At 47.7% G+C, this 72,089-nt stretch overlaps 1 protein-coding gene across 1 annotated transcript; it reads left to right on the top strand.

Annotated features, from left to right (window-relative positions):
• Positions 39,686–43,854, top strand: SIX2 (SIX homeobox 2). Its single transcript, XM_018055185.1, has 2 exons — positions 39,686–40,508; positions 42,595–43,854. The coding sequence occupies exons 1-2, from the start codon at positions 39,949–39,951 to the stop codon at positions 42,923–42,925; spliced, it is 891 nt and encodes a 296-aa protein (XP_017910674.1). The 5' UTR covers positions 39,686–39,948; the 3' UTR covers positions 42,926–43,854.

Raw genomic sequence — 72,089 nt, 5'->3', positions numbered from 1 at the left:
TCAAAAATGAGGAAACAGGGACTTCCCTGGCAGTCCAGGGGTTCAGAATTTGACTTGCAATGCAGGGAACATGGGTTTGATCCCTGGTCTGGGAGGATTTCACATGCAGTGGGCTACTGAGCCTGCATGTCACAACTGGAGTAAAGTCCTGAGTGCCACAATGAAGAGCCCATGCGCCATAACTAAGACCTGATGCAGCCAAACAAATACGAAAGCAAATACATAAGCAAAATGTTCAAAAAGAAAAACGAGGAAACGGTGGCCCAGAAGTGAAAAGTGGTTGCAGGCACACCCTGATGTGAGAGCTCTCACTCACTGAATGGATGTCCTCCGGTCTCTTACGCTCCTCCTCCCCAGAGGAGGGCACCAACCATCATGCTCAACAACCACTCTAAAACTGGTGCACCGTTCACCGGCCCTCCCCTCACTCTGTCCCCTCATCTGGAAGGCCCTGGAATTGTTACCATTGAGTTTGAAACTAGCCTTCAGTTTTTCCTCATGGTAACCCTACTCCCTGCTCAGACTGTTGGAAGAAGGCATCATGGAATTATCCTGTTTTCCTCTCAGAATCTCACACCACTGTACCCCAACCCCACCTGATGTTCAGTGCTGCCTCAGGAAATTATTTGGCAGAACACAACTCAAACCTCCCACTGACTTGGCTCAGTGTGGCCTCACCACACCAATGCATCCTGGCTCCTCTTGCTAGCCAGACTTTACAGGGACCATTGAGTGACACACCCTTCTCCCCCGGTCTGGAGAGATCAGAGAATGAGATGACTGAGCCTGGAGCACCGCCCACCCCTTTGTACTCTAGTCTCTACAATGAACCATGATGTGTAGGGACTCTTCTCCCCATCCTGGAACCTACCCCTCCACTCATGATCAGTCCTCCAGGCTCTTCAGAGAAGATGGTACAGGGGCCCAGCACTGAGGCCTGCCCTCTTCTGTAGCAAGTGTGCAGGAATTGAGGCACAGAACTCACCAGAAATTTTCTAGTGGATTCACAGCTCCTTCCTTTTGGCTGACAAGTAATCAATGCCCTTGGGTGGCTCTCTCTTCTCTGGAATGCAGGTCCTTCTTTCAAATGGGCCAGTTTTCCTTGTGTGTTCCTCTTACGCTGACCTTATTACGCATGAGCCACCTGCATATCAATTGCAAAATGTTTTCAATAGTTATCCAATTTTCTTTTCCTAGGGCCTTGTCCCCTTCCCTCTGTTTCTACCTATAAAGGGTATAAGCTCTATATCTAGATTCATCTCTTTTCTGTGCATGTCCAGTAGTCCCAGCACCATTTGTTTTTTTATCTTTGCTCCAGTGACTTGCCTTTGCTCCTTTGTCAGAGATCAGTTGACTGTTTTTATGTGGGTCTATTTCTGGGCCCTCCATTCTGTCCCACTGATCTATTTTTCTATTTCTGGGCTCTCCATTCTGTCCCACTGATCTATTTGTCTATTTGGCTCCAACATTGTTCTCTTTCAATTTCATGTTGGCTCTACTGGGCCATAAAAATATCTCTCCATATAAATTTAAGAATTGATTTGTTGATATACACAAAATAACTTGCTGGAATTTTTACTAGGATTGCCTTGAACCTATAGATAAAGTTGAAAAGAACTGACTTCTGACAGTATTGTGTCTTCCTTATCCATGAATATGGACTATCTCTCCATTTTTTTTTTTTTTGATGGAGACAGGTTTCATCATGGTTTGATATCTTTGATATCTTTCATCAGAGCTTCATAGTTTTCCTCATATAGATCTTGTACATATATACTTTGTTAGATTTATACCTAAATATTACTTTTTTTTTTTTATTGCGCTACTAGGGGCCTCCTCTGTCTCTTTCCTTTTATTTCAGTCTATGAAAATCCTACTCGACCATCAGCTACCAAGTTGAATCTCAGCTCTGCACCTGTATGCAGTGTGTTCCTGGGCAAGTGATTTAACACTTTTTGACCCTCAGTTTCCTCACCTGTAAGATGGCAGGAAATAATAAGTATCTTGAAGTATTGCTAGGATTAGTAAGATCAAGGGTAGGCTCAATGCCTGTCACTGAACAGGCCCTCTGCTAAATGGTAGTGGTTATTAGTGTCATTGTTCTAATATATTTCAAATGCCACCTCTTCCGTGATGCTGCTCCTCATTGCTTCATCCAAAACCCATACCCACTGCATCTTTCTCATAGAATTCCTGCATGGTAATAGACACTGAGGAAACTAAGGGACTAGGGAAGGTGGGAAGATAAAAAAAATCTTAAGTGAAAAAAGAAAATTGAAAGTTACTCAATAATAGACTAGTGATTTAATGAATAAACCCAGGAGGAAAATGGGTTTCATCTCTTGGTAACGTGAGTTGGGAAGGTATTGTTTGAAGCACAGAAGAACAGTACTGTAATTAATTAATGGTGTCTACTATGGGCAATGAACCCTATGTAATGTATTTGCCAGTGATGAAATAAACTATAGATCTATAGGATATTATTAGCTGGATGTGACTGCCAGAGAAATTTGATCAAAACTCTTCATTCCATAGGTGAAGAAATTACAGTGTATATTAAAATGTACAGTTGTATAAAATTTCTTCCCTCCTTCCTTCTTTTCTTTCTTTTTTCTGTCATTTGATTATTTTTTTAGATGCATACAGCTGTGTCCCAGAGGAAGTTATATAGTTCTCAACTACAATTCCAATCTGCATCTAGCTCTTTCTTCCTCAAGTGAAACCTCAGAATGTTCTAGAAGCTTGGAATCTAGAAAGAAGAAATATGTTGCTCCAGAACATAGTGAATGCTTACCAGGGTCTCAAGAAAAACAAATAATGTATAAAACCATCAAATGAACAGAGCATGTGAGTTGCTCCTGCAGAAGAAGGATGAGAGGAGAGGTTACAAGGGAGAAGGACCCCCTGGCTCATGAGAATCTAAAGCCTGTCATCAAAATCCAGTGTCTGGGTACTTCGACAAGAGAGGACTCAGGACCCATGAGGACTGTTGGTAAAAGTGTGGGAGATTCAAGATGCCAGCAGGTGACCTTATTGTCCTGAGACTTGGTTTCCTTGGGAGTTTAAGAGCTTATGGAGGAGAAACCGTGCTACAAGTGAGGTCATCCACACGTTGCCTCCCTGAGTTGAAGCCACCGTCTATGAAACAACTCAGATGATGTAGCATTTTACCTATGTCAGCATTTGGTTCTCTCAACAGCCTTCTGAGGTGCAAAACATTATTTCCATTTTCCCTATAAGAACTGAGGTTTAGGTAAGTGAGCTCCCAGGACAACACAAACAGTGGCAGAGCCAAGAAGTGCGTGCAGGGATTCTGACTCCAAATCCTTACACCACCCCACCTTGTTTGATAGGCCAGGCCCTCCATATGTGCTGTGGAGTGGTTTCAACAGAGTCTGGCTTCCACTCCAAGCATGAAGGAGCTGTCCTCTTGAACCCCGGTCCTCTCGGACCCTAGGGTTTTGTTTCCACCGTTGCCGAGGCCAGGTCTCTGAGAAGAATATCCCTACTCTAACTCCTCCTGATGATCCCACTGGAGAGTCCCTGCTTCCTGAAGGAGAGTTCCATGAGGAAGGTGAAAACCTGAAGCCCCATTTGCCATCAGGCCTCGCATGGCTGTGCGGCACTGGCGGTCCATGTGGAGCCAGTCAGCTCTCGCTTGCTGAGTTTTGTTGGTTATGCATCCTCTGCAGGGTCCAACCATATTAAATTGCTTCAAGCAGCCTATAAAATAAAGACAATTGCAATGCCATGAGGAATAGTGTATCCCCAACCATAAATAAATTAGGGCTCTAATTCCATCAAGGCATGTGGGTGACATCACACGCCGTGAGAGCGGAGCTTTCACGGACTGTTCACAGCACCACAAATCTAAGATGGAATTACCGTCTTCATTTATTTACATCTTCTGGTGGCTGGATTGCTGTGACAGATGATCTCTGGAAAGTCTGGTCCCTCCAGATTATGACCTCATGTCCTGCTCTTCTCCCCGCTGGCTTTTCCCTCCCCTACTCTCCCTCTCTCTCTCCCACCCACTTTCCTCTCTTGTTTCTCTCTCTCATATCCCTAAGCATTTCCCTCATTGTGTTTTATTTTCTCCTTGGTCTTGATAAAGAATGGAAGGAGCGAAGCACCCAGCACCAGGAAAAGATGGCAAATTCCAGACGTGGGGGAGGCTCAGGAGAAATGAACATTTCCTACAGCCGTGATTTGTGGCATTGCCCCAGGGCCATTTATCCATGACCTCTCTAGGGACATATAGCCTTTCCTTGCTTAAAATTTCAATTTAATTAAATCCACTAGGTGTGTTCTTGGATGTCAACCATGTCCTAGGCAATGTGGGGCAGTTAGAACCATATGGAACCAAGGAATTTCAGAAGTAGACAGGCTTTCAGCAGTCTCTGAGTGAGTTCGACTCCTCATTTTACAAATGAGTGACTCAAGGCCCAGAGAAGTAAGGCGGCTAATTAATGACAGAGCCGCGTCTAGACTGCAGAAAGAGTGAGAAACCTTAGCAATGTCCGCCTGGGCCTTACAGCCTAGTCAGACAAGAAAGGCATCTTCAAAAGAGTTAGCTAATAACATGACAGAGCACATAATCAGAGCCAAACCGAGGATTACAAAAACTGAATTTGACGGAGAAAGGAAGTGATATGGGTAGGCAAGTTTGGGACAAACTTCACAGAGAAAGCAGCAGTTGGGTTGGAGGCTGAAGGGTAGAAGGGGTCTTACTTGGCAGAGATCAGAAGGGAAAACATTATAGGCAGAGAGACAGCCTGTGCCATGGAATAAACCTGGGGGCTGGAGGAAGCATTGCCTGGACACAGAAGTTCATTGGAACCCCAGTGAGAAAGGTGGGTCAATATCCAAGTATCAAAACTTGATGGAGCCACTGGACCCTGGGACTTAACCCTGAAGTCAGCTGAGGGTACTGGAAGTTCTTGAATAAGAAATGATAAACAAAAAGCGTGTTTTAGAGCTTTGCTATGCAAAATGTGGTCTAGAGATAACTAGCATCAGCTTTACCCCACCTTGGAGCTTTTCTAGAAAAGCCCAATCTCAGTCCCATCCCAGGCCTACCAAATCAGAATTACAGCGTAACTAGATGCCCATGACTCATCAGGCACATCAACCTTTGTGAAGCTCTGCTTTAAGAAAACTGGCCTAGTGTGAAGGCCGCTTCTGGCTTGTTCTAGAGTTGTACTCTCATGTTGCCAGTTTTTTCCTTATCAAGGTTGACTTAGCAAATGTTACTACACTCAGAAATTCTTGTAAAATGAGAGAAACCAATTAACTTTTCACATCAAATGTGGTATTCATGAATATTAAGCTTAACAATTGATGAAGATGACAACATTAGATTTTTAAACACAAACATTTCTTTGTTTCCATTTTGCTGTTCTCTTTTTGGATTTTAGAGCCCATGGACTTTCCTCCAATCATCAGATATTCTCTGAGCCCTTGAAAAGCTCTTAGGCATTTGTATCTGATGGATAAAACAGACTATGATGGGTCCTACAGGAGTAGGGACCCCCATACAACTCCAGGCAGCTTCTGGGGGGGACATGGTAAGACCCTGCAGGAAAGATGAGAGTCCCTGCTGCATCTAAGACCCTCATTCCATGCTGCCATTCATTAACGGAGCACTCAGTCCTGGAGTTTGATTTACTAAGGCTTTAAGGCTCTTCCCCAGATCCTGGTCCTGCCTGGGCCCAGGTGGTAGATGGAGCCAGCGATGACCCCATGAGCCCACAGGATGGGAGCTTAGAACTGGAATTAAGCAGATTTAAAGAAAATACATAAAGTCATATGTGTGTGTACCTGCATTTATAGACCAAGATGAGTACTTGCTCTATTTTCTTTAAAAAGGAAAAAAGTACTCTCCTCCCAGGGCCTCCTCCAGCAGGGAGGAGAGAGTGCATTGCTTGAGGCAAGCCACAAGTGAAAGTGCAAAGAGTCAAAGGAGTCTTTCAACCCCTCAACTCTAGACTGACACTGACGTAGCCCAGTGCTCCCACCACCACCACCAAACCACAAAATATGTGCCGAGTCTGGGTCAGAGCTTCCTCTCCCAGGGACCATCACGAAGTGCTTGGGGTGTGCTGTCAAAAGCAGAAATTCCACCAGGGTGCCCTCTGCAGCGGCTGACTTGCTTTGGTCTTCTGGGCACGGGGTCGTCCAGTGATGAACAGGCCTGTGGGGCTAGAGGGGGTGTCTGTCTGCCTCTCTCTCCACAGGAGGTCTATACAGGGGTGGGTGGGGAATGCAAGGATCTGCTTAGAGTCTAGTCCTCAGTCAGCCCCCTCAGTAGGAGGCATTCTCTGAAGCTCTGGGTCCCTTGGCTTCACCTCCTGTCAGAGAGACGGCCACAATGAGGAATCTTCTGTGTCAATGGGAACCTTGCTGGGAGCCTCCTTTCTTAATTTCATCTTTTTAAACTGAGAGTTAACTCATGAAATCCACACTTTTAAACAATGTGCTGTTAGGGACTTCCCTGGTGGTCCAGTGGCTAAAACTCCAGGCTCCCGATGTAAGGGGCCCTGACCAGGTTTGATCCCTGGTCAGGGAACTAGATCTCACATGCTGCAACAAAAGATCCTGCATGCCACAACTATGATCTCCGGCACAGCAAATAAATAAAATAAATATTTTTTAAAAAACTAAACAAAGTGTACTAGTCAATGTTTAGTATATTCCCAAGATCATACCATCATCACCATCTAATTCCAGAATATTTTCATCGCCCTCAAAAAGAAACCCATGCCCCTCAGCAATCATTCCCCATTCCTCACTCCTCTCAGCCTCCGGCAACTGTTAATCTGATTTCTGTCTCTATGGATTTGCTTTTTCTGGGCATTTTGTGTCAATGGAATCACACACTATGTAGCCATTTGTGTGTGGCTTCTCTTCCCTTTTATTTTGCCACAAGCCAACTTGTCTCAGTAATTTCTTATGAAGGTCTGGAAGTTACTAGCCTGAGAAAGATGGTAATAGTCCTGGAGAAAGTTCTCCTAAGAAAAGCCATTGGCCTTTATCTTTTTTCAAGTGTTTCTCAGGGCAGTTCCTCCAGACCCCACATCCTTGTTGGTATTCACCTTTACTGAGGGACAGGTCAACGCAAGTGACTACATTTCAGTTGAGGGCTGAGGACCAAGTCCTGTGCTTACAATACAAAGCAAAGGTTGGCCTCTGGTACAGAAATTAGCTCTGCTCAAAAACATCCCACCTCACCGTAGACATTTCATAACATTTGAATGGCCCTTGAGTCTGAGTGAACTCTGGGAGTTGGTGATGGACAGGGAGGCCTGGCGTGCTGCAATTCATGCGGTCGCAAAGAGTCAGACACAACTGAGCGACTGAACTGAACTGAACTGAACTGACAGTATAAAGAAGGCATGCTCAGTTGCTCATAACTAAGGGGAAAGTGGGGTAGCAGACTAGTCCAAGGTCACACAGGTAAAAAGCAGGAAAGGGAGAGTTCAAATTCAGGACTCATGTTCCAGGGCTTTCCCCATCAGCTGCTTTCCAGTTTCTTAATGGTTCAGATGGCACCTGTGTAGACTAACCCACTAATACTGTGGTCCTTATCCCTCCACCCAGATTCACCCCCCACCACCAGAAAACCATCCTGGGGAAAAGGAAATGAGCTGACAAACAGACTCTTCCTTTTCTTTCTCCCCCCATCCTCCCTCACTGAGCTCCCCTCTTTCCACACCCTGCAATTGCATGAGAGGTCACCGACATTGCTCACAGTCCCATCAGCATTGAGGCCAAATGCTCAGTTTTCCAACTTTCTGACTGTGATCTTGAGAAAGTTATTGAACTTGTATCTCAGTTTCTTCCTTTTACAAGTGAGGATAATATTCATACCTACCTTCAAGGCTGACAGTTGACATGTATAAAGAGATTTGAACAATACCTGGTATGTGGTATGCATTCAATAAATGATAGATTTCATTTGGTACCATATGTATTTGTATTTCTCACGCTGCTGAGTAAAAAACTGTGCATAATAAGTCTTGAATGAAAGAGATGTTCATAAATATGAAAGGAAAGAGAAAGGAAGGAAGGAAAAGGAAGGCAAGGAAGGGGGGACAGAAAGGGATTTATAGTAGCCTCTAACTGCAGAACAGGGGCCTTCCGGGGTGGTCCAGTGGTTAAGACTCCGCACTTCACCCGCACAGCATCCAGTTCAATCCCTGTTTGGGGAACTAAGATCCCACATACCACACGATGAGACCACAAAAAAAAAAAAAAATCAAAATTAAACACAGAACAATCTGAAGCTAAGTTTTCTTTCATCTTTTAAAATAGCGTCATATTCATGCCAAGAGAAAATTCCTGCAGTGCAGAAAAGACAAATCCATTGGCAATTATGAAGTTCACTTGAAGTCGCAGACAGAAAGGCTAGGCTGTGTACTCTTTGTTGGTCAACTCTGTGACAGGGCTGGTGAATCAATACTCAGTCCTTTAAAGTGCACTCTCATAACTAAAGCTGCTTGATTACATCAGTTGCCATTTTATTAGATTCTCATTTCAGCATCCTAAGGGCTTGGCTTATTTCATCCTCTGCGTTGGCTGGCTATCAAGTTCTCTGTTGGCTTTATCTTACTTTTCTCTCTTTGTGATCTTCCTAGTGAAGTTTGATGTTCTCACTTCTAAACTGCACAGCATTTCCTCACGTCAGTATTAGGACTGCTTATTTGCTGACTTCCTTCTAGCTTACCCACCCTCATGTTGGGCAACGTTCTCAGCATCTGGTGAGAAGACGATAGGGGCAGGAGGAGGTGATGTTACGAGAGGACTGAGATTCAACCAACAAGGAGGTTCTTTCTTTTGACTTTTCCTCCATTTACTTGGTTTCCTGGTTCTCAATGCAGCAGCCAGAGACAGCACTGGATGACAAGCCTAAACTGGGCAAGACCAGCCACGGAAGCCTCCACACCCTCCATGCAACTCTCTCAGAAGACATCTGTGTTATGAGGAGCCTTTAAGTAGCCATATTTGGGCCTTAATGGCCCACTCTTCCCACTGTGCCAGAACTGTAAGAGCTGATTGGGCCAGGAGAAGACACCTAATCAACACCCAATCTAAAAAATAATCCGTACCCATCAGATTCTTTTCCTATGGCCTTCGAACCAGGAAATGACAAGGGCCGGATGTAGCCATAAGGCTACAACATAAAGTTTGTGATGTAAAAAGAAACCAGAGAAGCCATGATAACCTAGTATAAGCCAAAGTTACATGGAAGCAAAATTTATAAGTAACAGAAGCCAGACTCAAAGAGTTATCAGCAGGAGAATGGAGAAGATGTACCAAAAGATTCAGAAATACAGTGAGTTGGAGCAACCAGGCCATTAATGAAAGAGACAAGTTTATAGAACGTTAAATCTCAGGGTTGGGGTGGGGTTAGGGGTGGACTCCCTGGTGGCTCAGACAGTAAAGAATCTGCCTGCCATCCAGGAAACCTGAGTTCAATCCCTGGGTCAGAAAGATCTCCTGGAGAAGGGAACGGCAAACCACTCCAGTATTTTTGCCTGGAGAATTCCTTGGACAGAGGAGCCTGGCAGGTCAAAGTCCATGGGGTCAGACATGAAGAGCTGGACACAACTGAGTGACTAACACACACAAGCTCATCTCAGAGCAGCCCCCATAGACCTTTATTTTTAAAGTACTTATGTGTATTTTATCATTTTGTAACTAAAATTTCCTAGTTTTGTTTTTTTTTAATTTTTTAAATGAAGTATGGTTGAGTTACAATCTTATATTAGTTTCAGGTATATAACATAATGATTCAATATTTTTATAGATTATACTCCACTTAAAGTTATTATAAAAATATTGGCTATGTTCCCTGTGCTGTACATTACATCTTTGTATCTTATGTATTTTATCCCTAGTAGTATGTACCCCTTAATCCCCTTCCCCTATTTTGTCCCTCCCCCTACTCCTCTCCCCACTGGTGACCATTAGTTTGTTCTCTGTATCTATGAGTTCGTTTCTGTTTTGTTATACTCAGATACCTTGGTTTTTAAAAAGGATTCAAATAAGGCAAAAGCCCTTAAAGTAACAAGTGAAAGTATGCTACAAATCCTCTCTCCCTAAAGAAAAGCACCATTAATTTTTTCCAAAATAGTCTATGCACGTGAAAACACAATTCACGCTCTTTCAAGGGGGAAAAAAGAAGTACACACGCAAATGGGCAGCTTAGGGTGGTTTTTTTTTCTTTAATTTTTGAGCATGTTGTGAACCTTCTCCCAGATGGGTATAAACAGATTCACTTCAACTTTTTTCAATAACCACACAGGATCCCATTGTGTGGATTATGGAATTACAATTATTTATTTAACTAATTCCCTAATGATTCATCATTAGGGGGTTTCCAACTTTATGCTATTATAAATAATGTAATGAATGTATCTATTTCTTCCCCAATTGTATGAGTATCTCCAAAGGATAAATTCCTGTCTGTGGAACTTCTGGTTCAAAGGATATGTACATTCTTATTTTTATAAACAAGACCAAATTGCTTTCCAAAAACTGTGCCAATTTACTCTTCCATTCCAGCATAGAAGTGTCTATTTCCTGCACACATTTGCCAAATGGGTATTAGCAGTATCTGTCATATTTCCTACTCTGATAGAAAATTTTAAAAGTTGCTATTGTTTTACTTTGCCTTATATGTGATTGGGGAGACTGAGAATATTTTTTAAATTAATCTATAAGTAACAATTAATTATTGTTTGTATAATTAATATAATATATATCAATATATTGTTTTATATAATAATTAAAGTAACAATTATTTTAATTGGAGAATAATTACTCTACAATAGTATGGTGGTTTTTGCCAGACATCGACGTGAATCAACCACGGGTGCACGTGTGTCCCCTCCCCTCCCCCATCCTGAACCCCCCGCCTCCTCCCTCCCCATCCCATCCCTCTGGGCTGTCCCAGAGCGCTGGCTTTGTGTGCCCTGCCTCATGCATTGAACTTGCACTGGTCATCTATTTTACATATGGTAATATACATGTTTTAATGCTATCGTCTCAAATCATCCCACCCTCACCTTCTCCCACCTAGTCCAAAAGTCCGTTCTTTACATCTGTGTCTCTTTTGCTGCCTTGCATAAGACTTAAACACGTGTAACTTACCTTCTATTGAGTTCTTCTGCAAGATTCTGTAAATGTTCTTTTCCCATTTTCTAATGAGTTGATGGGTTTTCCCCTACTCAGAATATACATATTCAAAGAATTATACAGATATCTGTGCTAGGAAACATTTCTAAACTGTTTAGTATATCCAGAGAGCATACCATTTCCAACAAGTGCTTCATGGGTCTTCATGGTAACAAAGTGGATAGTTTATGCAGTAGAAGTACCATTAATATTGTCTATAAGACTGAACTTGGGGGATTGCCTGGTGATCCAGTGGTTAGAACTTCGTGCTTTCACTGCCCAGGACATGGGTTCAATTCCATGTCAGAGAACTCAGATCATGGAAGTTGCAGACCAACCAAAAGAACCACCAGAAGCAACAAAACCTGAACCTCAGCATGAGAGACATCAATAGATCAATAGGAAGAATGCTTTGCAATGATATACTACCTTGGATTCAAGGAAGGAGCACTTCAACACAGACACCACCTTGTGACACAGAAGCAGACTGGACAATGACACAAAACCAGGACGGAACACTGCCCTGGACACCTCTGCTTTACAAAGAGCATTAGGGAGCTTGGGCGAGGCGGCATTAACCACCGGAGCATGGCTGCTATCATCCACTTCTGTAATACCTAACTTACTGTTTCTACTGAAGTGCTCGGGTTAGCTATTTAATAAATTGTGTATTCTATTCCATCGTGTAAGTTTGGATCTGCTCCATTAATCTTTTGCTGTCCTTACAAAGACCCAAGAATCCTATTTTATTAAGGGATGATACCATGACCAGGGCAAAAATACGTGAATTAGGAGGCAGGGGTGAGGCAGAAACAGAGAAGACCAGCCAACACTTCCATTTACGCAAAAAGAAGAGGGGTCATATTCTAATCCCACAGTGCCCAAGACCAGATACTTGATAAATACTTGTTAGTTCAATGGAAATTTTGACGGTGAAAGTCCCCCATGAAAACAAGGGATTAAAATGTAAAGCTAAAACTTGAAGTGAAAACCAAGCATAAACAGGTTCATTCATATTTTATCCTTGGGCAACAGTTCTTCCCTAGGGGACACTGTTTTTTTTCCTTTTACTGGTTTTCAGTTTCTCCCTTCTGCAACGCACACTTGCTTCTCCTTCTATGGGTTGTGTGAGACCAAAGGTATTACCAACTACTGCTCAGTTTCACTGTGACCAATGATTGCACCCTTTCAAAGCACCAGCTGACTGGGGGCTTGTTCTGGCAGCCCCGTAGTCCAAAAGGCCTGCCTCGATGGCTCTGAAGCTTTCTCCAGGGCACATGACTGAAAACATGCCTTTCCCAAGGAGGAAAATATGTAAGCTTTAGTTCTCAAGTTATGTTTCATGTTTACAACGGTCTTCTCATCATCGTTAGTTGGATTAAATTTAGTGATTACAAAGATTTTTGTTTTTATCAATAATACCCTTGATCTTGAAAAACAAGGGCAATTTAAATAGACCCAGATGCTCTAAATTCCACCACATGTTTATTGCATGTTTTTAATTGCATTGTATTTGAGGCTGTCATTTAAATCAATTAAACATGAATGTTATTCCTATGGCCACGTTTCCTCGACTTCTCACACTAACCCTTTGCTGTTTCTAGTCATTTGGTTGTAAAATCCTCGAAGAGAAACGATTAATGGTAATTGTTATGTTCTCCCCCACACTTCTATGAAACGGGTATATCCTCCAACCAAAGCCCACATGGAGCTGAAACATAACCCCAGGGAAAATTCCCTTGGCCCTGCAAAGTCACTGGGTTTTAAGTCACTGCTCTCTTTTTATCCCCTTTCAATGAAAGATCTATCCCACTTGAAAATGCATCAGTTAGTTTCATTATTATCACTACGATTATCAAGGACTCTTTCTGTCAATGTAATTCAACCAGGACTTGCTGTGTGTCTGCTGAGCCTATAAACATGTCCTCCATCTGTAAATCAAATCAGCTTCAGTGATGTTGGTCACGCGATGGTGAATTTTGGTGGGAGAGCAAAGAGGAGTGGGAACAAAAGGCATGAAATAATAAAATAGCAGGCTATGTGGACAAAATAAAGAGAAGGCAGCTTGGCATGAGGGGACATGAATTGAATCCTGACCTTCACATCAATCAGGGACCCTGGGCATGTCATTTAACTCTGTTTGAATTTTATTAGTAGTTTTCTCACCTGTGAAATAAGTGAGTAGGTAAATCCTGTATGAGAAACCACCCCTCCTGACACGTTGTATGGATGTTTCTGCAATGGACCTGAACAGGGCCAGACTGCCTCCTGTTTGTGCAACGCACGGCCTTCTTTGAGAGCCGAGCTTCTTTCTGGGTCCCTCAAGTCTTGCAGATTAAGGGGGAGCCTGAGATGTTGGCCAGAACCAGGGGAGGGCTAGGATGTAGAGGGGGCCCACCTGGATGGTACTGGGGATCTGGTGCTAAGAAGGAAAGTCAACAAGGGGCCTGCCCAAACCTTGGGATGAGGATGAAGGAGTGAATCTCTCTGTGGGACCCTCCTGGGAATGCGACAGGGCTGAAGGGACCAGATTTCTTAAAGATTGACCAATTTTTACTCTTACACTCTTGCTTTCTGGTTTATCTCCCTTTTGCCCTCTTTTAAGAAGAGTTCTTAAAGAAATTCCAGTTGTCACAGCTGAGCTAAGGCAAGTTGAGAAGAGGATTTGTATCTAGTGGAGCTGGGCCATTAGAAGAGCAGCCCCCACCCTTGGGGTCAACCAGGCAGGAGCGGTGGGGATCAGGAAGAGAGAGCCCCAGGGACCACTCACACTGCAGACCAGGGCCTCTTGGTCCCAGCTGTTCCTTCCACCTGGAGAATCTCCTTCCACAGCTAAACCCTTTTGGAGTTTTATTTTACCACAAAAGGCAGAATTCTGTTGCATTCTTTCCAAGTCTCACACCCCAGATATCCCAGCCTTTGATACCCCAGTTGGCTAACAACCCCTGTCTCATGCTTAGCTGGATCAAACACTCTGAACTGTTTTCAGCAGTGGTGAAGGGTCCCATGAGCCATCCACACTCTCTCCCAGGTCCCCAGATGACCCATGAAGTGAAGTGAAGTAAAGTCGCTCAGTCGTGTCCGACTCTTTGCGACCCCATGGACTGCAGCCTGCCAGGCTCCTCTGTCCATGGGATCTTCCAGGCAACAATGCTGGAGTGGGCTGCCATTTCCATCTCCAGGGGATCATCCCAACCCAGGGATCAAACCCAGGTCTCCCGCATTGCAGGCAGATGCTTTTGCTGTCCGAGCCACCAGGGAAGCCCATAGCACATACTAACTAGCTAAGAAAGGTGCAGCCTGTGGTCTGAAAGAGCATTTCTCTGGTTTCTGTGTTCAAAGGTTGACTTCATCATCTCAGATTTAGCTCCAATCAATAGTGCAGAGCAGCCCACATGACTCTTCTTTTGTGATGTAAAGAGCTGGATAACCATGAATGGACACCAAGGCTGGGACCCTGTTCAAGAAGTTAATTTGCTGTCAGGGGTCAAGTGCCTTCCACTGGATGTCAAAAGGTCACTTAAAGATCAGTGTGAAACCCTTTGTCTTCTGTTTGTTGGCTAAGTGCTCCACCAAGCATGGTAAACAGGAACTCAGGGTTCCAGCAGCCTGCTTCCAACTCTTTAAGCTCAAATTGTAATAATAACAGCAGCTAACATGTTTGCTTGTTTATTTTTTCAGAACATAATGCATGCCAGACATAGATTATCTCATAAAATCCTCAGAATAAATGTATGCATTCGGTCTTATTTTCCTTATTTTGATAAGAAAACAGATTCAGAGAAAGTGATCCACCCAGAGTTACATAGCTGGTGAGCCGGGGAGGCCAGACACACACACAAGCTTGGCTGCCTCACCACGAAGCCACACTGTAACAGTGGCTGGTCCTCATTAAGTTTCTTGTGGTCTCTGGGACCAGACACCAACAGCGGCTGGCTAAATAAATAAATACAGAAATAAGGGGGTATGGAGAGGGCTTAGCATTTACTGGAAGATTTCTAGAAGAGCCCTCAGAATCCAGTGAAGAGCTCTGCCCCCAGGCCAGAAGGAAGCAGGGTGGCTGGGGGCCTTTCCCTTCAGGGCGCTTGGTGCCAGCTCTCATCTTCAGTGGCTCAAAGTGACACCCTAGGAAAAAGAAGTCAGGCTATCCCAGCATAGCCAGGTGTACATCTGGATCAATTAGCTTTGCCCACCAGGTCAGGGGCAAGAGGAGACACAAGGGTACCAGGAAGGGACAGGGGTACCCCCGGCTTCTCATGTAGGTGTCATTCTCCTCCCTGGCAACTGATGGGTGATAAATGAACGGATTATCTACAGAAAGGTGGGCACAGGGCCAAGAAGGAGCTGTTCCAGTGCCCTTCTCTGCTTCTGTGCGTTCCTCGGACCCCTCATATCATTTTGGACTGTAACAAAGTCCGAGAGGCCCATTTTCGAGGCACTGTAGAAATAATTCTCTTTGCTAGCTAAGGAAAAAAAATAAAATGAGGACATCAGTGCCAGATGTGTGCGTTGTGTATTGAGCATAATAGCAGCATAATAGATTTGTCTGCGGCCCGTTTCAGGGGCCAGCTCCACAATCGTGCAACAGCAGTTAGGGCTGAGGCTGGAGGCTGAGGCTGGGGCCCAGGAGTCAGAGGTCTTTGACTGCTCTGCTTTTCAACTCCATCTGACACCCAACTCAGAGCCTGCATGCCTATTCACACATCTGTTCAGCACTCGCCTGCAATCATTTAAGTTTTATTATTGGACTTGTCACCATATTAATGTAGCTGTACATTTAAATTGATTTTAATTGTAAGTTTCCTGAAAAACCTCGAGTTTTCTGCAAGCATTAATTAACCGATGCACTTACATTAAAAACAATTATGTAACCTTAGACCTGCCTTCCTTGCTCACCATGTCAAAAATGGGGGTTTCATATAATGCATAAAACATGTGGATTAATATTTTACAATTAAGGTCAATTTCCATTTAGAAAGGAAAGATAATTAACTGCCTCTCACCTGCATTCTCCTGACATGTTTTAATTAAGAAAACAATTCTTTATAAACTTTGTAATCTGGATACTCGGAGAACATGTTAATGAAGCTCCCAATAAATAGAATTATTCACAAAATAAATCAGGACCCTTGGCTGCAAAACTAAAATGGCATCTGTTGGCACGTTAAGCCAATAAGGCTGGGGTTTGGGAAAGCTCGCACAAACGCACAGCTGGGTCCTTAAGCAACAGAGGGAAAAAATGTGGGGTTCTCTGGCCTCCACATTCTCCTCACAGTAAGGCGAAGCCCTTCTCACAAAAGTGGAGTTAGGTGCCAAGGCTTTTCCTTCTTCCGCTGCAACTTCCTAGCTGGGTGACTCAGCAAGAGAGATGTGATCTCCATTCCCATTTATTAAATGGGAATAAGCTGTAACTGATGTTTTGATGCTTTTGAATTGTGGCAGTGGAGAAGACTCTTGAGAGTCCCATGGACAGCAAGATCAAACCAGCCAATCCTAGAGGAAATCAACCCTGAATATTCATTGGAAGGACTGATACTGAAGCTGAAGCTCCCATACTTTGGCCACCTGATGGAAAGAACTGACTCATTGAAAAAGACCCTGATGCTGGGAAAGATTGAAGGCAGGAAGAGAAGGGGACCACAGAGGATGAGATGGTTAAATATCATCACCAACTCAATAGACATGAATCTGAGCAAGCTCCAAGAGATAGCGGAGGACTGGCATGCTGCAGTCCATGGGGTCGGAAAGAGTCAGACACAACTTACAAGTTGTCGCTCATATTGCTGCTGGAATTGTACATAAGCCAGTATGTGCTTAGCACTGCTGCCGGCCTTCACAGGGTCTCAGTAAAAGGAAGATGCTGCTCTCCTGTTCACTGAGTCCAGGAGGGGAGGTCAAGAGAGTGTGGGGAATCTCTAGCTGCGAAACCCTGGGCAAGCTCATCCCTCTCCCAACCCCCCAACCCTATCTGTGGAGGAAGGTTCTTGGATCCTGTCCTTCTCAGTGGCCCTCCTTGTCTTTGCCCCCGGCTCCCTGATCCTTCATTCCCTCTCACATGCAAGCAGCTTACCTAAAACCCCACACCCACCCATCAAGTTGAGGATGGAAGCTCCTGGAAGCCAAGGATCTCATTCTTTAACAAGGTCTGCTGAAGGTCATGGCAAAAGAGCAAATAAATCCCATAGCCACTGTTGCAACAAGGCTCTGCCTCCTTTCCTTGCCTGGAGAAACCAGCACCAGAAACCCTAGAGAGTTCCTGTTTCAAAGACTCTAAGCCCCTCAGTCCAGTTCAGTCGCTCAGTCATGTCCAACTCTTTGCAAGCCTATGGACGCAGCACGCCAGGCTTCCCTGTCCATCACCAACTCCCGGAGCTTGCTCAAACTCATGTCCATCAAGTCGGTGATGCCATCCAACCATCTCATCCTCTGTCATCCCCTTCTCCTCCTGCCTTCAATCTTCCCCAGCATCAGGGTCTTTTTCAGTGAGTCAGTTCTTTGCATCAGGTGGTCAAAGTATTGGAGCTTCAGTTTCAGCATCAGTCCTTCCAATGAATATTCAAGATTGATTTCCTTTAGGATTGACTGGTTTGATCTCCTTGCAGTCCAAAGGACTCTCAAGAGTCTTCTCCAACACCACAGTTCAAAAGCATCAATTCTTCAGCACTCAGCTTTCTTTATAGTCCAACTATCACATCCATGACTACTGGGAAAACCCCTCAGGGCTAAGCCCCTCGGAGCTGTTTAATTCTCCAAATGATAGACCTGACCCCTTGAGACACAGAGTCACCCAACAGCATTCACTTCTAGATGTGTGAGGGTAGCAAGATGGGGGAAAGGGAGCCTGGGTCTAGTTCATCACCCCCACCCCCACCTCTTCCAAGTGACGAGAGGAACTGGGCCCATCCCACCCAGCCTCTCCCACCTTCGTTTCTTTATCAGTAAGTGGGGTCTGATCACAAGACTCGGAAGGTCCCTTGTACTCCAGTTATATATAATTCTCTTCTCTCCTCCAGAATCTCTAATTTTATTATTTTCACAAAGTCAAAGACTCGACAGAGGTGTTCGACATTATTTTTCTGAAACAAGATATCTGCCCCAGTTAGACTGGCATTTTGAGATATGTCTTCGATAATGCATGTGTGTGGTGGGGAGGGGGACAGCGCAGTTCTTTCCCTAACCCATCCATTCCACGTGGAGATAGCTCAGTGAGATGAGCCTTTATCCAGGTTCAGTGGCCAGTGAAGTTCCATGGGGCAGATGATAGGGTGGGGCTCAGAATTGAGCCAAGGAGGCTGAGGGCCAGGGGTCAGCACCCCTACCTGTGAGGGTGTCAGGTCAGCAGTGATTTGCAAGCATGAGATGGAAAGGCCATCATGTTTGGGAACGCATGTAAGAATTAAAGATTTTAAAATTTAAAAAAATAAAAAAATAAAACATTTTAAATCTTAAAAAAAAAAAAAAAAAGAGAGATGGAAAGGCCAGTTTCCCATCATCCTCCACCCCTCAGTAGGCGGTAACCTGTGGAACAGAGACAGGCACTCTGACACACTGGGTTACTTTAGTCCAGATCTCTTTCCAGAAACTCTGCCTGTCTATTCTGAGCAGAAAGCAGCAATGTTGGGAAAAGGCAATGTTCTGGGCTAAGTTCTCATCATTGCAGAGAGTGCCTCCCTCTGCGTACTAGTCACACCCTCTGCCCCTCCTGGGAGTCCTTCCGCTCACTCTCCTGCCTAACACCAGCACCTGCTGATACCCAGCAGGATGGTAGGAGTGCCTGGGATTTCAAGGCACAGCTCAAAATACTGCCCTCCCCAAGCCCACCCCTAACATGCATCCTCACACAGTCCCCCAGAAGCAGCTGTTGTATAAATTCCCTGGCTCCAAGAAGGCTGCAGGGCAGCAAAGAGATGACAGGGAAAGCAGACGGCCTCAGAAAGACAATCTGACTATAAGCCAGGAGTCTCGGATTCCCTCGTTCATCCATTCAACAAATGTTTCCTGCAAACCGACAAACCACCAGGCCTTGGGGACACAGACATGGGAATAGAGATATGAAAAACACAGATGAGATCTGTGCCATCAGGGAGCTTACACTCTAGTAGGCAGAGACAGACTATAAAAGAAGTAAATAAGACAGATAATATGGAGGAAAAATACAACAAGGAAGATTCCCACCGGATGGGTCTACAATCTTAAATGGGCAATTAGGGACAGTCTCATTGAGAAGGTAAAATTGGAACAAAGACCTAACACCAGTAAGCTTTCAGCCTGACTCATCGCTGGCTCTCTGGGGGAGCTGGAAAAGTCACTTTTCTTTCCTGGGTTTTCTTGGAAAATAATCAAGAGGATTAATCTAAATCAATTGTAAACATACTTTCCTCTGCAGCAGACCTCTTTATTCAAATGAAGAAATACCTACAGCCCCATAAATTAGAATCTCCAGGTAAAAGAAGAGTTACTCAAGCTAAGTCTGAGTAATTTCAAGTAACACTGAATCACTGATTAACATAGTTATATCCCAAGTAATGGGCCTTCCCTGGTAGCTCAGTTGGTAAAGAATCTGCCTGCAATGCAGAAGACCCTGGTTCAATTCCTGAGTCAGGAATATCTGCTGGAGGAGGGAAAGGCTACCCACTCCAGTATTCTGACCTGGAGAATTCCATGGACTGAATAGTCCATGGAGTCGCAAAGAGTCTGACACGACTAAACAGCTTTCACTATCCCAAGTAATGTATGGGGTGTGCTTATACTAAAAAGTATTTGTTGTTTATCTGAAATTCAAATTTAACTGAGTGTCCTGTCTTTTTATTTGCTAAATCAGGCAGCCGTACAGGTGATATGGGGATAGGGAAGTCCTTCTCAGGCTCTGAAGTCCCCAGTGGAGTCCTCTCTCTGAGCCTTAGTCTCTCCGTGGGCAAGAGATGATAGATCTCCAGGCACTAGAGAGAGACAGAGCTCTTGGATCTTAGAGTTTCAGTAAATTACATGATGAGAAAGCACCCAGTGATTTCTGGCAACAATGGGTGCCCAGAAATCGTTTTGTTTGAGTCTAGTTTTCTGAAAACCCACCTTGCCCTCTCACTCCTACACCCAGGCTTTCAGGAGGTCAACTTCTGGTCCATTTACCCAGATGGTCCCTCAGTCCCATGGGGCCAGGCAGAGATTGATTAAGCATATTACTGAATCTGGGGGAAAACCCCAAGAATGCTTGGGAGTTTTCTTTCTTCCTGGAAGTTTGCTCATTCCTGCGTTGAGAGTTGAGTTCTTTCACCCTCATTTGTCTTGGAAGGGCTGGCTGTAGGCTATCCTACCCAGTGAGAGTTTAACTGGACAAAAAGGTGACACTTTTCAATGAAAAACAAACAACAGCAATGTTCAAGGCTAGATAAAGACTACAAATTGGAACGTCAAAATATCTGAGATATTTTCCTCCGGTCAGGTACTGGAAATGCTGTCTTAATGCATGAGACAGAAGGAAAGCCCACAGCTTCTCCCCAGCCCAGAGCTTCAGAACATGCTGTGAGCAGCTGGGACCTCTCAGCTGGCCATGGTGCTAGTTCTCCCTGGGGTAAAATCAATGGCCAAGGCAGCCTGCTCTCAATTATCTGCCTTATGGCTTGTCTAAGGTGGAATAACTTCAGAGTGAGGGAGAGGGAGACTGGACAGAGGGGACAAGGTGAGGGAGGCCCTGGCGAGGAGCTGGCAGAGCTGGAAGAAACCCTGACACACGTCTGTGCCCATTCCTTTTGGTTCCTTTTATCTATTGCCACATAACAAACCATCGCCAAAATGCAGGGACTTCAAACAACAGTTTATTTCCAGTTCTCACGTTTCTGGGCTCGGCAAGGAAGCATGTCCTTTGGGTCTCTCCTGTGATGGCCTTCAGGTGGTAGCAGGAGCTGCAGTCATCTCAAGGCTTAACCAGCCATGCCTGTGGTCAAGCGTCCAGGCCCAGACTGTCCCAGCTTGAGGACACCTCCACCCACGCTTGCTCTGGGGCTGCTTGGGCTCCCTCACAGCATGGTGGTCTCATAGCAGTGGACTTCTTATACCACAGCAGTTTTTGCCAGATAATGTGTTTTCAGAGTCCAAGACAAACAGCTGCAAAGCTGTCAATGGCCTGACCCTGAAGCTACACAGTGTTACTTCCATTGACTCTAGTGCTTAAAAGGGCCAGCCCAGATTCAGTGCTGGAAAGACTACACCAGAGCATGAATTCTGCAAGGCAAGGTTCAGGGCAGAGAAGTCGGGTGGAGGGTGTATTTTGGGAGAACTAGCTACCAGAGTATTCTTGCTGCGTGGCTGCGGCTGGGGTGGGACAACACCAGCCAGGGGTGGGGCAGTGGAGGGCGGCTGGTGGAGGCTGCCTATCAGCCCAGCTTCCAGGCAGAGCAGAAGCAGAATGACAATGACGGCCACTTTGCTCACTAATGTAGATGATATCCTCAGACGTTCAGAGAGTAGGACTCTGTGGAACAAACCACCAAGAAACCTTGGTCCTTATCCTGACTCTGGCTCCCTCTGGCTGTGTGTCTCTGGGCAACTCCCCAGACCTCTCTGGGCACTACTTTCCTCATTTTATCCATTTTTTAAAAATATTTATTTATTTGGGTGTGTTGGGTCTTAGTTACGACATGCAAAATCTTTAGTTGCGACCTGTGGGACCTAGTTCCCTGACCAGGGATCAAACCCAGGCCCCCTGCATTGGGAGCACAGAGTCCTAGCCACTGGGCCACCAGGGAAATCCCCTCATTTTAAAATTGAGGCAGTTGGATGAAATCACTCGAAGTTTCTGCTCATCTCTGAGTTAAGGAGTGTGTGTGTGTGTGTGTGTACGTCTGCACGTGCATACACTAAGTTGCTTCGCTCATGTTTGACTCTTTATGACCCCATGGAATGTAGCCCACCAGGCTCCTCCTCTGTCCGTGGGATTCTCCAGGCAAGAATACTGGAGTGGGTTGTCATGCCTCCTCCAGGGGATCTTCCCAACCCAGGGATGGAACCCGAGTCTCTTACATCTCCTGCGTTGGCAGGCAGGTTCTTTACCACTGGTGCTACCTGGGAAGCCCCAAGTTAAGGAATAGAACATGTTATATGAGTTCATGACAGAAATCAAGTCTCTCTCTCAAGAGGCAAGGAGACCAGAGTCCCAGGGCCGTTCTCAGAACAGGCATGAAAACTAGAGGTGCCAAGTTAGCAGTCACCGAAAATCCAGGTGGCTAATTGGCATGTGGTATTCCAGGAGCCCTGCCCATCCCTTCCTGACTGTGCGCGTGTGTGCCCATGCATATATGTACACATGTGTATACTTGTTTATGTATGTGCTTGTGGGGATGTAAATGTCAAGCAAGTGTCCCACTACACGTTGTTTCTGCTCAAGAAAAGACTGCCAAATGGGTAGTTTATACTGGAAACAGCTCCAGTATTTATATAACGATGTGTTGCATGGCCTTTTAATTTAGTTCTCATTCCAAATGCATGACACGTCCTTTTGACACCTTGAAGAAATGTTTCTCAGATGGCAAGCTGGGCACTGCCGCTCCAGGCTGCAAAAGGAAAACACACAGCCCTGAAAATTAAAAGTAATTTAGGTCCTCTCAGGAAATGCCTCGCTTCAGGCTACTTGATGTGGTCATTTATTAAGTGACTTAATCAGGAAAGTAACGTAATCTCAGAGTAATTAAGTCCCTTTCTGGGCACTGCTGGATCCTCCCAATGATGAAGGGGGTAAATGCATTCATAGTGGGACTATCAGAAGAAAATTGATTCCTAGGGCTGAGGAATGGTTAGCCGTTCCACTAGGGCATCTCTGTTGCCAAGACATGTACCTTAAATCACTGACTCTGGAGACACTTCCCTTTGACTGAATTCAAGCAGTTTTTAACATGGTTTCACTTGCCATACAGTGGGATGAGTTAGAGTTGTAAAATCATAGCCCACTAGGATCTGGAGAATCTCAAAGCTCTCCTGGCCCAAGCTCATCTCATCTTTCTGCCAAGGAAAGAGGAGGAATGGTAGTGTCTGAGGCTGTGTACCCTGTCTCTGCGGATCTGAGACCAGCACTCTCTCAAGCAGTTCAGGGTGCTTGGCTACACTAGAGGAGAAAGGGACTCTCAGACTGTTGGAATAGCAGAGCATCCAAATAACCAGATGTGGGACTTCCTTGGCTGTCCAGAGGCTGACTCCCTGTTCCCAATACAGGGAGCCCAGGTTCCATCCCTAGACGGGGAACTAGATCCCACATGCTGCAATTAAAGATCCCGCATGCCACAACAAAGATCGAAGATCCTGCATGTTGAAACTAAGATTCAGGGTAACCAAATAAATGAATATTTTTAAAAACATATAAATAACATCATCTTTAACAACAACAAAAAAAGAAACAATCAGATGTGGCTCCAGTGATGAGCAGGGACAAAAGGACTCAATGTTCTTGGAGGAAAACATCCTATGCAAAATGTGAATTGTTAAGTGAATGTTCAGGGGGCAAATGTGTTCAACAATATTTTTGAGGACCTACTATGTGCCAGGAACTACTGTAGAAATCAGAAATACAGCCAAGAACACAATCTCTGGCCTCATGAGGAGAGAAGGGAGGAAGGCAGAGGATATGAGAATGAGTGGATAAATAAGTGGATGGATGAGTAATTATTGGATGGATGGATAATTAGTCAATGGAAGGAAGGTTGCTACATTTAGAAAGATGTGTGCTGATAAGTTACTTCAGTCATGTCCAACTCTTTGTGACCCTATGGACTACAGCCTGCCAGACTCTTCTGCCCATGGGATTCTCCAGGCAAGAATACGGGAGCAGGTTGCCATGCCCTCCTGCAGGGGATCTTCTCAACCCAGAGACTGAGCCTGTGTCTCCTGCGCCTCCCGCACTGGCAGGCAGATTCTTTACCACCAGCACCGCCTGGGAAGCCCCTTTTAGAAAGACAGAAGAGCCATAACTCAGGAATAAGTTAGGGCCTGGATGCAGAAACCTGGAGTCCTGCCCTTCTTTGCAAGCCTGCAACACAACCAGAATCAACTCTCCCGCTCGAAACAACTTCAGTGACTATCCAGTCCTCCTTCCCATACCCTATGCTGCTCCAATATTTGCCTTTCCCTTGAATCCTGGTTAATCTTACCATAGTGCCCCCACCACCACTAGTCAAACCCCTCGTGCTCTGTGCTCAGGCTGACACCCCTCCCTAGCATGCCTTCATCTGTGCCTCCTGAGTCTTTGCCAACTCTCTGCTCCTCCACTTAGCACACTCTGCTCCCCCCAGGCCTCTTATCCTGGCCTGCCTGGGCACACCCCTAAACTCTTCTGGGAGGTCTGCTGTACTTACTGGGCCTGTCTTATCTCCCCCACCCTCTGCTTCATCATCAGGGCATCACAAATGGGAACTGTCTTTCCATCAGAGTCCCCAAGAGGGAGCCTGTTGCTGAAGACTTTAGGAATAACATAGACTCTGGACAAAGTAAATGAGAGGCAACCCCAGGACAAGTGCCTGCCCTGGCCTCACCCCTAGGAAACTCTGAAACTTGGGCTTTCCCCCTAGAACTGGTTCCGTTAAGCCCCACCCACACCCACACCCAACCGTCTGCAGTGTTCTCCTGGAAGCAGTTCCTCAGAACCAAAAGGGGGTTGAGGCCTACCTAGCTTTCTGGGCAGGGGTTAAGGAACAGGCCTCTTGGACTGTTTTATAACAAAAACTACTCTTCTGGTCTGGCCAGTGACTCAGCATCTTGGATCCCAAATGAAAAAAAAAAAAAAAAAAAAGCCACTTTCAACCTGGCCTGCAGAAAGGCCACAGGGTCCAGCTGACTTTGTGAAGCCACGGTGCCAGGCTCTGCGTCCAACCATTTCCAATCCAGGCACCTGAAGCTTAAAGGGCTCTGCCAACCTCTTAACCAGTCAGCAATGAGGAAAGAGCACCTCCTGTTGGTGGGTTTGACCACCCCATTTTATAGATGGAAAGTTGAGGCCTAAACACACTAAAACTTCTTAAGGGTCCCTGGGTTGTTCCTCTTTCTCCCTGATACCTGGCAAGGCCCTCTCTGAACAAGTGAATGATGAAGAAGTAACTCTTCTTCAAAACTGCTGCAACTCTGTACTGAAGGGAGGATCCCTAAATATACATCAGTTTCACACGGGGCCAGTGTTTGTGTCTGTGGCATCTGGTGAGTAATACACATTCTTTCTCAGAATAATATTTTCTAATACATAAAATACTCATGATTGCAAAGAAAACCAATCATAATAAAGTATAATTATAAAAATAATTTTTAAAGTGATACAGTATGTGTGTCTTTATTAACATTTTTTCTTTCTTGGTTGCACTGGATCTTCATTCATTGCTCCTAGGGCTTTCTCTAGCTGCAGGGGGCAGGCCCACTCTGCATTGCACTGGCTTATTGCAGTGGCTGCTCCTGTTGCAAACCACAGGATCCAGGCGCAGAGACTTCAGTAGTTGCAGCACGCAGACTGAGTAGTTATAGCTCACAGGCTTAGTTGATTCGTGGAATGTGGGATCTTCCTGAACCAAGAATCAAACCCATGTCCCTTCCATTGGCAGGCAGATTCTTATCCACCCTACCACCAGAGAAGTCCTAAAACATTTTAAATTGCAAGATCCAGCAGTAGGTCTGATCAGTACCATAATTCCAAAGTACTGATGAGCGTAAGTATTTCAAGGTCCCTGGCAGAAGGAAATGGCAACCCACTCCAGTAGTCTTGCCTGGAGAATCCCATGGACAGGCAAATCTGGCAGGCTACAGTCCATGGAGTTGCAAAGAGTTAGACACAACTGAAGCAACTTAGCATGCACACACGCACCAACTATGACAGAAAAATATCTGTGGTTTCTGCCAGTGAAGAAGTCATGGGATTTGCTGTATGACACAGAGAGCTCCACCCAGTGATCTGTGACAACAGAGAGGGATGGAACGGGGTGGGAGGTGGGAGGAAGGTTCAAGAGGGAGGGGACACAATGTATCCCTATGGCTTATTCCTATTGATGTCCGGCAGAAACCAACACAACATTGTAAAGCAATTATCCTTCAATTAAAACTAAATTAATTAAAAAGTCACCCGTATTGCCTAGTACTGCCATTGTTGATGCCTGCAATCCCAGGGACCGGAGAGCCTGGTGGGCTGCTGTCTACGGGGTCGCACAGAGTCAGACACGACTGACGTGACTTAGCAGCAGCATTCTTGGAGGAGTTGCTAAACGTTGGCTAGAGGTTAGCCAAAATTAAGGTGCAATTTTTTTCCCATCCAAGTTCACAGACACCTTGAATGCTGTCCCCCGGACCCATTAGTTCGAATTTCACAAATTGACTACTTAAAGGTGGGATCGTAGACGTAGACAAAAGTGTGACATCATCGTCCCAAACTTAGTGCTCAGCCCGCTTCCACACACTCAAGAATATCTGTCCTGAACTGAATCAAATACTTCTCAGCCCTCCCACCATGCGCGGAGGAATGGGTAGCACACTGCGCCTGTTCTTGCCTCTCGAGTCTCGGGTGCTTTGTTTGGTACTGATACTTGTTTAGTCGCTCAGTCTGTCTGACTCTGCGACCAGGTGGACTGTAGCCCGCCAGGTTCCTCTGTCCATGGGATTCTCCAGTCAACAACACTGGAGTGGGTTGCCATTCCCTTCTCCAAGGGAATCTTCCTGACCCAGGGATCAAACCCGCAACTCTTGCATTGGCAGGGAGATTCTTTACCACTAAAGCCACCAGGGAAGCCCGGGGCTCTTCCTGCTGCTGCTGCTAAGTCACTTCAGTCGTGTCCGACTCTGTGCGACCCCAGAGACGGCAGCCCACCAGGCTCCTCCGTCCCTGGGATTCTCCAGGCAAGAGTACTGGAGTGGGGTGCCATTGCCTTCTCCGGGGCTCTTCCTAGAGGGGCTTTATTTTCATTAGAATATGTTTGGAAGCAGCTGAGAGTGTTAGATAACAGGCACCCTGACCGCTGAGGGGGAGACCTTTGCGGCAGGAAATGATCAAGAACAGTTCATCGTTAAGAAAATATCCTCCCTCCGACACCGGCCAGCTCAGGAGACTCAGGAGAGGGCAGTCGGAAATGACTCTCCATTCCAGAAAGAGCCAGCTCTTTCAGTGAGACGCTTTCCCTCCTGCCCCCCGCCATCGCTGAAATAAAATACCAGTAAGGTGTCGCACTGGCTCGTCCTTGCTTCCCAGCTCAGGTTGCCACTAGGACCCGCCCGGAGGAAGGGCGGAGGGACGGGGGAGGGGAGCGTCCCTCACAGCCCTCAGTAGTGCGGCCGTCGATTAACCCGCCTGGCATCCAGGCAGGTCTTCAAATCCCTTTCCTCCCTTTGGTTCCTGCCAAATCGTGAACAGTGTATCAACATTAAGGAGCAGGTATATTACTCAGAGTAGTAACATAGGACATAGTGACATGCCCAGACTGCAAGACTGCAAGCAAACTTTGGTTCAACCTACTCCTCTGCTTGCGTCACTAATTTAACCTTCCGCGCATCACAAGTACAGCACTTTATCATCTGTAAGATAAGCCTATTGAAAGTATTCACCTCATAGGAGTTGTCGGGGAAGTCAATGAAATCTTGCTTGTAAAGCCCTTTGCTTCCTGTCTGCACATAAGAGCATTCAATAAAATATAGCCATTATTGTTGAATTAACAAAAACCTTTTTGGAGCTTATTCTGGGACAAGGCACCTTGTTGGGTGTTGGACTATGTCCATGACCACACATGGGCAAGTGCTACTGGGAGAAATTCCTCAACCCAGTTGACTCTGAACTGCTATGAGGGGGATATTGGTGTGTGAGGAAATTGCCCACATTTACTAAAGGCTGAAAACAGTACTTGCCCTTGATGAGAAGGACCTCTTCTCAAGCGCTGTGCAATGGAGTCAGTGAGTGCAGAGATTCTTCCATTCTTTTGCTTGTCAGGCTGAGGGCTGCTTTGAAGGGAGAGGAAAGCTTTGTCATTGACCCCAAAGGGGTGCTATTAATAGAAACTCCAAGGAAGCACAAGGCCTCTGGGGTTGGCTGTGCCCCAGCAGCCCTTCCCCAGCACACACCACAGATCCAGGCGTGAGCTCAGGGCAGTGACATCCTGCAACAGAACGCCACCTTTTGTGGGTGTGTGCATATAAGCATGTCCTTGGAGAGAGGACTTTCCTCACATTGCCAATGGGGTCTCTGACCCCCAAAGTTGAGAACCACTGTTCCTCAAATCAGTTTTGTCCCATTCTGCATGCTTCTCAGACTACAGTATGAGCACCAACTCCCTTTCTGCAACATGACTGCATTTGCCATCCATGGCTGTCACTTGATAGGGCCATGTAAAATTGTAGAATTTTATTCTACAAAATATGTAGAATTCTGTATTTTTCTACATATTTTGACTTTTCCCAGAAATCCCACTCTCGCTTTGGAGAGCTGGAGGGATATAGGTGATGAATATTAACCCTTTGAGGCCTTCCTAGCAAGGTGGGTCAGGAAGACAGCATTCATCCAAGCAGTGAGCCCTGTGCTCACCCAATGAGACTTTCCGAGTTCATCACACTCATGCCCCTCTCTCCATCCTAATTCTCTCTGATGTTCAAAGTCCAAACAAGACGATCTTTTGAAAGAAGACTTCCTTTTCCAGCCAGTCTCCATCTTGACTTCCTCACCCCAGTCATACTGATAAGTAGTGGTGTGTGGTCTTGTTATCTCCTACTCCATACAGATTGGTTCTGTTGCCCGACTCGTCTATAAACTTCTAGAAGACAGAACAGTGTCACTTTTCTTTTCTCCCCCTCAAAGAGCCTAGCACAGAGTTGGACATGGAGCAGAAGCCCTTTTATTAATAATACTCCTTAGATCTGATACTTGAGGAAAAGAAGTATATTTGTTATGTTGACTAGAATGGAATGAGATTGAAATGAACTGAACTGCTGGTCGGCATCTTCAGTATTGATATAGGTGACATTTGACTTTCTGGAAACATCTCAGATTAAATATAAGTTAGAAAAAAAGTCCCAGTAGAAAGCATGGACTCCTTAAGCCTGGCCCCATCTCCAGCCATGTGCTAACTATATACAAAGTTTATAATGCATTGAGTGTACAAATTTTTCTAATTAAGAATGCTTGCTATTTAGAAGGAGAAAAGCTCAGTAACTAAATGTAATTATATTCTCTAGTTTCAACTCCTACCCCTCTATTGAGGTCTCTATCCCCTCAAAACTCCAAATCATGAACCAGCTCTCATGGAAGTCTGGTTTGAGGGTGACCTTGAGATATAAACGGAGAGAGAGATGGTCCACATGGTTTAAAGAATTATTTCCTCATGTGAGCATGAATGTGTGTATTCATCATTTCCTATGAATATATGTGTGCTGTGTGTCCATATGTGTATGTATAGGTATTTGCCTATATATACATTTGTTTACATGTATGTGCACACTCCTGTTTGATTCTTTGTGTGTGTGTGTAAATTCCTCCACATACCCTTTGAACAAAAACCCTAAATTAAACTCCAGCTAAGGCTACAAAATATACCACTGAATAACCTTTGTGAGTTTAATTTAAGCCTTTCCCATGAGGAAATCTCATTTTATAAAATGCTCATGGACTTCACAATCTGAATCTGTTCTCTATGTTTATCTCAACTTCAGTGCTTTTTCCCCGGGTCTGCTCCAGTCCTAGCCCTGGCTCCAGCCGTTCCCCTTTTCTTATAACCTCAGTTGAATACAAGGAACACTCACCCACTCTTATTTCACCTTGCATCCACATTACATTATTTTTGTTTACTCTAAGCATTAAGGTATTATTTGAAATCACATATTTTTGCCTGAATGTTCTATTTAGAAAGTTACAGTGCATATTTTATGAAGAGGAAATATGTCAGCTGGTAGTACCAATCTACTGAGAATCAAGAGCTCCAATGCCCCTGTAATTATTAATCAGAGGCTGAAAGCAGGAGAGAGGAGGAGGTATGAGCTGCACAGCCATGGGTGGAGATGACTGCCTGCTGGTTTCGTAGCTCATCACAGACCCAACCACAGAAAGACCTGAACTTCGAGGATCAATGCTGCAGCACTGTGTCCAGCATGACTGGGAATATGTGTTCAACAGCATGTGATTTCCTGTGCCTGGACACCTCCATGGACATGAACATGTGTGCCTGTGTTCACACACACGTGTGTGTGTGTGTGTGTGCACGCGCACAGGTGCATGGGCACATGTATGATGGGCAACACCCTATGACCTCTGTTTTCAAACACACCAAAAGGCTAGATACTTTGGGACTTCAGCCTACATAGATTAACTATGGAGCAGACTCAGCTTACGGAATCTAAAATTGAGAGTCATGTATAGTAAGAAGTTCAAAAGATCACCTTCAAGAACCCAGATTGTGCCAGCTCTAATCAGACGTCTGCCACTGATTTGTAAAGGCATCACTATACATCCATCTGCTGGGACAGGGTGAAGGGTCTTTGAGATGCTGTACAGGATAGACTAGACTTTAAAGAAGAAAGGGTATGATGGGAACAGAGGGTAGGGGCTGACTCGGGAAGACATGTTTGTAACTGCAGCCCAGTGTCCACTTTGCAAGCTCTTCCTAGGCAGTGTTAATTCTGGCCAAATAAACTTGTAACAATATCAAAACTTTATACCAAACATGGTAGATTGCAGGCCACCTGTGACCCTGCTTCATGGTGGGCTCTGTTCTATCTTCTTTTTCATCTCATGACATGGGCTGGAGCTGCACCTATCTAGGGTACAAGGGCAAAAGAAGAAAGAGTCCTGGTGCCACCCTGCCATATTTCTAGAAGCATCTGCTCATCTACTTACATTTCATTGGTCCAAGCCTATCTCATGGCCAAGCCCGGGGTCAATAAGGTATAAGCGGGTGGTGATGGGTGTCTACCAGAGAAGTGGCAGAGTGGGTAAAAATCATTCCAGATGGCTGAAATCTTGCGAAAGAATTGGATAACATGGAAAATAAGCTAATACACGCAAAAACTGATTACAAAGGGCCTCCTAAGCCATGCTAAGGAGTCTACATTTTATCATGAGGTTAATGGGTGCCATTAGAAGAATTTAAACATGAGAACAGGACAATCATATCTGGACTCTAATTTGGAAGCTCTGGCTGATTTATGATGGATGGACTGGGGAAGGCACCGCATTGGGGAGTGGGGAGAAGGAGAAAGCAAAGGAACTAATCTGTTAATGCCTCTATGTAGCAAGCCCTAGACTTGGGTATTCCATTGCAAACCAGTAGCCCTCCAGGCACTTCATTCTCCCATGGCATGGTTCAGAGTCCTGGGGAATTGGGCATGGTGCCATATAGTGCTGCCCAGGCACCCACCCAGCATCCCTGATTGGAGTGGGAATCACTGGACCTAAGATGAGCCTATAAGATTCTCTCTCTCTCTCAACAATTAGGAAAGAGACAGAGATTTTGGAGTGCCTCCTGAGTGCCCAAAGAGGGGAACACATGAAAAGGTAGGGAAATGTTAAAAGGAGAAGAAACAGAGAAACCTGTTCTTCCCAGAGAGAACAAAGATCCTCAGACAGAAGCAGAGAAAGGAGCCCCTTCTGCCACCCAGAGGGAGGAAAAGTGTTGCCTTGATAGCTATTTTCCAGTTTCTGGTTCCACCCCGCTTAAGGCCAGTGGTGTTCCCTGCCCTTCAATCCATGTGCTCGCCCTGAATCCTTGTAAGAAATTCATTCTTTTGTTTCTTCTGTTGGTCTGAGCAGATTTCTGAGCTTTCACTCAGCCCAGGCACATTGGGGGCCATGAGTACATACCAGAATTTACCAGCTTGGGGCTAAGACTATCGCTGTACAGTTTGCCCTGGTCACAGTGGTCTCCTACCCTGCAGGAGTTTCAGGGAGCAAAGGCCACAAACCCCAGGGTCTAGAGGCTGAAACCTGAGGCAGGCAGAGCTAGCTTCTCCTAGAGCTTAGACCCATCCTCCTGACACCTCCAGGGAACTCTAGCCTCTGACAGCCGGAAATGCCTGGGGAACCTGAGTTCAGAGAGAAGAAAGGCTTGGGGATAAGAGAGGAGAGTTTGATGAAAAAGCATTCAGTGAAACAGATCAGAGCATAGACTCTGCAGACAAACAGCCTGGATTCAAGAACTCAGCTCTGCCATAGCTGCTGGACTTGTACTTAATGTCTCTGAGCCTCAGTGTCACCACCTACAAAATGGAGCAGGTAATTATGCCTGGCTTGTGGAGGTATTTTGAGATGATGCGAGATAGCACAATACTTCCTAATATTACTTTTACTATTGAAAAGGAATTAACAGCAGCAAGGCTTATGGCTTTATGGATTTTGGTCTTAAGAACTGAAATTGCAGAGGCTCCTTACCAGCTGTATGACCTTGGTCAAGTTGCTTAACCTCTGAACTATCTCCTCCTTTGAAAATGCTAACCCAGTATATAGGATTATGGTACCCACTCTGCATTAGTATACTGTTTTGTACATAGAAGATACTCTACCCATCAAAGACATTAGAACAGATACTCCTGGCTGTCTCTCTCAAGGAGCAGGGAGCTGACAAGGAAGGAGTTAAGAGAGAGGAGGGGAGTTGCTTCGTTTACTCTGGGTCACATATACACAGTCCACACCCACCATGGAGCTTTCATTGTGAGTTCTGCTTTGCACTCAACGCTGAAAACAAACACAACAGGGGGAGAAACCTCAGTCTCAACCCCAAAGGAACATGCGATGTCACACCCTTATGCAGCTATCTTTTCTTTGAGAATTGTCTTAATGAGACCAAAACCCTGGGAACACCATAAGATATTACAAAATATTATGGCAGCTGAAGTTCTCTTGTTCCTCTCTGAATGGAGACACAGTCTTTTCACATGCTTAGCTCATTTCCTTTTCCCCAACCCTGGGGAGCAAAGTAAAGGGGTTTGTTACCCCTACTTTTTATTCTCCCTAGACTAGGAAACTGACTCCAGAACATTGTACAGCTTACCCTTGGTCACACTGTTACTTAGTGGCAGAGGCAGGATTTAACCCAGATAGCCTGACACCAAAGCCCACACTCTTTCCAAGGCTTCCATGGATGGTGAACTACTGACACCAAGGGAGTTGCACATGTACAAGCTCCTGTCTTTCCAACTGCTCCAGAACCTCCCGTCACACACCTGAGCACTTCCCATGATGCCTAGCCCAGGTCTGGGAAACCAGGGGGGCTTGATAATACTCGTCATCTTGAAATTAAATCTGCCTTTAGACACTTAAGTCAGGTGCTTTCTGAAAGCACACTGAACATATGCAATTGCGTAAACATACCATCCTATCATCCCAATGACACAGCCTCAATTATTGAGCACCTACTGTCAACCAGGTGCTCACAAACTTTTATCTCCAGTCCCCAGTGCAACTGTATTCAATAAGCAAATGTTGAATACTTTTTGTGTGCCTACTGTTTGTTATCCTCATAGGCAAAATAAGGCCCCAAGATTGAGTGACTTACTAAATTGGCGACCAAGGACCCAGACCTATATGCTGCCAAAGCCCATGTCCTCTGCCCTAGCCAGCCTACCTTCCCCATATGAGAACATTTACTAACAATGCAACTGTATTAGAATGGGCGGAACAAAGATGGTAATTTCCAGAGGGCCAACCACATCTGTCATCCCAAAACAGAATGCTACAGTGCTACCAGAGGACATCTATTACAGACTGACAGTCCCTCTGCAGTCGTCTCGTGCACCGGCTTCCCTGAGTTACATGCCGTCCCTGGTAGGGCTATATCTTGTTTCTACCTACTTTATTAAAGCATTCTCACAGTGCTATGCATAAATTAATTAGCACACATTCTTCTAAAAGAAACAGTCCCTGGATTTTAGCCTTAATTCACAGAGACAACAAAATACAGTATTGGATTTCCAGGTTAAGAACAATCTTGGCTTTTTCCAGGTTCCCTTTTCAAACGCATACTTACTGGAAAGCCCTGTGTGGCTGCCTTCAGTGGTGGGGTGGGAGTGCCCTCTGGCCCAGGCATAGCTACCCAAGTCAGGAGAGCCAAGAGCAGTCACCAGCCAGGGGAAAGGGGTATCACTGATGAGTGGGGCTGATGCATTGTAATTAATGGTAATAAAAATAGATACTGCAGGAGAGAGAAGTGCCAAGCCAGGAATCCCTACTCTGGGATAGAATTTCTCACAGGTAATGGAAAGAAGAAAGAAAGAAAGAAAAAAGTCCCTTCTTACAGGAAACCTGATCTACACATTGCCTACAGAGGATTTTTGTAAAGTAACTAAGGAAATGCAACTAAAGAAGCAGCCCCACAAAAATGAGAATAGCTCAACTTGGAAAACTCTCCTGCAGCCCAAGGGAGCCTGGTACTGCTATAGGCAGTTAGATCTCGAATTGCTAAGAGCACAGTGTTAGGTCTGTCGCTTCTAGGTAGCCCTTTGGAGGCTACAGCACCCAGGATTCTGGCTGGAGAACGCCATGAGTCTTCCCCTGCAAAGAAAGGAGGGGAAGAAAGCAGGCTGGAAGCAAAGCACGGGAGGAAAGAGGAAGAAGAGGGCCATTTTCTTATTGGCCTGGTACTTCCCAGTTGTTGCTGACAGTCTAATCCCATTGGTCATTCAGGCATCCGTTCGAACATCTCCTGGACGCCCACTGTGTGCCAGGCAGATCCAGTGTCTCCAGGGGGCACATGCGACGGTGAAAAGCCACTGACGGTCCCTCAAGAATCATGGGATTAAACCCTGGCAACTTAGTGTGCCCTGGGACGGATGTGTGTCTGTCTTCGAGGGAGCGCGCTGCACGGACGCGCCCCCCATCTCGTGCCCTCTCTGCCCGCGCGACCGGCCAGTCAGTGCCGGGCTTGTTGAGCAGGAAGGAACCGGCGGCCGTTCCCCGGCACCTCTCCCGGCTGGGCCAGAGGCCTACGGGAAACCGCGCACCGACCCACCGACCGGGACTCTGGGACCTCCCGCGTGGGGGCGCTCGCAGGCAGACCCGGCGGAAAGGCAGGGCCGGGTTCGCGGGCCCTCCGCGGTTCCGCGGGAGAAAGCTGGCGGCGGACTTCCGCGGCTTTTTAACCCGAAGCCGAGAGCCTGGCCCCCTCACCTGGATGCCCAACGCTCCGCACCCCGCAACCCCCTCCCAGGCAAAGGGTCCCGCTGTCCGCTGCCAGCCTTGGAGGGAGCGCCGCGCGGGTAGGAAGGTCTCCGGGACCGAGCCGGGACCGCGGGCGGGGACGGAAAACCCCGAGCCGGGCCGAGCGTCGTAGGCAGGCGGGCTGAGCCCGAGACCTGGGGACCCATCTCAAGTCCCACTCGACCCTGGCGCCACCCCGGGCCAATTCCCCGGGTTTTCCGGCCCCAGACCAGCCCCGAGCCCTAAATTCTCGCTCTTTTCGTTTGAGCAAGATCCCCTGTGAGCCCGCGGCCTCCAAACCGTTTGCTCGAGAGGGCGCTCCAGGCTGCCGCATGGATCCAGAGCAAAAGGCCGCCAGGGCGGAGGGGCAGCGGCGGCCCCCGGGGGATCCTGTTGCTCCGGCCCTGGGAGCCTGCGGCCGTGCCAGCCACGTGCGGTGCAGGCGACGCCACGATTCGCGCTGTTTCACGAGAGCGGCCACCCGGAGCCCAGTGCCCTGCATCCGCACCGGGGCGCAGGGCGCAGCGGGAACCGTCTTCAAAAACGGAGAATTCTGCGAGCGGAATTCCCGGGCCCTGACCTGCCCCAAACGTCGGCCCCAACAGAAAATAGCGGGGTGCGGCGGGGAGGGGAGGGGGTTTGGTTGCAGAGGGCTGGCGGAGGCGAGGCGATGCGAGCCCGCTTTCAACGAAACGAGAGCGAAGTCCAAGCAGGAGGCCAGGTCTGGGCGAGCGTGCGCGGGAACGGGGGTCTGCCGCCGCGGCCCGCCCACCCCTGCTTCCGCAGCCCCAACCCCAGCCCGGACGCCCCAGAGATTCAGAACCGCCGGGAAGGCCTGAGGCGGGCGGTGCAAGGGGCCCTGTCTGCTCAGCGGATTTCTGGAGTCTGTATAGGCTGGAAAAAATAAAGAGAAAAGTTCTAGTCCTCTGGTTTGGCAACGAACCCCTGCCCCCTTCTCTGCTGGCGTTGGAAATAGCCAGCTAGCATTTCCTTCTCCTTAGCACCCCCTTCCTTCCAAAAAGCTCCAACTCAAAGTGAGGGGAGCCCTTGGGAGGCTGGTTCCTCTGTTTTCTCCCTTTCTCTGAAAGTCCCTGGAGTGGGCCATGTGCCACCCCTGGGATGGGCAATGGGTGCCATCTGTGGGTACCCAGCCCCAGACTGTCCCTGTCCAAGAGTCATGGCAGGGGCATTTGGTCAGTGTGGGCTCATTAAAGAACACCCATCCATACCTGCGGCTGCCTTCCAGAAAGTCTATCCCAGGGGACTTCCAGCCTACTTGGAGGCGAAAGAGACATTTCAATAAGACCCAAATTTCCAGAGGTCTACAGAAGTTTTCTCCTCCGCAGCCATGGAGCTTCTCCGATTTGTGCGGAACTCTCAAGTGTGTCTTAGGGGAGGAATAGATTGCATATTTCATAGATTTCTTGGATTGGTTGGAAGGGGTGGCAGGGGAGGAAGACCCAAGGCATCTGGCAACCTCAGGCTCTCCAGTGGGTGCTCTGAGCACTGGAACCTGGGGCTGAGATTGCCTTAGGGTCAGGCTGGCATCTATCAAGTCCTGGAAGACCCAAACACCTGCCAGTTGCTCTATCCTGTGGGGCAAAGGCTGACAGGGAGGGATGCAGAGTGTAAAGAGGCCCTAGCTGACCTCAGTAGGCTTTTTTAGGGCAGGCACTCAGGTGCTGCTGTTAGCAAAAGGTTTTAGCCCAGACCTGCTAGAACCAGTTTCCTACAAATATGGAGAAAGGAAGAGTGGCACATGGACATATATGCATGCATTGGGTAATGGTGATACAGGATTTCTGTGCTTACTCTTTCCATATGACACAAACGGTATTGTCCAAGATGGCAGGTGCCACGGGTGTACTCCTGGCAGGTCTAACGGGCTCAACACCCAGAGGCCACAAAGAGAGCAACACTAGAAAGGACAGTAAGTCTGAAGCTCCAGAAAATCTGCCTTAGCTGAACATGGGCAGGACCCAGTTCCAAAAGAAGTTCAATCTTGCAGCTCCAAGGGGCCACAGAGGGGCATATTCCCAGTAGAAGCTGTGGCTGAGGGGGCAGTTTACCCACCTTTTCAAGGTTAATATTCTTAGACTCACTCCAGTAACAAACAGGGACCTTAAAAATCACACAGGCCTTATCTAATAGTGGAGAAAATGAGGCTGTAAAATGGCCCAGAGTCTCATGCCAGGAAGTTACTGCCCAGTCCCACTCGCCTGCAAGAGACCAGGGTGCTCACCACAGCTATAGCCTGATCACGGGGTGGCCATGGCTGGGACCTGCCTACCAGTTGTTAACCCTGTGGCTGAGAAAGGGGGCTTGCAAGGCATAGGTTGCCCTTTCTTGGGACCAGTAAGGTGGGCTCTGAACCTCACTGCAGCCAGGGATATGTATTTCCCCATGTTTTCCAGAGTCCTCTAAGCCCGACTCTGAGGTGAACTCTGTGTGGCAGCGCACAACACTCTGGATAAAGTGGCCTGGACACAGCAGGGCTCCTCCCAGCAGACAGATGCAGGCTCTGAACATGCCACCTGAACTTTTGCAGGGAGCTATGGTCTCAATACACCTGGACAAGCCCCCAGAGGCAAAAGTCTTAGGGAGACTTGGGTTCCACTCATTCATGCCTGCAAGTCCCCCAGAGGACTGCTAGAACGCTTAGAGCAGGGAACTTTGGGAAATGTTGCTAAGGGTTAGACGAATAAATAGGTGCCTTGCTCAAAAACACCAGGGAAAGTCAAAACCTGAACCAGGGGTTCTGGACTCCCCCTCCCCCCCCCCATTCCAGTGTTCCTAACACCAACTTCCGAGTAAATTTAAAGGGGTAGGAACCAACCGAGAAGCGTGACCTAGACAGACTGCACAGTCCTAAACTGAATGCCGAGCCCAGGCTGTTTTGGCTTGGGTCCTGGCACTGGGAGCCAGCGAGACTCCAGCCTCCAGGCGAAGCGGAGGTGGAAAGGACTACTCAGTGAAGGATCTAACCCCGGGGCTTTTCAAAACCGTAGAAACAGCCACAACACCCACCTCTTCCATCCAGCTCTCACAGAGCTCTCCCAGCTCTGCCCTTCTCGAAAGAGAACCAGCAGCACGTGTTTACATATGCGCCCTGACAAAGAAGTAAAAAATGCAAGATTCCCTTTTTAAGCCCCTCATTCCGCTCATTTAAGCTCAGCGACCCGGTTCTCATGTTGGAGTTGGCCAGAGCCGAGTCGGAGTAGAGAGGCCAGAAGGGGGTGTGGATCTTGCCTCCACTCGGTCCTCCCCGACCACCCACAGGGGAAGCGCCACGAATTCAAGATTCCCTGCCCTCGCCTTGCCGTGGGCAGACCACCGGCTCTGCCCACCGGAGTTAACTTCCGTAGAGGCCGCACGGAAGTGCCGGGCGCATTTCGGGAGGTGGGACCCGTGGAGTTAAGTCTGTGTCCCCGCCCAGGGAGAAGCAGAGAGCGCTCAGCCGGGCGGTACCGGCCGCGGGGCAGCCGGCCCGGTTATGAGACGAAGGAAAGGCGGGATCCTCCAAGAAGTAGATTGTCAGGCGTCTGCCTGTGGCCACTGCCAAATTTTCCCTTCTCTCTCTTACTCCCTCCCCCTTTCCCTAGCAGACCGGTCGGGTCCCGAGCTCCTAGGATGGGGGTGGAGCACTGTCAGCAGGAAAAGTCAAATATTTGAGGGGCGCCCGAGAGCATCCAAACTCTTCCACCCCACTGGTCGGCTCCTGGGCACAATCCACCCGGCAAACAGCTGCCCCAGAAACGGCGTGATGACCCAGGGGGCATCCGGAGAGGCCTTGCGAAAAGCTGCCCTAAGTTTCTTCCCCATCGTGGCTCCCTCCGCCCCTCTCCCTCTCCTTCTTCCCGGCACCCCCTTAAACAGTCCTCCGCCTTCTCTTCTCCCCTCTTCCCTCCCCACCATGGTCCTCCCCTTTTCTTCTCCGCGCGTCTCCTCTCCGCCCCCCCACCCCACCCCGATCCAGCACCTTCCTTGCTCTTTGGGCGTCCGCCCCGTCAATCACCGCCGCCGCCAGCCCCAGCCCGGCCCTCACCTCCTCCCCGGCTTTTGGAGAGCCTCCGGCTCCTGTCTCGGGCCGCCCTCCGCTCTGCGCGGAGCCCGGCGATCTGTCAGCGGAGCCGGCCGGGGGGAGCCGCCTGGCCCGCCGGGGCTCGGGTTACCAGTGACTGACAGCGTCTCCATGGCGAATAATTTGACTCCGACTATTGTCTGGCGCGGGCAGGCCCCGGGTCAGATAACCAGACCAATCAGGGCTCGGGCCGCAGCGCCTCATGCCCGCTTAGAATAATATTATTAAAAAAGCAGCGAGCAAGCTAGACGGGAGGGAGAGAGCGAGAAGCGAACGAGAGAGAGGCGGGCGGGAGGGCGGGAGGGCGCGGAGCATGCGGAGCGGCGCCGCGGGCGGCCCCCGGGCTTGGACGAGGGCGCTGGCTAGGCACGCGGCCGGCGGGGGCGTGGAGCGGCGCGGGATCCACGGCCCGCGCGGGGACGTACTACAGTGACTCCGAGTTCGCCGGGAGCCAGCGCCAGGCCAGGGGCCCCCAGTCCGCCTCTTGGCTCAGGAAGGTCCGGCGGGGAGGCGCCCATGCCGGACCGCGCAGCGCGCTGAGGGCGCGCGGGCGGGCGCGGGAGCAGCCGGCACCATGTCCATGCTACCCACCTTCGGCTTCACGCAGGAGCAAGTGGCGTGCGTGTGCGAGGTGCTGCAGCAGGGCGGCAACATCGAGCGGCTGGGCCGCTTCCTGTGGTCGCTGCCCGCTTGCGAGCACCTCCACAAGAATGAAAGCGTGCTCAAGGCCAAGGCGGTGGTGGCCTTCCACCGCGGCAACTTCCGCGAGCTCTACAAGATCCTGGAGAGCCACCAGTTCTCGCCGCACAACCACGCCAAGCTGCAGCAACTGTGGCTCAAGGCACACTATATCGAGGCGGAGAAGCTGCGCGGCCGGCCCCTGGGCGCGGTGGGCAAGTACCGCGTGCGCCGCAAGTTTCCACTGCCGCGCTCCATCTGGGACGGCGAGGAGACCAGCTACTGCTTCAAGGAGAAGAGTCGCAGCGTGCTGCGCGAGTGGTACGCTCACAACCCCTACCCCTCACCCCGCGAGAAGCGCGAGCTGGCAGAGGCCACGGGGCTCACCACCACGCAGGTCAGCAACTGGTTCAAGAACCGGAGGCAGCGCGACCGGGCAGCCGAGGCCAAGGAAAGGTACGAGTAAGTAGAGCTTCCACAGCAGCTTCCCCAGGGCTCGAGGGAGAGGGGGTCCCGGGACCTCTACTCAGCCCCTGGAGAGGTCTGAACTGGGCCCCTGGTCCCAGCCAGGGCCCTGCTGCGGCCTGATCTAACCCAGGCTGCTCTTTCGGGAGACCAGATGAGAAATTTGTCTAAAGCGGGCAAAGCAATCGGGCAGTCGTCAACTAACTCCCTGATCGCTTGTGTGCAAACGTGGAGAAGCAGCGAGCCTCGGGGTCAAGGCAAGACAGTAGGCCTGGATTCCAGGCAAGGGGGGCGAATACCGCAGGCAGAGCCTGATAGTTCTCCGCAGGTCGGAGAGCTGAGAGGTTTGGCGAGGACTCTCGGAGTTGCGGGTTTTAAGACTGCATGCGAGAATTCACCAGCTCTTCCTGGAACTTTCCGTCTGCCTCACTGAGCAGCACCAGGCCGCGTGATTAGAGGTCAGGACTGGGATTGGAACTTTCCTGATACAGCCTGGATGTAGAGGGGCCTAGAAGAATTTTCCTTGTCTGGATAACGGGGTTGATAGGGAAAGCCTTTTGTCCCGCATTGAAAGGACCAAGAGGCAAAAGGCTTGGGGAGGAAGTGTCAGCTCCTGGAGAGAAGAAAAACACATGTCCCCTTTTCTGCCTTGTTGGACCGAGCAGCCTTTCCCTGGATTGCCAAGCCTTTAGCTCCTCTCTCCTTAGGCTCTACCCTCTCTGGCGGGTAAGTCGGTAGGTCTAGGGTGAGCTGAGAGCAACAGAAGGGCTGGGAGTCACTCGTCCTCAGGGAAACCCAGACTTCCTAAACTAGCCTTGCAGTTGACAGTGAGGCCCCTGTGGCTTTGGCCTCTCAGAACCCCAGTTCTGGAGGAGGAGATGGGAGAGAAACTGTGGGAACAGACTCCAACCTTAGTGTAACAGCAAAGCAAGACACCTGGGGTCTGTAGTACTGGGTGTGTGAAGCCCAGAGTGAAGGGCGGGGTCAGACTGGGGGTGCTGAACAGTATAATCTGAGGCGGGGAGGAGGCTTCCAGCTGACCCTGGTATCTAAGACCATGAGGTTGGGGTATCCACAGTTGTAAGGATTCAGCTGCCAGCCCTGTGGAAAGTCCTCTTCCAGGAAAACAGAAAGAAAAGGCCCTGGAGTCTACCTAAGAATTCAGATTTCCAAATCTGGGTGAGGGGCTGTTGGTGAAAGACCCTGCGGGTGAGGGGTTCTCCCTGTGGAGGTCCCCCTCCATTCAGACTGACGTGTATCCAGAATCCTGAAAAACTAAGTGCACAGGCCAGCCCCCAGGTGAAGGCGGAAGAGTCTCAGGTTCTGGTATGGTGGGAGAATCTAGGCCAGGATTAACAACCATCTTCCCTCTCCCTTCTCTCAGAAGCCACCCTCCACACCCCCAGCCTCAGGCCCCAGCTGAAGCTTCCACTGTGCCACCTGGGAAAGGGCACCTTTGTACCCTTCGGGCCTCGTTCCGTAGGCCCCACAGGGAAAACTCTAACGCAGCCCCGACAATTTGGAACTAGAGGGAAAAGACGCTTCGCTCTGGAAACCTGTCCCTCCAACAGATTTCCCTCAAGCAGAGGAAAGCAAAGGGAGATGAGGACCTGCGAGATTTCTCAACCTCGAGGCCTCAAGTGGACCCTCAGCTTAAAATCTAGGGTTCCTGACTCTCCTGGTACCAGTTCTCCACGACAAATCCTGGCTTTGTGTTCAGCCAGGAGTGATCTGAAAATCCAGGCACCTTCTCTTCTTCCCTGTCCCTCTGCTCTGGAAAAGAAAGGTTAACCACTCAGTGGGGGCAAGCAGGGAGGGCAGACACAGGAGAGCAGAAAGGTATTCCTGAGATTAAGAGCTGGAGAGGTGGGGAGACAGAAATGATACAGGGAGAAAGTATAGAGAAAGAAATCGGGTCTGGAGAGACTAAGAGAACCACAGCCCAGACCTGGAGGAGAAAATGGTAGAAGCCGAAAACACCCGCAGGCTGCGCGCGGCGGCTCTGGCTCCCGGCAACACTGCGCCGAGCGGCCTCGGTTTCCCCGCTGACCTCGCTGCTTTGCTCCTGCTCTTGCAGGGAGAACAGCGAGAACTCCAACTCTAACAGCCACAACCCGCTGGCGGCGTCGCTGAACGGCAACGGCAAGTCGGTGCTAGGCAGCTCGGAGGACGAGAAGACGCCGTCGGGGACGCCAGACCACTCGTCGTCCAGCCCCGCGCTGCTGCTCAGCCCGCCGCCGCCCCCGGGGCTGCCGTCCCTGCATAGCCTGGGCCACCCTCCGGGCCCCAGCGCCGTGCCCGTGCCCGTGCCGGGCGGAGGCGGCGCGGACCCTCTGCAGCACCACCACGGCCTGCAGGACTCCATCCTCAACCCCATGTCGGCCAACCTCGTGGACCTGGGGTCCTAGAGCCCCTCCTGCCTCGACGCGCTTGCCTTCTGGCCTGGGCGCTGGGGACCCAAGAGGGACCGTGTCCGAAGGGCGGCCCGCGCCGGCGGCCCCACCAGGTATTGAAAGGCCTGCGCGCTGAAAGGGCAAGAACTGCCGGCCCGGGTAGGACGGATGGCTCTCTGGTTTAGTCTTTGTTCCGGATTTTTTTTTTTTTTTTTTCCATCAAGTTGCTTTGAAGGTCCTTTCGAGGCCGGACCGGGTCTTGAACCAGGGAAGGGAATAAATTATACACCATTCTCCTACTCTTTCTAACTGCCTTCTCCTCCCCTCTCTTCTCTCTCTTCCTTTGCCTTCCCCCCTCATGGTTCTTCCTCTTCCTTCCCCTTCCTCCTCTTTTCTCCTTTCCCCTTCTTCTTCTTTCCCCTTTTGCACTGTTTCCCTCTGTGCCTCTTACTTGCCACCTCTCACTAGATTTCTGTTACTCTGTCTGTTTTTCTGTCTCCTCTCCGCCAGCCTCTTGCGCCTGGCTAGCTGTACCCCTCAGTGTTTCTCCTTATGCCTGGCCATCTATGTGCCCTCCACCTATTCCTCACTTTCCCAGGGTTGGAGTGGGAGGGGAAAGAGCAAAGAAAAAACAGGGCCTTTGAACCCGGGCTTTCTCCAGAGGCCCTTCCCCGAGGTGTCAGCTTTGTGCCCAGTAACTTAAGTGAAGGAGAACGGGCCAAGGAACAGAAGTCCCTGCACGCCCCCTTGCCTCCAGCCCCTCTGTCTTGGTGAGGCCCCACCATGCTCTCTTATTCCTCCCCGGACAGGGCCACCCGGCTCCAAGCGGAGCGTGCCTCTGGAGCTGCGGACTTGCCATCTCCCTGTTATGCCCTCATGTGAATGTTCTTCGGGAAATATTTCTGCTTTTATTTTATAATAAAATTAGAAATCATAAATATAAATATGGATATATACCACAAGGCCTGCCAGCCGGACGTGCAGCTGTGTCTGATTTCCCTACAGGGACTCAACACCCCGGGTGGACCGTTCTGGGCAGCCATGCCCTTTAAGTCATGGAAACTGGGAGATGCCTTCCCACATACACAACCTATATCAAAAGCCAAGTGAAGGGACTGAATACTCTGAAACCTCCTGCCCCAAAGCTCTCTGTCCCTTTTCTTGCCCCTGAAGCTCCCCACAGGAGTGAGGAGGGGGCAGCTGCTCTTGGGGCCTCCTCTGCCCCCACCAGCCCAACAGTGTCCTCAGCCGACTCTTTCTTCACCTGGGAATGGGGGTAGGAAATGAGGGGCTGTGTGCGGAATGTGGGTACATGTGTTTGAAGATACCAAGCCTGGGGAACAAGTTGGGCCGTGGAGTTTTCCTAAAGGGCGGACTCCTTAGCAGTGACCGCAATGCCCAGAACCAGGTGGAAGTCACTGGGCAGATGGGCAGCCGCTGATCCAGCCGTGAAGCCGGGATCAGGCGTGTGGCCGTGGAGCAAAAGTCTCCATACTTCGAAATCTGTTGGTTTGGGGTGGAGTCGAAGGGGCCTGGGGAGGAGGGGAGTCCTGGAGACTGGACAAGCCCGGCTCTTGGAATGCGTGTTCTGAAAGGGAACAAGCAGACGCCAGGACTTGGCTGGTCAGATCGAGGAGCCTCTGCCATGTGTGGTGCCTCTGCGTCCATAAATTAACCAGCACTGCCCCCTCCCCTCTCGGGGATCCAGCTTCCCCGAGCCCCATTCAGCGACACGTCTAAGCTGGTCCTGGCAGATCTGAAGCAGGCGGGACTCCTCGCCAGGGAAGTTGTGGCTTTTTCGTGTCAGGTCTTGGGGAGCTGTTGGAACACTTGCCTCCTCTGTGACCAGGACACTTTTAACTAGATCTGGTGGCCCTGGATGAGAAGGGATGGAGAGGATGAAGCGTTCTTGCAATCCGTGATCCTGGAGCTCGGGGAGTTACTTCTCTGGCACTTGACTCTTTGGTGAAATTACCACTAGAGGAGAACCCTTTTGCGCCGACTTTAAATACCAAGGATATTTCCCAGTAGAGACCCTTACAATTCCAGCAGCTGGTCGTCTAATTTGGAGCAGGAGACTTTGCCTCAAACTTCGTTCTGTGCAGGCGTGGGGGTCAAGTTTTACCCAGCAGGGTGAGACAACATCAAGCACCCAAAGATCCCTGAACCCCAAGAGGAAGTCCAGCCCTGGCAGCTCCTGTGGCCTCTCCTGGAGGCTGTGCTCTCCGCCCACAACTCAGATTTTCCTCGGTGGGAGTGGCCCCACCCTCACTGCCTGGCAGGGTGTAGAGCTGAAGATCCAGAGAGGCTCGAGGGATCGAGAAGCTGTCTTGGGTCAGCCAGCAGGTCGGTGATTATTTCTGGAAGGGAGGAAAGACAATAGTCCCTTGAGCCTGAATCACCCCTATTGCCCCCCATTTTCCACACTCACAATCACAAACACACTCTACACCAGCTTTCACAAGGACACATACATATTTACAATTCAATTCACTGTGCTATGCACTGTGGCTAGCACAAAAACACTCACCCGCTCACACTTGGTGGCTACACAAGGAAATCCATCACACATATAGTTCACATGCACACGAACAGAAACAAACACACATAGACACCCTAACACATGTCCTCAGGTGAAACACTCTCCTGCACAGATGTAAGTAGTGAGGTACCTACACAAACGGGCCCTTCTCTCACGATGTATTCATGCACGCGAACACAAACCTCTGCTTCTCCTTAGAAACGTGCATATCCACCCCCGTAGCCAGTACCCTTGCCAGCAGCCAATCCCAACACACTGACCTGCTGGGGCCAGAACGCAGCCTTGAAGCACAGCTGGTCGGGAGAGCCTAGGCTGCAGGAGCTGTGGCCCAAAGAAAGAGATGATGCTAACCCATCATCTCTGCAGGTGGTCAGGGCTCCCGGCTGCAGCACCCTCTCTCCCCAGACCCGGATGGGATCCGTGGAGTTAGCGGGGAGCTCTGATTTGGCCAGTAGGGGGCGGGGTGCCTGTCCTGGAGCTTTATTCAGGCTTCGTGGTGCTACTTGTTGCAACTTCCCTCTTTCCCTCCGCCTTGGAAAGTTAATCCCAAAAATATTTATTTAAAAAGGGAAACTATGCAGAAGTTCTGAGAATAAACCTAAGCAGCTACTTACCCACTGTATAAATCTATACAAGCCAGTCCTCCACTCCACACCCCACTAGATCTACCGCACCAACTGTACATAACTTTTGCACAGACGTTGCCAGGTGAATACAACCATTCCCTGTCCAGGCCTTCACCAAATGGGGTTCTCAATGACTTGTCACCCCTCCCCTCTGCCAGTAGTCACTGAAACTGAGAGTTTTGCTCAGGCCACTTGAAGGGACGCAGCAACTAGAAGCATGAGTCTCCCTTTCTGCTTCCCCAACCGTGCTTGCTGTTCATTTATTCCCAGCCAGGTCCCATACCCATGCACCCTTGAAGGTAAAACTCTAATGAAGAAGGTAGAATTTAGGCCTTGAGAGCAGCTGGCCTCTGCTTGGGAGACTTAAATGCTGAGGGCTGGATATGCTGCCTCCACAGTCTCCTTCCATGCCGGGCACTGGGCAGCCCTCTCCAGGCCTCAGGTCAGGCCTGGACCTGATGTTCCATCCTGAAGGGCGTCTCGAGGGAGTGACTCGTCTACCTAAGGAGCAGGTGGTGATGGTGCGCCACAAAAGAAAAGGTTAAACAGAGCCAGGGAGATCTGGGGAGGCTACAAGTCCACTCAGTCTTCAGTTTAACCCAGTCCCTGTAGGACACACCATTTCAGTACCTGACAAAAACCGGGACCAGTAGAGTAGGGGTACTGAGTCAGGACACAGGGAATTTGGCCTCCTGGATTCCAACAGCTCACATCTCTTGCCCAGAAGGATGCTGGGGGCGGTGGAGGGGTGGGGGGGGGGGCGGTAGGGGGAAGCAGGCTTTGGACAGGCGATATGTGAACGTTCTCATATTGAGGGGTGGGTGGAGGATGGAGGGCTTGGGCTCATGACTGGGCCCCTTCCTTTTTTTCCACATCGCCCATTCCAACGCTGCGTCTTAAGTACCCTTGGCTGCGTCTTAAGTACCCTTGGCATTCGGAGCTGACTAGGGAGGCTGCAAAGGAAAGCGACCCAGTGCGTGAGGATGTGCTGCCAGACGTGAGAAGGCTCATAAGAGTGCGTGAGCTCAATAGGGTGGAAAAAAAGCGCCGGTGGGCCTTGAGACTGCAGCTCTTTTGAGTACATAGGTGCGTGGGGGAGCCACTGAGCTGCCCAGGACACTCGGAGGAGCCCAGAATGCGGCTTGTAAATAGAGGCGCCTGGGGCTGGAAGAGAACCAGCCTCTCCTCTCGCGCCGCGGGAACCCAACCCTGCCCGAATTGGTCCTGATTCCTGGACCCGCGGCTGGACGCAGGCAGCCTGAGTGAGGAGGAAAAGAGGGGGGCTGGGTTGCTGCTGCCGGGGGTGGGGGGGCTCAGTGGAGCCCGGAAAGATCTGGAGTCCTTGTGTCAGGGTCAAGGCCTCGCGTGCGTCTTCTCCGGAGCCTCTTCTCGAAATTCCGTGGGTCCCTCCCTTGAGGCTGAAACTCAAAAAAAGGTTTCTCATGGGTTGTGGGGTAGAATCGGAGAGGAGAGGATCAGAATGGGTGCTCTTCAGAGGGGTGAGTTTTCCCTCCGTTTCTCCTCAATCACAACAGCAGGGTTGCTCCCGCGCTAGGTGAGAGATTAAATAAGACCATGGGGATGGATGCGCCCGAAGAAAGACCCCGACAGGCGGTCCTAGTCGCCCCCAAAGGCTCCCTTTCTTGAAGGGCGCACAAACCCGACAGGCTGGCACAAGGGACGCCTTCTTTAGGATGCTAAGTCCTTTAGGATTTAGCCCCCAAAGGGCAGGGCTAAATCCAGAGCTACCAGCCGCCCGGCCCAGCCGGAGTACCCCGTGCGTCCTCACTGTTTGACTAGCGCGCGGCGGCTGGGACTCTGGCAAGCTGCTCCGGGGCGGCTGAAGCCTTCGAAGACCCAGCCGCGCGCTTGATGCCAGGCCGGGCGCGACCGGCTTTCCCAGACAAGTGACCCGCGCGCTGCTGGAGATGACGCGAGGCTCTGGGGCCTGAGCTGCGGGGAGCAGGGGCCCGCGGGACTGGGCAGCCCTCTTTCTCTGGACCTTGAGCTGGCGGCGCGGGTAGGCCCAGGAACCGGGACGCTTGGGACGCGCCGCGGGCGATAAAACCATGCGCAACTCCGCAGCCATCCGGGCTCGGGGCTGGAGGGTGGGCGGGGAGCCTCGGCTCTGCGGGTCCGGGGCACTCAGGCCCGGCAAGCCCCCGCCTGAGAGCCTGCAGTCTGCAGGCTCAGCTGCCTCGGGTGCCCCAGCCGGGGAGTCAGCCCAGTCGCCCGAGGTCCTGTAAAGGGAGCGACGGGTCAGACTGGAAGGCGAGAGCAGCCGTGGGGGCGGGCCTTGCAAAGCTGCAGGCCCTCGACTCCCTTCCTTCAGGGTTTTTCCAAGGGTTTGTGTTGGCTTCCCAGCCAGGACCTTTCATTAATTCCAAAGCTCATTGCTGGCAGAATCATCCGGGTAACTCGCCCTGGGCCATGGAGACGCGGCTCGAAGTTAGTGACTTCCCTAGTGCCCAGAGTAACAGGTCATACTCTTCCTTTCTTGAATGCTCACTCCACATCAGGCACTTTACACACCTGGTATCTGTTTAATTCTCACAGAGGCCACACAAAGAAGCTATTATTACTGATACATGAAACTGAGACGTCAGGTTCGGGAACTTGCCCGGAGTCAGACGCGTTTACAGCGGTGGGACCGGCATTTGAACTTGGTCCTTGCCAGTATGCAGCGCATGATCCCGCGGGGCCAGGGATTGGAGATTGCGCGGGGTCCCGGGTGGCCCCGGCGGGCGCAGATGCTTCCCAGGGCATGGAGGCAGCCCTCTGCCGCGGGAGCGAGCTGCGGCATTGGGGGCTCGCAGTCCCAGTGACCCGCCCAGGTCCGGTGCAAGCGTTATCCCTTCAACCATCAGCGTAATTACCCCGTTCCCTCACTTGCGCTCTTCTATGTAGTTTTGAAGCACCATCGAGTACCGCAAAGCAGATTTCGACCAGCGCGGGTCACTAGACAGAAAAGATAGAGCCTTGGGATCCTAGGGTCAATCTGCGGCCGCTTCCCTCTTCGCCCTCCGGAGACTCCGGCCTCTTCTCTGCCATTCTGATAGGGACATTGAGGCTGACTGGAGACCCTGAGGGCTAAGACCTGAGTCTTGCGTGGGACACTCTACTCTTTGTCCGCCTCCAGCCCCACCTCCATTAATCCTGTGCTCGGACAGGGCTCTCTGGTGGGCTGTAAATAAAAAGCATCATTCCATTAACACAAGTTTACTGCTGGGGCGCAAGGAGGTTAGAAGGAGGCGGAGTCCAGACACTATTTTTCAAAGACCAGAGCGCATCCGACCCATCCCAGTCCGGCTCCTCCCGCACTTCGGCAACGCACACCCTTCGGGCCCCTCTGGAAGTCCCATGCTTCACCCGTGGAGCAGTAGATGGTGCAAGCGCTCAGATTCCACCCGAGCTAGGTGATTCTGTCAGTTTCAAGATAAGGTGTGTGCAATACCCTGCTGTCCCCAAGCAGAGCCATTGGCAACCTGAAAATCTGCCCTGAGACACCTGAACTGATGAGGGAGACTGCTAGTCCAAGTGAATGAGTGGGCTCAGCTTAATTAAGGAAGCCAGTTAGGTATGAGTCACTCCTTCCTCCTGCTAAGGGAAGAGCAGGCCCTGGTGGGACAGGCTAGGGAGCTGAAGGGGATTAGAAACAGGATGAGGCAGAATCGTTTCAAAAAGCAAAATAATATAGGTACTGCTAGTGTTTGTCCAGTCCTCAGTGGGCTCAGACTCTTTCTTCTGCATTCTGTTGTTGAGGTGGCTTCTTGAGTTTGGGGGAAATTGTTGTTGTGCAGTCATTAAATCGTGTCCTACTCTTTGTGACCCCGTGGACTGCAGCACTCCAGGCTTTCCTGTCCTCCCTATCTCCGGGAGTTTGTTCAGATTCATATACATTGAGTCAGTGATGCTATCTGACCACCTCACCCTCTGCCGCCCTCTTCTTTTGCTCTCAATCTTTCCCAGCATCAGGGTCTTTTCCAATGAGTCAACTCTTAGTATCAGGTGGCCAAAGTACTGAAGCTTCAGCTTCAGCATCAGTCCTTCCAATGAATATTCAGAGTTGATTTCCTTTAGGGGGAAAAAGCAGACACCAAACCAGCCCAAAGAATAGAGATTGTTCCCCTGGGATTGGGGAAGGGTGCAGAGAAATGGCCACCATCATGGAGCTCCAAATGCTGCTACAGAGACTTAAATGTATCTCAAAATCAGAACAAACCATCCCTGAAATCATTCAAAGGAATGCCTAACCACTGAAAGAAAGGGATCTGTTCTGACAGGCCACTTCCAAACCTTCCCCAAAGGAAGCAGGCAGAGCTGAGAACTTGAGTTTTGTTCTCTCACTGGGCCTGTCAGTTAAGGCTCCCAACAAATGAGTTGTGAGCCAGAGATTTCCACAGCAGGTGAATACTGAATTTTGTGGGTGATTCCCAAAGGGATGTAGCTTTTTTTTTTAACTGAAGAAAATGGAAAGAGAGTCAAGAGTTCTATTTACTCTGAAAGACTAGACCTTGGTGTCAGTTCAGAGCTATAGATAAAATCAAGAGTTAGTTTATCATTTACTTATTATTTTTTAAAGAACTAGGTTAAGCAATCACCCTAAAGGCAGATAAATATTTAGTAGGAATATTAAATAGACAAGACTTCAGATGAATGATGAAGGTCCAGAATGGGTGGAGCCAAGACACAGTATCCGGAATTAGGCAGTCCTCCTTCCCTAGAGCTCAGGAACCAAGAGGGGGCAGGGAGGCACAAGTAGGTAATGCCACATCATCCAGAAGCAGCTGGAATGTGTTGGGCACCAAACTTGAGACCAGGAAAGAATCAAAATGTCACCGTACCTGGTAGCTATGTCAACAAAAGTGTGCCCCAGGCTCAAAGTCTATTCAACACAAGCCAGCTTCCGATCCAGATGGAGCTGAGGCACAGCCCAGGAAAAGAGACTTTATTACATATGTTTGTAGACAAATCCCAAAACAAGAGCTTATTTCTCATCCACATTCATAAGAGTCTGCTGCTAAGTCACTTCAGTCATGTCCAACTCTGTGTGACCCCATAGACGGCAGCCCACCAGGCTCCCCCATCCCTGGGATTCTCCAGGCAAGAATACTGGAGTGGGTTGCCATTTCCTTCTCCAATGCATGAAAGTAAAAAGTGAAAGTGAAGTCGCTCAGTCGTGTCCAACTCTTAGCGACCCCATAGACTGCAGTCTCCCAGGCTCCTCTGTCCCTGGGATTTTCCAAGCAAGAGTACTGGAGTGGGGTGCCATTGCCTTCCCCTCATAAGGGTCTAGTGGGATGTTTCTGGGCAACAGGTGGCTTCCCATGGAGTGATTCAGAAACCAAGCCTTCCTTATCAAGTGGCTCCACCCTTAGAGTCTTTTGTATTCAGTTGCCATATGGGTAAGAAGCATGAAAGACAGGCATGGGAGGGGTGGGTGAGGTGAGGGGGTGGGTTTGGAGTGGTACACATCACTTCCGCTTGCATTCCATGGAACGGAACTTAGTCATTTGATCAAGTAAACTGCAAGGGAAATTGGGAAATGAAGCTACCTGTGTGACCAGAAAGATATCCCAGGAAACAGATTTACTGATTTTTTTATGGTTAATCAGTCCTCAGTGATTTTAAAACAGAGATCTGTATTCTGTAAATTTTCCCTTTTCATGCATCTATATATATATTTTTTTACAATTATGAGTTAGAATACAGTTTTTTGTTTTTTGCCTTGCTTGTCTTGGTTTTTCTGGGGTGAGGAATACACATGGAGATACCACTCTTACATTATAGGTCACTTCACTTCTCTGGGCCTCAGTTTCCTCATCTGTTTCATAGTATATTAATTAGGGCAAGGTTCAGCTAAACATGATTAAAAAAAAAACCAAATCAGAATGGCTTAAGCATAATAGAAGATCATTTCTCTCACAGATTAGCATCTATGTAGGCAATCTAAGATTGATGCAAACCCAAGCTCTTCCTACTTTGTTGTTGTCTCTAAAGAAGTCTAGACATTGACGTACAAGATGGACAGTGTAAATCACCTGTTTTTAACATTTGTGTCCACTTTTTTATGGCTGTGCTGGGCTTTCTCTAGTTGTGGAGATCAGGGGCTACTCTCTAGTTGCAGTATGCGAGCTCCTCATTTCAATGGCTTCCCTCATTGCAGAGCCCAGACTCTAGAGCACGGGCTCAGTAGTTGTGCTCCATGAACTTAGTTGCCCCTGGGCCTGTGGAATCTTCCTGGACCAGGAATTGAACCTGTGTCCCCTGCCCTGGCAGGTGGATTCTTAACCTCTGAACCACCAGGGAAGTCCTAAATCACCCATTTGAAATATGCTCATAGAGCTAAAAGAAATTATATCTAAAGAACTAAAAGAAAGCATGAGAACTATGTCACACCAAATAGAGAATATCAATAAAGAGATCAGAACTACAGAAATAAATTATATAGAAATTTTGGAATTGAAAATTACAATAAATAAAATGAAAAAATTTACTAGAGGGAGTCAGTAACAGTTTTGATCTGACAGGCGAAAGAATCAAATTTATCTAGTCTGAGCAACAGAAAAAAGAATGAAGAAAAATGAACAATGTCTCTGAGACCTGCAGGCCACCAGTGAGCATACCAACCTATGCATCCTGGGAGTTCCCTGAAGAAGAGAGAGAAAAGGGCAGGAAGACTATTTGAAGAAATAATGGCTAAAAACTTTCCAAATTTGATGAAAAACATTAATTTACATATCCAAGAAGCTCAATAAACTTCATGTAAGATAAATTCAAAGAGAGCCACAGTGAAACATATCATAATGAAACCGTCAAGACAAGGAGAATCTCTTTGGATATACTGTATGCAGAATCTTAGTTCCCCAACCAGGAATCAAACCCACACCCCTGGCAATGGAAGCGTGGAGTCTTACACACTGGATTGCCAAGGAAGTCCCAAGAATTTTTTTTTAAACTGAAGTTTAGTTGCTGTACAATATTATATGTTACAGGTGTACAATACAGTGATTCACAATTTTTAAAAGTTATGCTTCATTTATAGTTATTATAAAATATTGGCTATATTCCCTGTGTTGTACAATATACCCTTGTGTCTTATTTTATACAGAATAATTTGTACTTCTTAATCCCCGATCCCCATCTTGTCCCACCTCCCTCGCCCCTCCCCGCTGGTGACCACTAATTTGTTCTCTATATCTGTGAGACTGGTTTTGTTGTTGTTACGTTCACTAGTTTCTTCTATCGTTCAGATTCCGCATATAAATGATACCATATAGTCTTTGTCTTTCTCTGTCTGACATTCCATCTAGCATAACACAAGTCCATCCATGTTGCTGAAAATGGCAAGATTTCATTCTGTTTTTATGGCTGAGTAGTATTCCATTACATATATATACCAGGCTTCCATGGTGGTTTGGGGTAAAGAACCCACCTGCTAATGCAGGAGATGTGGGTTTGATCCCTGGGTCAGGAAGATCCCCTGGAGAAAGAAATGGCAACCCATTCCAGGATTCTTGCCTGAGAAATCCCATGGGCAGAGGAACCTGGTGGGCTATAGTCCATGGTCGCAAAGAGCTGGACATGACTGAGAGACTAAACATCAACAACTATATATGGATTTTCCTAGTGGGTAAGCCAGTGAAGAATCTGCCTGCAATATGGGAGACCTAGGTTTGATCCCTGGGTTGGGAAGATCCCCTGGAGAAGGGAATGGCTACCCACTCCAGTATTCTGGGCTGGAGAATTCCATGGACTATACTGTCCATGGGGTCTCAAAGAGTCAGACACGACTGAGTGGCTTTCACATATATATATATATATATATCACATCTTCTTCATCCATTTGCCTTTTGATGGACACTTAGGTTGCTTCCATATATTGACTACTGTAAATAGTGCTGCTATGAACATTGGAGTGTGTGTATCTTTTTGAACTTGTGTTTTTGGGTTTTCTAGATATATACCCAGGAGTGGAATTGCAGTGTCATATGGTAGTTCTATTTTTAGTCTTTTGAGAAAACTGCATACTGTTTTCCACAGTGGCTGAACCAGTTAACATTCTCACCAACAGTCTTCTACTGGAATAGACACTTACTGAGGATATGGATTTACTTTCCCTACCAAAACAACCGTCCATGGGCTTGTAGAATGCCTTTAGTCACCATCATGGTATTGCATACAGCGTTGCTTCTGATCAAGGAACACACTCCACACAAAAGAAGTACAGCAGTAGATCCATGCTCATAAGATTCACTGACCTTACCATGTCCCCCGCCATCCTGAAGAAGCTGACTTGATAGAAAGGTAGAATGATCTTTTGAAGATTTAGTTACAGCACGAGCTGGATGGCAATGGCTAGGGCAAGGTTCCTGAGAAAGCCGTATATGCTCTGAATCTGCATCCGTTTATGGTGCTCTTTCTCCCATAGCTGAACCTCACAGGTCCGGGAACCGGGGTAGAAATGGGAATGCCACCACTCACTGTTCCTCCTAGTGACTCACAAGGAAAGTTTCTGCTTTCTGTTCCCACAACATGATGCTCTCACTAGAGGTCTTAGTTCCAGAAGGAGAAATGCTTCCACCAGGAAACAAAACAACAATTCCACTGAACGGGAAGTTAAGACAGCCACCTGCCCACTTTGGGTTCCTCATGCCTCTGAATCAACAAGCAAAGAAGGGAGTTACTGTGCTGGCTGTGGTAATTGGTCCTGATTGCCAAGCAGAAGTTGGACTGTTCCTGCACTCCGGAGGTAAGGAAAAGGATGTCCTGGGATACAGGAGATCCCTTAGCTTATCTCTTAGTAGTACCATGCCTTGTAATTAAGGTCAATGGAAAACTACAACAACCCAGACCAGGCAGGACTACTAAGGACCCAGAGCCTTGAGGAATCACCCCCACCAGTTGAAGAACTATGACCAGCTGAAGTCCTAGCTGGAGGCAAAGGGTTAGAATGGGTAATGGAAGAAGGTAATTATGAATACCAGCTCCAACTATGTGACCAGTTAGAGAAATGAGGACTGCAGTTGTCAAGAGTATTTCATCCTTATTTTGCTATGTGTATTTTTGTGTATAATATATGCGTATATATTGGGCTGCCACAGTGGCTTAGTGGTAAAGAATCCACCTTCAGTGCAGGAGATGCAGGAGATGTGGGTTCTGTCCCTGGATCAGGAAGATTCCCTGGAGGAGGGCGTAGCAACCCACTCCAGTATTCTTGCCTAGAGAATCTCATACAGAAGAGCCTGGAAGGCTACAGTCCATAGATAGCAAAGAGCTAGACACAACTGAAGTGACTGAGCATGCAAATGTGTGCATATGTACTGGCCTTCCCAGGTGGTGCAGCGATAAAGGATCTGCCTGTCAAATGCAGCAGATGCAAGGGACACAGCTTCAATCCCCACAGCTTCAAGATCCCCTCGAGTAGGAAACGGCAACCTACTCCAGTATTCTTGCCTGGAAAATTCCATGGACAGAGGAGCCTTCTGGGCTACAGTCATTGGGGTCTCAAAGAGTTGGACACACCTGAGCAACTGAGCACATACACATGCATATATATTAAGCAAATATCTTTGGGTTTTTTCCTCTCTTATTTCCTTACCATGGAGCATAAGATGCATTGACCTATATTATAGCACATAAATTTTCTTAATTTTACATCATAGTATTTAAGTTATGGGATATCAAGGAGAGGAGTGAACATGGTTCAAGGATTTTTCCTCCTCTTCTGGGGATGGGGTTGGTGCATTTTCAATCATACTCAGCATAGTTGAATCATGCTTGGAATTGTGACCTAGTTATTGTCTTAATTTGCACATTAAGTTTGGTTTAAGGAGCTATATATGCCAAGTTGACAAAGGGTAGGCTTCTAAAGGTTTTAATTTCATGTGAAGCTTGGCTTGGCCACAAGATAGCTATCTGATTGAACATTATTTCTGAGGAAAATCGAAATGGCCATAAGTTATCGTGTCACACTTGTTCGAATGACTAGTATCAAAAAGGCAAGAAATAATAAACATTGGCAAGGAGGTGGAGAAAAGGGAATCCTTGTACACTGTTGGTGGAAATGTAAATTGGTGCAGCCACTATGGAAGACAGCATGGAGATCCTGAAAAAATAAGAATAGAACTATCATATAATACAGCTATCACACTTCTGAATATTTATTCAAAGAAACCCCTAAAACACTCATTTGGAAAGGTGTGTGCACCCCTATGTTTATCCCAGCATTATTTACAATACCAAGATATGGAAGTAGCCTAGGTGCGCATCAATAGGTGAATGAGTAAAGAAGATGTGATATATATACAATACAATATTATTCTGTCATTAAAAAAATAAAATATTGCCATTTGCAACAACATGGACCTTGAGGGTATATGGTAACTAAAAGAAGTCAGATGGAAAAAGACAAATACCATATGATTTCACTTATATGTGAAATATAAAGAACAAGCAAAAATGAAATAAATGAACAAAACAAATGAAGACCAACATATAGATACAGAGAACAGAGTAGTGGTTACCAGAGGGAACTAAATCTATGTACATGATATGGCCTCCCTTGACTTTGCTTCTCTGGACAATGACGGGGACAGTCGCTCAGTCGAGTCTGATTGTTTGTTACCCCATGGACTGTAGCCCTCCAGGCTTCTCTGTCCATAGAATTCTCGAGGCAAGAATACTGCAGTGGGTAGCCATTCCCTTCTCCAGGGGATCTTCCTGACCCAGGGATCAAACCCAGGTCTCCTGCATTGCAGACAGATTCTTTACCATCTGAGCCACCAGGGAAGCAGCTTTTTCTCTGGAGAACCCTGACAAATACACTTCCTGATGATTGTCTAAGGTGAGCCCAAGATAGACTGACCAGGTGACCCAAGGGGAAAAATATAAAGAATTACTTTTCACACTTTTTAGTACTTTGTATGTTATTAATATCATACAGTAGGCTATTAATATCAGTAGGCTGTTAATATCATTTACTTTCTGGTAATATACTATACCTTCCCACCTCAGCACCATCTGCTATTGACCCTTGTAATTTAGTCTCCACACCTTTGTTAATGATAGAACTTGCAATCTGTAGCTGGCCAAATGCTGCCCAGAATAAAGACTACATTTTCTGGCCTCCCTTGCAGCTAGACATACCACACAACTAAGTTTTGGTTAATGAATATTATTGAAATGTTGTATGTAAACTTTTGGAAGTGTTTTTCAAGGAAGAGGATCCCCTTCTTCTCCCTCCTTCTTGCTGACAGGAATATAGATGCGATGGCCAGAGCTAGCACAGCCTTCTTGGACAATGAGGCAACATGCTGAAGTTGGCGGAGCAGTCAAACAGAAGGAGCCTGATTCGAACATAACTTTGGAGTAGGTATTCTAGCCCTCAACCTCCTACTCCAGATTTTCTTAATATGAAAGAGAAATAAACCCCTATTTTATTTAAGCTCCTAATCCCAGGGGTTTCTCACATGTGTGCTGCTGCTGCTGCTGCTGCTGCTGCTAAGTTGCTTCAGTCATGTCCAACTCTGTGCGACCCCATAGACGGCAGCCCACCAGGCTCCCCTGTCCCTGGGATTCTCCAGGCAAGAAGACTGAAGTGGGTTGCCATTGCCTTCTCCAATGCATGAAAGTAAAAAGTCAAAGTGAATTCACTCAGTCGTGTCCGACTCTTAGCGACCCCATGGACTGCAGCCTACCAGGCTCCTCTGTCCGTGGGATTCTCCAGGCAAGAGTACTGGAGTGGGGTGCCATTGCTTTCTCTGTCTCACATGTGTAGGTATATCTAATTCTAACTGAAAACTACTTTTCCAAATTCAAAGAGTATAATATTCCTTCCTGGAACCCTATGGCTCTTTTACTTGTGTAATTTGCTTTTCTCCTTTCAATATTTCTCTGAGGTGTAGTATTTTCTGACCATGCCTATTTCACAAAAGTACAGGAAGCTTGCATTCAAAGTATTGCCTAAGGCAAAGAAGTGGTTTAACTGAGAAGTTGTAACTCCTAGCTCTCCAGTGCATGCTGTCCCATGCATTCACTTGTGAAAACATAAGTTCAGCATAGTCCGGGTAAGCAAATGAAGAAAGTTTCCAGCTACTCCTATGCCTAGATGAATTTGTCTGGACCCAAGAGGCTATCAGATATGTTCCCACTTTTATTTCGGGTCCTTCTCAGCCTGGCATACCCCTGAAAGAGATTTAAAAATACACAAATGTTCCTTAATAGCAATGGTGGGGGTGGGGCCTGTGATGAGCTTTTGGAAGACAGAAAATATTGACTTTATCCCCTTCCCAGACTTGGTAAAATCTTGGTATTGTCCAGGTTTGGTAAAATCAGTACCAAAACTATTTCACTTTTCTAAATGATCTGGAGGGCCTTGGTGAAACCGCTAGTTTCGCAAATGACACTGTGCTCTAGTAGGGAGTGAAGGACTCAGGGGCTGAGAACAAATTCAGGAAGATCTCATAAAGGCACATGAGTAGGCAGACCAGTGACAGGTAAACTGAGGCAAGCAAATAAGCAACTGGAGGTACGTAATAATCTAAATTTGTGGGTTGGGGAGCTGGAGGTGAAGGCACAGGGATTATTATTAACTCCTCTCCAAAGACATTAACCAATGAGCTTGTCTAGCTGAGAAGGTCAATGCAGTTCAGTTGCACAACATTGATCAAGAGTCTCTGATGTGCCAGGCATCATACCAAGTGCCAGTTCATAAACACGTGCCCGAGGTGGGCCCTGCCCTCATGGGGTGTGTGCTTTAGCTCCAAGTGTCACCATGAAGGGAATCGGAATATTCTCCTTCCTGCTCTCTGGGACATTGTGTGCAAAATTGATCACTGTGCCCTGAATCCAAAACAGAGCTGGAGAAGGTTCAGTGAAGAGGTGGAACCAGAGGGCAGGCATCTGCCATCAGGCATTGGTTGCAGAGGTGAGGGTTCCACTCTGACCCCAGATTATACATCACCTCCTCTGTGAAGACCTACCTGACTGTGTCCCCCAGGTAGAACTGACCTACACTTACTTTAGTTTGTAAACAATTCTGTCGTGTAACCACTCCAACTACTTTTTTTTTTAACATTTATCTTTCCTTCCAAAATGCCTGAAAGCAAAGACCTTACATGGTTTCAAAATCCTTAGTATTTAGTATAGTATTCGTGTATAGTGCATGTTCCATAAATATATTTCATTGGTCTCTAAAATTTATTGTTCATATGCTATATCAGATAAAAAACATTTGATCATGTTCCATTTGTTTAAGTATATTGTATACTCATTCTGTACATTAGAAAACAAAAATAATGTGAACTGAATGGGTATAAAATTGAATATAACATTCTGAAAATCTTATTTTTTAACAAGACATCAATAACAATAATGGATACAAATTCATATTTCATATAGCCCTTGATAATTTTGATTGTTTTTTTTTTCATCTGACTGGGTCTGTCCTGATTAGAATATCATTGTTTTTATCCAATAACATAGCAGATGAAGTGTTACCAGATGAAGTGTCATCAGATAAAATGTCACTGAACAGGTGCCTTATTTGCCATTAGAATATATATATAAATTTTTTATTCTTTTATTTTTTTGGCTGTGCTGGGTCCTTGCCAAGGCAGGCAGGCTCCTCGGTATGTGAGATCTTACTTTCCCAAACAGGGATTGAACCTGCGTCTCGTGTATTGGAAGTGCAGCATCTTAACCAGTGGACCACCGCAGAAGTCCCTAGAATATATATTTTTAATAAACTATTTTCAGAGCAGTTTTAGGTTCACAATATAATTGACCAGAAGATACAGAAATTTCCCACATACTCTCTTCCCCAACACAAGCATAGTCTCCCTCATGGATGCATCATTTTCACCCAGAGCCCATTGCTCAGAGTTCAAGCTCAATGCTGTACTTTGTACGAGTTTGCACAAGTATATATGGGTATGTGTCCACCATTATAGCATTATGCAGAGTAGTTTCACTGCCCTGAAATTCCTCTGCACTCCCTCTATTCATCCTGCCCACCTCCTCCAATCCCTGATCTTTTCACTATTGTTACAGTTTTCCTTTTTTGGAAATATCACAAAGCTGGAATCATACAGTGTATAGCCTTTTCAGACTGACTTCTTTCACTTAGCAATATACATTTAAGTTTATGTATGGCTTTCCATGGCTTGATAGCACATCTTTTTAATGCTGCGTAATATTGGAGAAGGAAATGGCAACCCACTCCAGTATTCTTGCCTAGAGAATCCCAGGGATGGGGGAGCCTGGTGGGCTGCCGTCTATGCGGTCGCACAGAGTCGGACACGACTGAGGCGACTTAGCAGCAGCAGCAATATTGCATTGTCTGGATGTACCACGGTTTATTTACCCACTCACCCATTGAAGGACACCTCAGCTGCTTCCGAGTTATGGTAATTATGAGTTAAGTAGCTATAAACGTCTGTGTGCAGGTTTCTGCGTGAACACATTTTTCAGTTCCTTTGGGTAAATGCAAGGAGACTGACTGTTGAGTCAAATGGTAAGAATATGTTTAATTTTGTAAGAAGCCACCAAACTGTCTACCAAAGTGGCGGTACTATTTTTCATTCCCATCAGTAACAAATGAGGGTTCCTGTTGCTCCACATCCTTACCAATATCTATCTGCGTGTGTGTGAGTGTTCAGTCCTGCCCAACTCTTAGCGACCCCATGGACAGCAGCCTGCCAGGCTCCTCTGTCCATGTGATTTTTCAGGCAAGAATACTGGAGTGGGTTGCCATTTCCTACTCCATGGGAACTTCCCGACCCAGGGATCGAACCAATGTCTCCTGCATTGGCAGGCAGATTTTTTACCACTGAGCTACCTGGAATGTTGTCTAGGTTCTGAATTTTGGCCTTTCTAATAGGTGTGTAGTGATATCTCGTTGCTTCCTTCCCCCCCCCCATTGTTCTGCTTGCATTATTGTTTAGTTTTTCAACCTAAAGATTATTTGCAAAATTCTCTTGAGCTTCTTCAACCACTGGGCGTGAGTAACTTCCTTAAATCTTGCAGTGAGCATCCTGGCACTCAAGCGTTTCTCTAACACAAGGAAGACGAATGATTAAGGGCCTTGCTGACAGTCTTTTTGGGGAACATCAGCTCTTCCTTCAGAGGAGCTTGTAGACAGCAGGTAACATATCTCCATCTGAAACAAGATCTGAAGGTAGGTACCAGCCTCAATCTATACAATATTTTCTAAGCTTTTACTGGTTTATTTATTTCTGGCTGTGCTGGGTCTTCATTGCTGTATGGCTTTCCTCTAGTTGTGGTGAGCAGGGGATACGCTCTAGTTGTGGTGTGCTGGCCTCTCATTACAGTGGTTTCTCTTTGGAGCATGGGCTCCAGGGAGCTTCAGTAGTTGAGGCACATGGGCTCAGTAGTTGTGGCTCACAGGCTCTAGAACACAGGATCAATAGTTGAGGTGCATAGGCTTAGGTACTCTGCGGCATGTGGCATCTTCCAGGATCAGGGATGGAACTCGTGTCTCCTGCATTGACAGGTGGCTTCTTTACCACTAAGTCACAGGGAAGCCCCTCAATCTATATGTGAAATATTAGTAACGTTCCACTTAAAATTTTATAGGTAAAATTAAAATATGACTGTAAGTTCCGTTATTTTCTTGTCTCACCCCTAATGGATTATTTTGTGAATTGAAGACAGAATAATTTGAATAGAGAAGAAGGACGGTAGAGCTAGAGGCAGATTTAGGAAAGCTAATTTTGATTCCCTAAGTGTGGTAGGTTCAAAACATGGTGGCAAATTTTTTACACCTCTTCCACCAAGAGGCGGAATTTATCTCCTTTCCCCTAGAAACTGGATGGGGCCTCTGACTACTTGAACCAGTAGGATGCAGTGGAAGGGGCATTATGTGACTTTCATGGTTGGAAAAGGCCATAAAACTTCCACCTTCATCACTGGAACCCTCACTTGTAGAGCTCTAAGCTTTGGTGTAAAATGCCCTACTTCCCCGAGGCCACATGCCAGAGTGCGAAAGGGGGCTCTGACAGGTCCAACCCAGGCCAAGGAGCCAGACACACAAGAAAAGCTGCCCGGCACCCTGCAGACCAGCCCACAGCTCACCTAAATGCCACGGTAGGACCTCCGTCAGTGCCACAGAACAGAAGAATCAGGCAAGTGATCTCTGAATTCCCGACACATGAGGTCGTGAGATATAAGAACATGGCTGTTGTTGTTTTAATTTTTATTTTATATTATGATACTATTGATTGAGGCTTCCCAGGTGGCACAGTGGTAAAGAACCCACCTGCCAATGCAGGAGACACAGAAGACTTAGGTTTGACCCTTGGGTCAGGAAGATTCCCTGGAGTAGAAAATGGTAACTCACTCCAGTATCTTGCCTGGAGAATTCCATGGACAGAGGAGCCTGATGGGCGAGCTACAGTCCATGGGGTCACAAAGAGTTGGCACAACTGAGCAACTGAGTACGCATGCATGCATGGTTGACTTATAACGTTGTGTTAGTTTCAGGTATACAGCAGGGTGACTCAGGTATACACATCCATTCTTTTTCAGATTCTTCTCCCATATAGCTTATTACAGAATATTGAGTGGGGTTCTCTGTGCTATACAGTAGAATCCTTGTTGATTATTTTATATATAGTAGTATATATATGTTGCCTCTAAATTCCTAATTTATCCCTTTCCCAACTTTCCCCTTTGGTAATCCTAAGTTTGTTTTCTACGGCTGTGAGTCTGTTTCTTTTTTCTCAGTCTTGTCTGGGCTGGGTCTCAGCTGCAGCATGCAGGATCTTTGGTCTTCATTGCAGCACGCAGGATCTTTAGTTTTGGCCTGCAAACTCTTAGTTGTAGCATGCGGGATCTAGTACCCCAACCAAGGATCAAACCTGGGCCCCCCCTGCATTGGGAGCTTGGAGTCCTAGCCACTGAGCCACCAGGGAGGTCCCTGTGAGTCTTTTTCTGTTTTGTGAATAAGTTCCTTTGTATCATTTTTTTAGATTCCACATATAAGGGAATGTCATATGATATTTGTCTTTCTCTCTCTGACTTTACTTACTATGATGATCTCTAGGTTCATCCACATTGCTGCAAATGGCATTATTTCATTCCTTTTTATGACTATATACTATTCCATTGTATATATATATATATATATACATATGTATGTATATGTCTCATCTTTCTTTATCCATTTATCTGTTGATGGACACTTAACGTTGCTTCCATGTCTTAACTATTGTAAATGGTGCTGCAGTGAACATTGGAGTACATGTATCTTTTCGAATTATGTTCTCCACTAGATATATGCCCAAGAGTGGGATTGCGGGAGCATATGGTAGCTCTATTTTTAATTTTTAAGGAATCACCACACTGTTCTCCCTAGTGGCTGCACCAGTTTACATTCTCACCAACGGTGTAGAAGGGTTCAACGTGGTTACTTTTTTAAGTCACTAAATTTGGAGGTAGTTGTTATGCAGCAGAGAATAACCAGACAATAAGGAAAGCGTTTCTCAAAAATCATAGCTACCAAATAGTGGGACAGACCACACTGAAGGGAACAATTGTGGGCAGTATTCAGTAAGAGGTAAGAACTGGACAGACATTGCCAAGGGGGATTGGGAGGAGCTGGTCATGGGAGAGGGCTTAGCTGGAAGTCGGGTGTCATGCGTACATCCTGCCACAGAGGAGCTGGGAATCCTTGGGCAAATCTATTCACCCATGTATCTCCCGTGGTTTAAAAAGTCTTTAAAGAGATATGACATCATCTGCAAACTGGAAAGGGACTCGGCTTCCCTTGCGTTGTCACACTACAGCCATACGTTGGTTGAACAATGGAGTTAGGTGAATTAATTCTGAGATTCTATAAAAGGAGAGGGAGTGTTTCCTCATGTAGCATTGCATAAATGTATGCTGCTGTGGATGATTGACTGGTCAGGTTTCATCTTCCCAAAGGCAGAGTTCAACCGAGGGCGTGTTCTCCTCACTGCCTCCCCAACCCCCAAGATGTGAGAGTGTCAGTCAAGCAAGCTGTCTCATTATTAAGTTGAAAATTAGACTGAAACTCTACATCTGGAGAGAACATCTTTCTACAGGGAGAATGGGGGTGTTCAGGAGAAAACTCCAAATTTTTAGGGTGATGGAAAGCATAGTTAGGACTTGCCCCAATTCCTCCTCAGGGCTTCAGGAGGTTTAAGACAATAAATATTTCTGACAAGTTTGTTTATGAAGCTGAGATAAAGAATCAGAAATATTGCGGGTATGGGGAGGAGAGTGATATGAAGAAGGCTGGTTGGAATTAGTTTGCTGTCCTAAGGGTTATCAAAGCCCCAAATACTGAGAAGGGGAGTCCCAGGTGGCAACTTAACATTCCTGGTTTGCAAACTCAGCAAACGTCCCTGGCCATGGAGGCAGCGGAAGGTTAAGTTATGGTGCCACCTGCTGGAGAAACATAGGCTTGCTTCCCTTTGCTTGCTGGTTCTGTTCCTCCCTGCTGCTGCTGCTGCTGCAGTCGTGTTCAACTCTGCGCGACCCCAGAGACAGAAGCCCACCGGGCTCCCCCATCCCTGGAATTCTCCAGGCAAGAACACTGGAGTGGGTTGCCATTTCCTTCTCCAATGCATGAAAGTGAAAAGTGAAAGTGAAGTCACTCAGTCGTGTCCGACTCTTAGCGACTGCATGGACTGCAGCCCACCAGGCTCCTTTATCCGTGAGATTTTCCAGGCAAGAGTACTGGAGTGGGGTGCCATTGCCTTCTCCTCTGTTCCTCCCTACACTTGCCCTAAAACTCAGTCCCCCAGGGACCCAAGACCTGGAAGGGAGCCACATTCCAGACAGGTGGGAAACCGCAGTCCAGCTTATTAATATCCCTTCAGCCTTTCAAAACCTGGGCTCTTGGGGCTGGAGAATTAATATGATATAGACCTAGCAGACCTTCTCAGAGGAGATGGGGACAGGGTGAACATGCCCACCTCCCTTAAAAAGGTAGGGCCAGGGACTTCCCTGGCTGTCCAGAGGTTAAGATGTCTCCTCCCAATGCAGAGGGTATGGGTTCGATCCCCGGTAGGGGACCTAAGATCCCACCTGCTTCACTAAGAAAACAGAATAGGAACAACAGAAGCAATATTGTAACAAGTTCAATAAAGACTTTAAAATTGGTCCACATTAAAAAAATTTAAAAAAAAAACAAGGTAGGGCCAGAGGAGGGTTAGCTCCTCTGAGGTTGCCCTCAACTCAAACAGACAGCCCTCCCTGTGAGCCCACCATGGTCAGGGTCCTCTTCTCTGAGTTTTCAGAAAGGACACATCTGTGGTTCTGAGGGAAGAGACGTGGACCGGTGAGCCACAGAATGCCTTCACCAGCACGGGATCCAAAACCCGTACCCACACTGATCACTTTGCCAGTGCCCCATTCTGTGTGGACCAGGTCTAAAAGGCTCCATAATGACCCAGTAATGGCCAGCAGATGCCTTGAAAATGGTTCCCTCCTCTAAGGATCATTAGAAAGCTATTAAGGGTATCTAATGATTCCCTAGTGCTAATAAAGGTGCTAATAAGCCAACCAAGTTTTCTCACTTTTATGGAGATAATTAGAAGACCAATTATTTTTTATGTACATAAAGGAGCAAAATCTTAGCTGCTGTTCCTGTAGCTGTATTTTATTCTGCACTGTGACAGAGGCTGCACTGTAGCCCTTCATTATGCATTGACAAGAATCTTGGATTTTTAAACTCCATACCACCAGCTCACCTCAGGTTAAGAGCTGGTCTGGAGGAAGTAGAGAGAGAAAACAGAGGAGGATTGATCGTGGGGAAGGGGCCACCTTGGCCATGCAGTCCACTTCAGAAATTGTGTCCTTCCCTGATTCATGACGGAGAAGGCAATGGCACCCCACTCCAGTACTCTTGCCTGGCAAATCCCATGGATGGAGGAGCCTGGTGGGCTGCAGTCCATGGGGTCTCAAAGAGTCGGACACAACTGAGTGACTTCACTTTCACTTTTGACTTTCATGCATTGGAGAAGGAAATGGCAACCCACTCCAGTGTTCTTGCCTGGAGAATCCCAGGGACGGAGGAGCCTGGTGGGCTGCCGTCTCTGGGGTCGCACAGAGTCGAACACGACTGAAGTGACTTAGCAGCAGCAGCAGCAGGCTTCCCTGGTGGCTCAAATGATAAAGAATCTGCCTGTAATACAGGAGACCTGGGTTTGATCCCTGGGTAGGGAAGATCCCCTGGAGAAGGGAATGGCTACCCGCTCCGGTATTATTGCCTGGAGAATTCCAAGGACAGAGAAGCCTGGTGGGCCACAGTCCCTGGAGTCGCAAAGACACGACTGAGCAACTAATACTTTCACTCCCACTCCCACTTTATGACGCGGTTCTCAAACTTGAGCACATATCGGACCCACCCAAATGCTTGTTCAAACTCATACTGATGGGTCCCATGCTGGTTGTTTTTTTAAAGAAAATTTATTACATTTTTACTTATTTACTGCACAGGGTCTCAGCTGCAGCATGTGGGATCTAGTTCCCTGACAAGGGATCAAACCCAGACCCCCTGCATTGGGAAAGCCCCTCACCCCGGAGTTTTTAACTCACTAAATTTTCATGGAGGGGCAGAGTTGAGGGGAGATTTACATTTTTAATAGGCTCCCAGGTGAAAGACCACTGTAAAACAAGCGTTTCAAACTTGGAATACACAGATACCCTCCTTCCCTTCCCAACAAGAGATTAATGGATAAGCTTCCAAGGAGTCTTTGACTTTGGTGGGAAAAAATGAAATCTTTCTCTTCACTAATTTCTCATTGAAATTTCCACCTTTTCTTAAGTTACAAACGTAAGCAGACAACCATAGCAATACTACCCATGATAACAGATACTTTCAAATCCCATCACAGTCTAACAAGTATCTTCTGTACATATCACTGCTTCAAAATTCCAATGGTTGTTAGTCCTGCTAGAAGATCTTATAATGTAATCCATTAATGCAGAAGTATATATATTACTATATCACTACTTTAAAAAAACATTTTGATCACTGTATTTCAATATGATTGGTTTCCTTTGAGGTCCTCTGGATTTTTTTTTTTTAATACATTGAAAATGTTCTTCAGGCTGCAGAGGAAGGAAGAAGGATGGGAAGCAGGAACTATAGCAAAAAAAAACAAAACAGTTCAAACCTTCTTCTTAGGGTGTGCAATTCATTCTCAAGAAGAATTCAGAGTTTCCTTCCAGGGGAAAGTTTGAGAGAAGTGATGTTACCACTTGGATGGGCAAGGAGAGGTGTGGATCGGGTGGTGACCTAGAGGTAGGGTTCAGACAAGATGGCCATCTATGCTATTCACACTCCGATTAGATTAGGCCTCTTAAAACCTCACCAGCTCAGTTTGAAATAAGCAGTGGCAATATCAACAGTAATGCTGATGTATCATCAAAAACATGATTAACTTCTATCAGGCACCAAATGGTTTATTAAGGACTGATGCGTATGGTTTTTCCTGTGGTCATGTATGGATGTGAGAGTTGGACTGTGAAGAAGGCTGAGCGCCAAAGAATTGATGCTTTTGAACTGTGGTGTTGGAGAAGACTCTTGAGAGTCCCTTGGACTGCAAGGAGATCCAACCAGTCCATTCTGAAGGAGATCAGCCCTGGGATTTCTTTGGAAGGAATAATGCTAAAGCTGAAACTCCAGTACTTTGGCCACCTCATGCGAAAAGTTGACTCATTGGAAAAGACTCTGATGCTGGGAGGGATTGGGGGCGGGAGGAGAAGGGGACAACAGAGGATGAGATGGCTAGATGGCATCACTGACTCGATGGACGTGAGTCTGAGTGAACTCCGGGAGTTGGTGATGGACAGGGAGGCCTGGCGTGCTGCAATTCATGGGATCGCAAAGAGTTGGACACGACTGAGCGACTGAACTGAATTGAACTGAATGTGTGTGATACACTTTATTTGGGAGACTTGATGGAGGTCATAATTTTATGACGTGCTGAGACAGGGAGGCCGTCCACTCAATAACTGGGGAGATGAAGCTGGTTTCTCTACTCCCAAATCCTGCACCTCCAGCCGTTTGAAGGAATGGGACCAAGCGTGTGTGTCTATGGAGGTGGCAGCTGAGACATTTGCCCACGTCGTAAAACGCTTCTTTATTCCCCTTCTAGGCTCACAGATCCTGTCACTGTGGTTCCCAGATCCAAACCCAGTGTTTTTCTCCATGTGGCATTAAGGGAAGAACCTGGGGTCTGGGGTCACTTAGACTTGAGCTCCACGCTGATTCTACCACTGTGAATCTGGGTGATATATTTGATCTCCCTGAACCTGACTCTTCATCTGTAAAATGACTGTATCTACTTTGCACGGCTGTTGGCACCCACTGGGTGCTTAGTAAACACCAGCCATCATGGCTGTGTACACCTACCCTTGTTCCAGTGGCCACACACCATCACCTTCTCCCTCCCTGTCAATCTTCATTATTTCTGCCTGGCCACACCTCCTCCATCTTCTGCCCCCTTGCCCCCAACCTGCTCGCTCCTCCTAAATCTCCTTCCTTGCAATGCCCAATTCTGTGCATTGATGAACAGCTCACTGGATATCTTCAGCTTCGCCGAAGAGGGCCTGATTATGCCTCATTTGAGGGGCCAGGCTTCCTGCCTGAACAGAGGACTCAGTGCCTCATCAGAGGAAGAGACTGTGTCATATAGAAATCTTCCCTAGAACAGTTCTTTCCATCATATTTTTCTTTTGTTTCTAATTGGGGTATAATTGCTTTACAATGTTATGTTGACTCCTGCATGAATCAGCCATCGTTACATAGAGCCCCTCCCTTGTAAGCCCCCTCCCCCTGCTTCCGCATCCCACCCTTCTAGGTCATCACAGAGCGCCGAGCTGAGCTCCCTGTGCTGCGCAGCAGCTTCCCACTAGCTAGCTATTTTACACATGGTAGTTTCCATATGCCAGTGCGACTCCTCGATTCGTCCCACCCTCTCCTTCCCCACCTGCGTCTACAAGTCCTTTTCTCTACGTCCGCATTTCTATTCCTGCCCTGCAAATAGGATCATCTGTCCCATTTTTCTAGATTCCATATATATGCATTAATAGACGATATTTGTTCCAACATGTTTCTTAGCCAAAGATTGTCTGGGACTTGCTTTGATTGTGTTTCTTCCCTTCTCCTGTGTGGGTGTTGAGACAGGTTTCCCAAACCTGTGGCTTTGAGAGCAGCCCCCAAAGCTCTGTGTCATCCCCTTGTCAACTCACTCACTCTTTCTGGCTCCAGAGAAACACACTGAAGCTTTGTCTGAGAACTGGGAGGCCCTGGCAATGTCAATTTCCTCAGTGTCCTGCATTCCAATGTTTTAATCCTTTTATGTGCTCCGTGTCTTTAGGCAAGTCCCCTGTCCTTTCTGGGCCTGGGGTCGACACATCCTACAGAAGGAAGACACAGTCGCTCCCTTTTCCTGAGTGCTCTAGAGGGGTGATGGAAGGTTCAGGTAAAGTTTAGAGAGGATGAGGGCTCTGTTGCTAGACCAAAGATTCACCGTGCTTTTCCATGGCCTCTTTCCTGCCTATCCATCCATCACTGATACCTGCCTTAAAAGAAGCAGAGACTGTGACCCTTAGGCCCTCCATATAGGAGAGAGAGACTTAAATCCTGGGTCTCCTGCATTGCAGGCTGATTCTTTACCATCTGAGCCACCTAGGAAGTCCCAAGTTAAAGTGTTAGTTGCTCAGTCGTGTCCGACTCTTTGCGACCCCATGGACTGTAGCCTTCCAGGCTCCTCTGTCCATGGAATTCTCCAGGCAAGAATACTGGCGTGGGCAGCCAGACCCTTCTTCAGGGGATCTTCCCAACCCAGGGATCAAACCCAGGTGGCCTGTACTGCAGGCAGATTCTTTACCATCTGAGCCACCAGGGAAGTCTATAAACAAAAATTTTGTGCTAAATGCTTACCTGTTCAGGACTCCTGTGAAAACACTCCAGGTGCGGGTAAGCCACTGACTGACCCTTCCTGGAGCTGGGCAGCCGGACTGGGAGGTGGGTCTCACACTGGGCAGAGGGAGAGGAAGGGTCCGGGGTGATTCCACATATTGGGGGATGATGGACCACTAGCCAAACTGGGGCACTTAGAAGAAGAAGCAGGCTTGCCACAAAGGACGCCGCCTTTCCTGGTAAAGCAGGCAAGAACCTTCCCCCTTTTAACATAATTTCATTCTACAAAGGTAATGTTTTTATTATAAGAAATTTAGAAAACAATAAAAGTTTACAATTTCACTACTCAAATGGAGTTATTTTTCATTTTATTATTATCTTAGTATCTTTATGTACATATATATTTTTAAACAGCAAATGTTCTATATTACTCTTTTATAATTGTTTTTGTTAAGCAATATGTTGTGATAACCTTTTTTTCTGATTATGAAATTAATCTATGTCAGAAAACTTGTGAAAATAAAAATTGTGAGTAATTACACTGCCCAAACACCAAAAAAACACATAATCCATGAGAAGGTAGATGTGCCAGGTATCAGAAGGAGTCAGAGCTAGTCTGTGACACAAGAGCTCCTGAACCCAGGGCCTCCCCGGAAATCCCCAAAGGCAGAATGTGCCAGAGGATAATAACAGACAAAGCAAAAATAACAGTTACACGAATCATAATAACCATTATTTATTGAGCAGCTACTAAGTGCTAAGAACTTGCTTGGTGTTTTGCTCCATTTACTCTTAGTAACAAACCCACAAGGTGTGTATCACTGCTCTCATTTACAAAGAAGAAATTGCATCTCCAAGCAGATGGACCATGGACCTGTACCCAAGCCCTACTTCGGGACCCAGTGAGCACCCACGCAGGATCCCATGGAAGACTCCTTTAACTCCAGCTACTGGCCGAGGGACCACCAGCCACCGTGGTCTGAATGGCCCCTCCACTGTCCCCTCCTAAATTGGCTCCTAGCTTCAGTGCCTCCATCTGTAAGAACAAGAAAAAGCAGAATCATGAGTTACAGCGAGAAAGTCCCAACTTGGGAAACAAGGCAATCAGCCCATTGGGTCCAAGCTATAGGTCCACATCCACCCCAGTAGGTTGCCCACAATGTGGGTGAGTCTCCCACAAAGAGGCAAGAAAGAGGCAGCCAGAAAAAGTCAGAAGGGGCATCTCTCCCCCTGGAGATAGCCTGGCAACTCTGATTCCGGTTCAGCTTATTCAGACCCTCTTTAAAATTTTTTATATTTATTTAACTGTGTCTGGTCTTGGTGGCAGCATGTGGGATCTAGTTACCCAGCTCCAGCCCCTTGCATTGAGAGTTCAGAGTCTTAGCCACTAGACCACCAGGGAAGTCCCCAGACCCTCTTCTTACTTGATTGGGGAATTATATATCCTTGCCAGGACCCTGACCCATTACTGAGTGGGGTACAGAGGAGCTAAAGAGATAGGAAGCAGACAGGAGCCTCAGTATCCCCCACTTTCTGCTCTTGCTCCTGTTAACTTGATGGGTACAACAGCCAAGCCACAACCAAATGTGAACATCACCTCCAACTCCACATCCAGTAAGGAATCTTTCAGTGTGTGTGTGTGTGTGTGTGTGTGTGTGTGTGTGTGTGTGTGTGTGTTACCTCTGACATTTCCTGAGCTCCTCTGTCTTCAGCTCAGAGAGACAAGTGCCAGATATGCTAAAAACAGAGCTGAAAGCCAGGCAACAACCTAGGCAGCTGACTCCACAATCCCTGAGGGCCAGGCTAAGAGGCTGGATTCCCACGGGGTCTGGGAGACAGGCTAGACCAGCCCTGGGGGGCTGCTCCAGTCCACACCAGGTAGGGTCCTACCAACAGCCAGTAGCTTCTCCCCGAAGCAGTGCAGGTCCCCCTCCGTACACTCCCATCTCAGAGAGTCCTGTAGATTTCCTGAGGATATAAGGACCACCTTCTCTCTCCCCCTTCACTTCCTGCTTTAGGGAAATAGAGGAGCTGTTGCTGTTGCTGTTGCTGTCGCTTCAGTCGTGTCTGACTCTGTGTGACCCCATAGAC

Source organism: Capra hircus, chromosome 11 (assembly GCF_001704415.2).
Source record: "Capra hircus breed San Clemente chromosome 11, ASM170441v1, whole genome shotgun sequence".
NCBI lineage: Eukaryota > Metazoa > Chordata > Mammalia > Artiodactyla > Bovidae > Capra > Capra hircus.
This window is presented reverse-complemented; position numbering and strand designations above follow the sequence as displayed.

Excerpts from the sequence above, each read along its gene's own strand:
- SIX2 (XM_018055185.1), top strand. The coding sequence starts at position 39,949 with ATGTCCATGCTACCCACCTTCGGCTTCACGCAGGAGCAAGTGGCGTGC. Across the intron at positions 40,509-42,594 it reads GCAGCCGAGGCCAAGGAAAG|GGAGAACAGCGAGAACTCCA; the intron begins GTACGAGTAAGT and ends CTGCTCTTGCAG.